The 71590-nt window shown below is 44.1% G+C and overlaps 1 protein-coding gene and 1 long non-coding RNA gene across 5 annotated transcripts; one reads left to right on the top strand and one right to left on the bottom strand.

Moving 5' to 3' along the window:
* Positions 1 to 321: 321 nt before the first annotated feature.
* Positions 322 to 3645, bottom strand: LOC115031128. Of its 2 annotated transcripts, none has more exons than XR_003836743.1 (3): positions 3306 to 3645; positions 2456 to 2698; positions 322 to 1748 (listed from the first exon to the last, which is right to left on the bottom strand). It is a non-coding gene; the product is annotated as an uncharacterized LOC115031128 (long non-coding RNA). The 2 variants fall into 2 exon arrangements; XR_003836744.1 differs by having other exon boundaries at positions 2460 to 2698.
* A 21456-nt stretch (positions 3646 to 25101) lies between these two features.
* Positions 25102 to 60673, top strand: Rasgef1b (RasGEF domain family member 1B). 3 transcript variants are annotated; one of them, XM_029477551.1, is made up of 14 exons: positions 25102 to 25309; positions 34802 to 34984; positions 36528 to 36650; positions 37042 to 37179; positions 43368 to 43580; positions 44074 to 44148; positions 45691 to 45786; positions 45894 to 45996; positions 48660 to 48739; positions 49998 to 50093; positions 55037 to 55132; positions 55629 to 55752; positions 56644 to 56716; positions 59292 to 60673. In XM_029477551.1, exons 1-14 carry the CDS (start codon positions 25304 to 25306, stop codon positions 59314 to 59316), a joined length of 1431 nt encoding a protein of 476 aa, XP_029333411.1. In that variant the 5' UTR covers positions 25102 to 25303; the 3' UTR covers positions 59317 to 60673. The 3 variants fall into 3 exon arrangements, with proteins under 3 accessions (XP_029333411.1, XP_021017924.1, XP_029333412.1); XM_021162265.2 differs by having other exon boundaries at positions 43365 to 43580; XM_029477552.1 differs by lacking the exon at positions 25102 to 25309 and adding an exon at positions 25316 to 25502 and having other exon boundaries at positions 43365 to 43580.
* The last annotated feature ends 10917 nt before the right edge of the window (positions 60674 to 71590 follow it).

Here is a 71590-nt window from a genome sequence, read left to right as displayed (position 1 = left end):
TATAACTCATTACGGGTCCGTGGCAGATGTGCGTCCGAATGTTCATGTGAGCAACACGAACCACAAATGAGTATGTAGAACAATATTGCTATCTACAACAATGGGGCCACCACTTCAAAGTTCATTTCTCCTTTGGTATTAATACCGAGCTGTGATATAGGAAAAAAACACCTCTGGATGCTTGGATGAGAAACAAGAGGCAGAGTTGCTTTGAATCCCGGCAATGTACCCATACCACCCCAATCCCCAGCCCCGCCTCCAAATCTGCAGCCTTCCTCAGCCCCGCCCCCACCTACCTCCGTATCTGCGGCCTTCCCCTGCTAACCCTCCAACAGATGCGAACTGCCCCTCTCGCCCGCTTTGCTAACGGGCCAGGCAGCCTCATGCCTCATGCCAACACGCCAGCCATCTGTTATGTCTACCTGCATTGACAGAGCTGTTTATTTATTCAAGAAAGTACGTTGTGAGCATCTGTGGGCATTCAGTGCTACAAAGCAGGAGGCAGACTGAGCTCACAGAGATGGATGATGGACCCTTCTCTCATAAACCAGTGAAGACCAGTACACCAAACATGCATAGGACAAATCATATCTTAACATGTGAAATTGTTATGGGAAGTTTCACCAATGAGAAAAATTTTGTGCCTAGGGAGTCCTATGAAAGCATGGGAGGGGAGGACTGGGTTGAATCTTTGAAGGCCAGGTTGGGCGTATGGTGAGTACCTTGATAGGAAGGAAGGGAATACAAGCATGTAGTGTCTTACAGCTTGCGGCAGATAGCAGAGCCTCAGTCTCTGGGTCCCATGCGGGAGGAGCCTCTGATGCCTTAATACTTTTGTCGCAGCTAGGCATCAACTGGCCAGAGCAAAGAGTCATTTGCCACCCTATGTTAAGTTGGTGTCCCAACACTAAGAATGATATTTCTATAAATTCTGTTATTATCTTTGAATAGCAGAGTTAAATGCAATTGCTTCATAAACATTTAAAACCCTGACTTGACAGATGGCAACTTTAAAACATAGCAAGTTTTGGGCATGGGGATGTTGTTCCGCGGAAGAGGATTTGCCTAACAAGCTGGAGGCGATGGGTTCAACCCTCAACATAGCAAATAAATACATAAGTTAAAAAAAAACATAAAATATAACAAATCATAAGAATCCTTATTCAGATGTTTCTCATTAACAAAAAGAAGAACATTTTTGAAAAACATGGAAGGAGATTTAAGTCTTTCAGTGTATCCTTGGTGAGATAGCACAGGAAGGGATAATCATGTTAGCTGGGAAAATAATTTCATTCACTCATTTAACAAATATTTAGTGAGCCCTTATGATAAACAGGGCATCGGTCTATGAGTGGGGACGTTTCTGTGATCAAGGGGTGGAAATTTATGGTGAACTGGAGTCGGCATTTTACCGAGCACCCAAAGAAGGCAGCAGGGGAGGGGGGCTGCAAAGCTAAGGTGCACATGAGTGGAGGAAGAAGCAGATCTCATTCCCTACCGTGGCTGACCTTAGTAGACTTCAGTGGGCAGATATGCAGGGCTGTGGAGGATTTCCTTAAGGCATGGTGAAAGCAGCATACGGAGTTTGCTCTAGTTGCACTGTGAGAGGCAAAATGAGCTAGAAACAGAGCTGAGTGTAAAAAAGGATGCCCAAGCTTGATATGGTGGTAATCTCAGAACAGCCTCATTCACAGATTCAGTGTAAGGGCTGGCAGGAGAGGAATCCTCAGTTGTGTGCACTGGATACCCTGGGAGAATAGAATGGCGAAACAGGGCAGGCATTAGCTCAGAAATTTAGCCCAAACAAGCTCTGGGCTAAACAGATGACCCTCCCATCGAAGTGACACTGAACAACCGGGGAACTTCTGGCAGGTTGTTTAACCTCTCAGGGTTTGAATGACCCACCTTCAAATGTGAACGGCTCAAATTTAGGCATATAAATTTAGGCATATAGTAAGTATAGAGCCTAGGAGAGTGGCTTGCCAGTTGGTGGCTTTTTATTACCATGGCTAGGGCCACGTGGACAGGGAACTGGTTCATCCTGTATCTGAAGCAGAACATTTGAGCAGTGTTAGATCATAAAGATGTGCTCTTAGATGGAGCGCATAGACAGTAATAACAAATGCATGTTACCTACAGGATGTCCAGAAGACGTGGCGAATGGAACAACAGGGATAGAAGCTTTCCGTGAGCTCCTACATGGATTAATACTAAGACTATATCACCATTTATTCTTTGAGCATTTAGCTTAGCATTTGTGTACTCTATGCTTTGTGAAGTCTTAGCTTAATAGACTACAGTCTACAAATAAAACTATACTGCTTTATAAGCGAAGAGACCGAGAGTCAAGTAGCCCAGTCTATTCAGTCCCCTTGACCCCAAATCCCAAAGTTAATTGGCTCCTAATTTAGTTCACTCCACTAGCCCCCTTCTTATCACCTGTAGACATACATACCTACCATCTGCTGGCCTTGATGCTCTACTGTGGTCCTAAGGGAGTTGCCTCTGAGGGGAGAGCCTCCTCCAGGCAGAGGTTCAGAGCCGTTAGCAGATTGGAGCTTTTGCTTCGCCAGTAGGTCTCCACCAGTCTTATCAAGGCCACAGACAACTTCTACAGCTCCAGGAAGGTGATCGCTGCCTCTCCGGGTTTACTTTGCCTTGTTGCTGGCAATGTGGACCCAGCTTCCTGGGACTGGAACTTAATATAAATGAAGCATACCAACATGGGAGTTAAGGTGCTGGTTCAAATTATGGCACAACCCTAATTACCTGTGTGATCCTGGAGAACGTGTCATTTTCTTTGTGAGTTACTTTCTCTTCTTCACCGGCAGTCCTGACACAGTGACCCCAGGCTCAGATCAAACAGGAACACTAGGGTGCTTTGCAGAAGAAATGACAGTGTGCCCTGTGCACAGTCAGCTTCCAATCTCAGCTGCGGCAGTCCCATCCTCTTGTTGCTAAACTGGAGAGTGGCAGACTTGGGCCCCGAAGGCGCATGCGCAAAGCACCATGCGCCCCTCACTCTTGCTGGCCCATTGGTTGGAAACTTTAGGCTCCTACAAAGCCCATTTTAATTCTCCCCCCGCCCCTGCGGTCACATTGAGTCATTTTTGACTCAAGAAAGTGTCTCACTCATCTAGGGCTCTGCTTCTCTACCTTAATTTTAGCATTACCTGGGTGGATTACAGGTTTCTGATCGATCCCAAACATGCTCTCTTTAGAAAAGAATTAAGATAGCACTTTCTCCCTACACACACACACACACACACACACACACACACACACACACACACACTGTGACTCACTTGATGGTTTAATGTCTTCCATGTGAATAGCTTTGCCATTTGCCCATGAGCAGATTCTAGCAACAAAGGCTGCCAGGGTGTTCTTTCTTAATCATTTTCTGACCATCGTCGTCGTCATCATCATCATTGATGTGACATATTTGCTTTCAAAATTCCTTGGCGTGAATATGGCGTTTGTCAGCTCTAGTATGTGGGACGAACCTGCTATTATCAGAAGGAAGTCTGATGCAAACGTTCAGTGTGGAAGTTAGGGGAGCTTGATTTTGCCCCCCCCCCCTTTTTCTAAACCAACCCGTTTAAAATACTAACTCATCCCACAAAACAGCGACCCGAGCCTCGTTATCTGGCTGGCTCCTCACGCTGCCTCAGAAACAGGCGCGCGCGCGCGCGCGCGCGCGCGCGCGCGTGTGTGTGTGTGTGTGTGTGTGTGTGTGTTTCTTTCCCTTTAATGTCCAATCTGGCTGCCGAAGGAGACACCAAAATGCCAGCGCACTGGAGCGAGTAATCGGCATTTACTCCGGGCTCCAATGGGTCTTCCAGGCAGAAGGACAACTGGGTTGAATGAGTGGGGGTCCCTTTGCTTGCAGGCTCCGTGCAGTAGGCCTGCCAAACATTGCTATTCCAGCCCTGCAACCTGCGCCAGACTGTTAATGTCTTTATACTTATTCAAGTGTCAGAGAGTGCTGGCAGATGTCAGAGAGAATGGGAGGCTGTCAATAAGGAAATTACTTACATTCACGGGTGATGGCGGCAGGCTGTCAGGTAGCGTTTGAGGAGATGTCAAGCTGAAACGGAGGAAGCAAAGAAGAAAGAGGGTGACAGCAAACAGCGGCGGGTGAGGGCCCCCTTCTTTGAAAACCTGTTTGGAGATATTTTTCTCTTCCTTTTTATTTCTAGAGCTGAAGTCTAGATACAGTAGTCACAGGTCATGGGATAAACAAGGAGGTGTTTTCTATCTCTGAGATGGAAGGAGAACAGGGTGGCAGGGGCCCTTTTGTCTCTTGCCATGAGGCAAACAATCTGATTCTTTTCCTGATGAAGTAGGCATCGGTTTCCTGTGAGACGTGTGCTTTTCCATGCCTTACGTAGTTTGCTCTATAGCTGCTGCTTCTACCTATTGTATTGTAGGGGTGGTAAAAAGCTTTACTGAGGTGCCCGTGAGAATCTTCTATTTTAAAACACATTTGGTATGTCAGAGGGAGGAAACGACACCCCCTCTGCTGCACATTTTTAAGACTGAGTTTGACCTAATGGAAGGCCCTCTGTGTAAGCACAGGCTTCTCTCCGTCCTTGAGTGTGGTAAGGGTCACTGGAGACTTAGGAGCTGGGTTCTACTTAGAAGCATCTTAGCTAGAACTTAAGTGCCATTTCCTGTGGGCATACTCTTCCTTAGGTCTTTGTGTCTGAGAAGCTGTGTTCTCTCTCTCTCTCTCTCTCTCTCTCTCTCTCTCTCTCTCTCTCTCTGTCTCAGTCTCTTTCTTCACCCCCCTTCTCCCCCTTTCCCCTCCATTTCTCGAATCTCTCCCTCCCTTCTTTACATGTTGGGTTTGTTTGTTTGTTTTTGTTTTTTGTTTTGTTTTTTTAGACAGAGTCTTCTTGCATAGCATAGACTAACCTTAAACCACAGCCTTCTTGACTAAACCTCCTGAATGTTAGGGTTCCAGGCCTATGCCACCATACTTGGCCTATCACATTCCTTTAGCGGTTTGTGTAGCTTCTACTCATTCCTCCAATGTCCGTATCTGTGTGCATAGAAGAGGAGCGGCCTACATATCTGTTATCATTAATCATCACCCAGATACAATTGACTCTTAGATAGAAAGGTGACCCCTAGAGAATCCTTCTGAAAACCTGAGACCTTCTGTTTGTCTTTTATGATGAAAGAAAAACAAAAACACTACCACCATCACTTAACAACAATAAAAACTGACCTCTTTTGGAGAGAATACGCCACCCCCCCCCACCTTGGGGTTAACAAGGGCTTCCTGGAACTGCCTATACACAATGTCCCACATCTCCAGCTATAACATTTTAGAATTTCTCCTAGACGGTATCAAGAAGAGGAAGCTGGACACATTGTTTTATTTTGCTTTGCTTTGCTTTGTTCTCAATTAATCAAAGAAGAATCGATTTGTCAACTAATGAGAATCCCAGGGCTAGAGGTACCCATGAGCAGTAGCCAGAGGCAGGGAAATTGTGCACAGAATCCCTAGAAGATGCTGCTGACCTCATCTGAACTCTGGAGACAAAGCTGGAGCTTAAATGAAGGATAACGCTGAAGTCTAGACTTAACCTAGACAAAGAGACCCCTGCCCAGATTTCAGAGAGCCTCACCACATGGCCTCTCCCTCTTCCCCAGTAGAGGGGCATAGAGTTGGTGTTCTGGGTAAGCAAGTGTGTATGATCTACCTGCCTGCTGGTCTGGCTGTGTGCTCAAGGTTCCCAGAGCTCAGCCCTCAACCAGGTTGGCTCCAGTCGCGGATGGAAGGTACACAGGTTCTGGAGTGTCTTCTCAAGCTTTGAAGTGCTCTCTCTAAGGGCACATAAACATGCTTCTGCCAGAAAAACACGGCAGAACGTAATCCTGGTAGACAGGTCCCTCCCAAGAAACTCAGAGTTCAGGAAAGAGGACAGACTCACCAGGCTGCCTGCCTGTGTTGGTTTTTCTCCCTAAGCTGAGGCAATCAGGTTAAAAACCCTGCGAGGATCTTTGAAGTACCTTTTGCCTCTATAGCTCTAAGTTCCTCATCACTACTACACTGCCCTCGAACACTCAGGTACAGGCCACAGGTCTTTGTCTACTCGACCTCAATGCTATGTCTAGTTAGAAGATGATCCAGCCTAGGATTTGTGCTGGAAGGACCACTTAAGCAGTGGAAAGGACAGAAGAACCTGCCACATTAGAAGGTATCATGACAGAATCCAGGAGGGCTTTCCATTCCCCAAATGCCATTGTGTTCCAGATTGTTTGCTTGCTTTATGCTCTTCATCTTATGGAATAAAAGGATAGAATCTATCCAATCAGTATTTTTTTTTACAGCAGTGAAATCCTCAGTATTTCCCTATTCCTAATGTCTGACTATTGCCACTCTCAACCCTTCACCCAGTTTTCTGCTGGATTCTAGCCAGCAGCAATGGGAAACACAGCAGCAGTCCCGGAATCCTGGAATACCCTCTAGCATTTGTTACTGTCTTGGTGACTCACAGACCAACCATCCTCTAGCCCTATTTTCTGGGGGCAAGGATTGAGATTTTGAAATACTAAAGTGTTTAAGAGGAGCCTGGATTATAATCAGAGGTGGTTATTTCAGGATCTCCTGCTCTCTGCTAGGTCATGGATCTACTTGGAGGCCTTTACAATCTTACGTTGTAGCATCCTTTTTAATCCCAACTTGTATTGTATGTGTATGGGTGTTTTGCCTGCATGTGTGTCTGTGTACTACTTGTGTTCCTGGTTCCCATGGAGGCCAACAACAACAACAAAACCCATCTGACCCTTTGGAACTGGTTTTGTAGGCAGTTGTGAGTCATTATCTAGGTGCTGAGAATTCAACCTGGGTCTTCTGGAACATCAGCCTGTGTTTTTAACCGCTGAGCCATCACTCCAGTCCTCACAGTAACATCTTCTGTCTCTCCTCCCAGGTACTCATGAGCATGTATGATTTTATGTTTAGGTGTATAATGGCTTAAGTATATCACCTCTATAGTCTCTAAGGATCACAGAAACCATGTCTGTTTTTGGCTAGTATTAAGACCATTGCATCATGGGATGATAATAATAGATACACGAGTAACAGGATAATTTCATGCGTAGATAGATGAATCCCTATCTGTCTAACTCTACAGTTTCGGAGCTTTAGGTTAGGCAGCAAAATTGCTTAGGAAACTTAGCTCTGGGTGACAGGCTCTGAGAAGTACTGTGTAAGAATGCAATAGGAAGCTGTTCTACCCAACTTGCCGGAGTTGGAATCACAGCCACAGCACTTTTAGCAGATTCGACCTGTTTCTTAGCTTCTCTGTGCTTCAGTTTCTTTGTCTCCAAAGTGGAGCTAAGAGTAAATCTCATGTCAAACAGCGGGGAGGACCAGCAACGTGTTCATTCCATCTCAGAACACTGCACAGAACCTAGAACGCCTGCCCTTGTACAAGTGCTGGATGTGTAGAGAAGTGGGTGCTCCTGGTTAATCTTGTTCACGCACTACTGGGTGTCTGTGCTTATCCAACATCTTCAAGCCCTCTTCTGGTCTATTGGATAGATCATCCCGAAGGTGTCCACCATAAAGAACTCTAGGCCAGCTCTCAGAAAGGAAACACATCAAATCAGTCCATCTTGATATCTGTACTTTTTTATTTTTAGCCCTCCATGTTCAGAAAAGGAAATATCCAGCAAAGATAAATTATTTCTTTTAAACTCCAAACACGCATTACCAAAATTCCCCTTAACTGTTGTTAATTCTCTTCCTTTGGGCCACATCGTCTGCAGCCTTTGTTAATAACTGAGGTATGGACAGAGTGGTTAAGCCAGGTTCACATCATGCCAGGGTTCATCAAGGCTCTGGAAACTATCAGCCTTCACTTGTCTCATTTCTTAAACTAGAAAATACGAAGTGACACTAATTATATCCATGGTGGTTAAATGAGATAGATATAAATGTCTAACAACACTGGCAGATCACAGACACTTAAACAAGTTTACTAGAACACTCATTCCACCTCATTCCTCTCTACACTGCTCTAATCAGGCCAGGACCAACATCTGTCCTCTATACCTTCTCATCAATGACTCTCCATCCCCCCGGGGACCAGAGCACTTAGAGACCCTACCCTTTCCTCACGTTTCCTATGAATCCTCTAGGCTTAGGCAACAGAAGCCAAGGATCAGGAAATGCGGCAGCTGGCTAGAACATCTGGGTGGGAACTGGCCTTCCCTTGTGCTTCTGACTAGTTTCGGTTTTCACCAAAACTGGTCTGGGTTAGTTTTGACCTATATCAGTTTTCTTTGCTCATTTCCCAGGATCCTCCTCTGTCTCGTCTGCCGATGCCCTTGTCATGATCACAGAAGTATTCGAGCTATTTTCAATGTTTGCTTTCAAAACCCGGTCATACTGGTGTTATTGGTATGAAAATTCAATGCATTCAGAGTAGGCGCCACCCCTCCTTTTCCAGGTCAGGATCCGAAGGAAGACATAAGGAGGGTATCCGGTTGGCAGGGGCACAGAGACCTGTGGCCTGTGTATCACACTAGGCAAAAGGCAAGGGTTATGGCAAAAGTCCCATTCTTTTCTACTAGAGGATGCCCACATGAGAAAAGTCATAACCTCCAGTGGTAGATGCCCAGAGGCCAATAAATCAGTCACCAGAACTTCTGATTTTATTGATTTATCTATGAAGAACACCACCTCCTTTTTCTTATATAGAATTTCTCTCCCCCCGCCCCATTCTCTTGTAGGGCCTAAGAGATGCCTCTGAAGAGAAAAAAATTAACTTCCCTTTAATGTCATTACCTCAGTGTGAACAGGAGCTTCAGAGAGACTAAACCACACACGGGTGTGAACTTGGAACTGTTAAATGGAGCAAAACAACCAAAATCCAGGAAAAAGATGAGGAGATGTTTTCCTCTGAACCAGTTTTAGGCCTGAGTATGAGAAACATGCAAAGTTTCACTTCCATTTTTAATGAAACTAGAAAGAAACGGAACTCTGGGACCTACAACCACAGGGCTGGGTGAATACATTGAATAGTTTCTATTATATGTATATATATATATATATATATATATATATATACATATATATATGTATGTATATACATATATATGTATGTATATACATATATATATGAACGTATAAAAATAATTTTAAAAATATTAGAAAATTTGAATCTGTGATATATTTACATAGTTCAAACAGGAAAAAAATGTGAGAAGATATCTTGTGGAAATTTCCCCTGTCTCTTCCTCTTACAGCCTTCCTCCTCCAAACAACCACTTTCCAGTTCCTTGTCTCACCCCAAGGTGCTTTATGTGTCACATGTATGTATGTATGTGTGTGTACACATATATGTAAATTTACATACAAATATACAGATCTCTCTCTTCTCTCTCTCTCATCTCTTACGGCATGCCATCCCCAATGTTTTGTGGTGAGCCTCCATTATACCCATAGGGTGATTGTTGCTGTGAACATCTCAGAATGTATTTATCAGTTCTATGCTAGCAGACAGTGAGTTAATGTTTGTTTCTCCTAATCTTTTCCCTTCACAGAATGGGTAAGTTTGTGTGTTATTTCACAGGACAAGAGGAGTGTATCTGTAGGCTCATGTCCTTAGTTGTCATCTCTTAATAGATACACGCCCCAGTCACATATGGTGCCTACAATGGTTCCAATGCTAGAAGGCTTAGGCGGAAGGGTCAAGAGTTCCAGGTCAGCTTGATCTACAAAATAAGTTCCAGACTAGCTTGACGTGTACAGCGGCATCCTGTCTTAAAACCAAACAAACAAAACAGCAAAAACGGGCCTTCCTTCATAACCCTTCACAATACAGAAGATTTTTACCAATCTCAGGAGCAAACAGTAAGTTTGGGATTTACTAGTTTGCTGTTAGGAACGAGAGTGACGTTTTTCTTCTGTGTGGAAGCCTCTCAGATACAAAGGGCAGTTTCCGTGCTTTATGGGTTTCCCGTTGGGTCATTTATGACTTTCACTTCATTCAGGTTGTCAGTAAGTGTGTAGGCCACTTCCTGAGTGGAAGGCTTCCTTAGGGGAAGGTGGCCAATTTCTACCGCCTTCGTATGCGAGTTGATAGGTGTCCTATGGTGGAATAAGTACACTTGCTTATTCTGTGGGAAGACTTGGCTCAGGTTGAGTTGAGATGCAGCCATCCAGAGTCCTAGCTTTTCCTCCCTATGGTTGCAAATTGTGTAGTGCTTTTGAAGTAACCAACTACAACTGAGGGAAAACCTGAGGGTTTTTTCCCCCTTAAGCCCATTAGCTTCATAGCAGGCATTTGGTAAAAAGAAAAAAAGCCAGAACTTGAAGGGAGGTTGCAATCATCTCCATGCCGAAATTCACGTCTTGTTGAGAAGTTGTGAGCCAGGCTGTCTGTCTAACACTGAGAGCGCTAACAGAAAAAATTTTAAAAAGACCTCTGACTTTGTGGGCTCCAAACTACTCACTGTCTGAGTTATACATGAAAATGACCAGGCAAGATTTACCAACCCTTTGTTCAAGCTTAGAGCTGTCATTCAGGAGCAAGTGTTGTTAAAAACTCTGTAGATGTTCTCTAAGTGAAGCCACAGCTGAAAAACACCGGCCTGGCCATACCTTAGAGAAAGCGAGGAAGCCACAGCGTGTTGGGAAAGGGAAGTGGTCGTGGAAAGTTTGATAATGTCTAGTAGGAACTACGTAACGTTGACTTTAAAACATTCTCACCACAGTGTTCAAGTGAACAGCAATAAAACCCAAGACCTACCTTCAGATTTATAGAGGTTGGGTGAACAATTAAAAAATAACAACAAAAAAAAGAGGAAAAATACAGGATAATCTGGACAAGTGGTCTAGTTTCTTGAAGAAGACTTAAAATATTCTTGGGGATAGTTTTGAGGATCACTCAGAAAATTTAAATATGTAGTAGAAATTAGATGATAAGGGGCTATTATTGGATTTTCTTCGGGGATAATATACTGTGGTTTATATATAATAATATACTTATTTAGAAGATACAAGCAAGAGTCTTTGAAGGATGTTTATAATTTTCAAATAGCTTTTCAGCAACACAAAGTGAAGTGACACAGAACAGGAAGAGACACCTTACTCTGTAGTCCACACCAGCTTGAACTCGCAGTCATCTCTTGCCTCAGTGTTCAGTCTCCAAGTACTGGGGTTACAGGTGTTTAACATCATGCCTGGCTAGTCACATGCTTTAAAATAACTGTGTGTGTGTGTGTGTGTGTGTGTGTTGCTTTATGAAATAGTCTGTTTCTCAATGTGGCCTCAAACTCTTTAAAGAGCCCAGGTTAACCTTGAACCTCTGATCCTCCTGTACCCTCCTCCTGAGTGCTGGGGTCCCCTGACTGCTAAAAGACTCTGGAAGAGGCTGAGGTGTGAGGCACGGGAGAGGCTGCTTTATAGCTGCGATGATGATATTTAATTAACTCCCATTTATTGAGTTTCATTTTCCAGAGTTTGTGCTAATGAGTTTGGATGCATCATTTAACCTCAGTTCCAAAGCACGCATCAGTGTCGTCTTAGATGTGGAGGAGGCTTAGACACGAAGCTTGAAGTGACTGGGATTTCGTTCAAGTCAGCTCTGAGTGGGGGTTTTGTACAGGTTCTTCCTCTTTCCATGGTGGGCAATCCTGATCATTGTGCAACATTGTCTGCCCCAACCTCAGGGGAAAGCACACCAGTGTTTGTTTCGCTTTTGGTATAGCTCTTGTTTGAAAGTCGGACAATGTTTGTGTGTCTGTTCTATAAACTCTGCTTGTGATACAAAATGCACGCTCTGTGGACTAAGGTCTCTTTGGGTCCAAAACTTGTCTCTGTTGTTAGATGTTGTTTTTATTCAATGAAGTAAAACTTCCCACTTCTTCACTTTCCACTTCGATGATGATGGAGATAACACTAGGTGTTGTATATAAAATTTACAAAGTTAAGAACATATATTAGGAAATCATGCAACAAAAATGTTCATAAATATTAGCTATGCTCTCCACCTTTCTTTAAATTTAACTTGAATGTCCTCAGAGAACGCTAACTTGTACAGGGAAAAATCCTCACGATAAAGGGATTGCATTACTGGGTCCTACAAGCATGTTAACTCGTCACTAGGGATTATAACATTGAGTCCTCAAAATCTACTATAGAATTCAATTGATGTGCAGAAAGTTATGTTTGTTAGTGTTAACTGTTGTAATCTAATAGTCTATGGCAACTATTTAAGGATTTTATGTAGCAACTGAAGATTAAGGTATTGTCAGTAGATTTCCAAAGGTGGGCGAAGGGGCTGCAGAGATGGCTCAGTTTCCAAAGGTGGACAAAGGGACTGCAGAGATGGCTCAGCAGTTAAGAACTTGGGCTGCTCTTGCAGAGTACCTGAGCCCAGTTCCCAACACCCACATGGTGGCTCACAACTCCTGTGACTCAAGCTTCATGGATCTGATACACTTCATTGTCATCTGAGGGTACCGGCATGTACATACACGTAAATGAAAAATAAAAATAATAAAACTAAAGGACAGAAACAGCAGTTATTAGCACTCTATCTGTGGGCTCTGAAAGTTCATCCTGTGTATGTAGAATTGTCTGAGGAAAGCCTTAGGCAGGTTCGTTCCCCCGCAGGTAAATAATCTACTCATTTGAGTTATTATGTATAGAAAATGTAAAAAATAAACTTGAGGATTCAAATTGCTTAAACATAGTGAACTCTTGTCCATTGTGAAGCAAAGGAAGGACTCGGCTGCCTATCACACCAGACTTGGGAGATGCTCTGACCTTGAAGTAAATCACATGAGTGTCTGTCTGTGAGGAGAGATAGCCATCGGATAGGCTGAAGTTTAGCTTGTCTCAGAATGCAGCTGGGCCAGAAGCAGGAAGAGAAAATGGGAGGTCTCCTGAGAAAAAAAGGAAGAGGCCAAGGCCTTGATATAGGCATTGAGATCAAGACCCTGGGCTTTCAAGAAAGGGGAGTGGTCAAGAAAGGGGCGTGGTCAGAAGGGAGAAAGTGATGGGAAGTTCTGCTGGGAAGAGGGGAGAAATCTTCTAATGCAAACCATGGAATTGTCAGACCACAACTCTGTGCCTTCATAACATTGATCATCAAGCCCTCTCTAGAGCCTGACCATCCTAACACACAGGGCTTAAAGCAGAAAGAGATCTCACCCCAGCGTAGTTAGCAGAGGGCTTAGCACGTGGGCACAGGGCAAAGGCACCCAACGCGTGTCTTTGAAGCAGCGGGTATAGTCTGGCCCTGGGTACCTCTCACCTGAAGCCAGCGGGTGATCCATGGTCCATTTGATCTATAATTACTTCAGGCTTATGGAGAGGTTGGTCAAGAAGAGAGGAACCATTCAGGGAAAGTAAATTTAGGCTTTAAACATAATATATAAAAAGCAGTAATATTTTAACTCACTAATTAAACATGGAGCACCTACTGTATGGTTAGCATTGTTGTGGCATCAGAGCAGAGTACAGAGAAGGTCATTGCTAGTCTGTGCCTTTTCTAGTTGTTTATAAGATTATATTACTATACATCCCCACCCTATTCTCTCTTCTCTCCTAGGCTGGCCTTAATTTGCCTATAAATGATAAATAGGTATGTCTTGAACTTCTGGTCCTCCTGTGCTTCAGTTTGTGAGCACTGGAGGTGACATCAAGAACTTTCCACATGCAGACAAGCGCTCTGCCAATCGGACTCCATCTCTACCTCAAGATTTTTACTCAATCTCGTTCTAATAGAAGATCAAAAATAGACTTATAATTTTAGAGAGACTTAATATCCTCCAGGGATCCTAAAGTGCTTTCCATACTTAACAATGGAGTCAGATGACCCTATCCTGACACAATTCACTGCTCACTCCGTCTTATACTTCTGAAAGATGAGCAGCGTTCCCAGGCTAGCCGAGGACAGCTCTGGTGAGTACATCTCTGTCCCAGGAGTAGGCGTCTCCGTGAGGACAGCTTATCCAGACCTCTGATGCTGTCTGCCTTGCTTTCCTGGTCATTTTATGATGAACAGCCACCTTCTCTGTTTTTTCCCCAGTGGTTTTTATTAATGCCTGACCTACAAATGCTTTTTAAACAATGTCTCAATTTAGGGAATCAACCCACATCTAAAGGTTTTCCCTAGTGCCACGAAGGAGACCCTGTAGTAAAGGCTCCGGATTCAAGCCTGACAACCCTAGTTGATCCCCAGAGCTCACATAGTGGAAAGTACCAACTCCCACAAAGTGTCCTGTGTCTTCCACATGAGCAGCGTGCCAATACCCCCTCACTGATGTAAAATAAAGGAAAAAATGGTTTGGTTTTGATCTTTTAAGGCATGAAATTCAACATTAAGACCTGGCTGGTCCCAGGCCCAGCAGGGCAGTTGGTTACCTGACTGGCATGGAAATCAACTGGATCCAGGGCCAATGTTACATTATATCATCTCTCACAGAAATTGTATCTTAACTGTGTTTTCGCCAGCCCAAAGCAGGGATGATCCTGTGCCTTTGTACAGTAAGTGTGAGTCACCTGCTGTCGTATAGAGCTGAGCTGTTCCACTAACATCCCAGAAAAATGCCCCACCCTGCCAGGCATCCTACAATGCTAGTTAACTGACCTGAACATCAGGGATGTAAAGAGTAGGAAAGTTGCTCATTCACACCCAACTTACCTGACATGGGTATTTGTTGTCCCCCTCTGTGTGTGACCAATGTCCTTGCAGCTATTAGGTAAAGTATTTTGGACAGACCCCTAGCTTCCAGCAACCAAAAGCTAAATGTGTCATCAGATACCATTAAGGGCTATAGTAGAATTTCTCTGTTCCAACATCTTGTTTATTGGTAGCCTTGGATCTTGGAAAGCCTTCGATGTTCTTGGATTGTCTGGGACCATGTTTAGGATTTACCTTGTTTGGATACTATGAAAACTTCACTGGACTGCTATCACACTGGGACATGGGGTTTGGAATAATCTAAATTTGTGTCTAGAACATTGTGGTTTATATTTGGCTGCAAAATATACTATCAAACCTCTGAGGTGAGAGGCACGGTTTTGTTTTTGCTTTTTGTTGTTGGGCATGGCCGGGGCCATCAGGAAAAGTGAGAACAGATTCCCAGACGTGGATGGAGAGTCTCAGGAACGTCAGTGTAACCAGGCAGACGTGGGCTCAGAGACAGGCTTGCCCTTCTCGCAGATAGCAGTCGGGCTGGGACTAGTCTGTCCCTCCCGGGCCTTCTCAAGCCACTCAGCTATTGAAGAGCTCATATCTCTCACTAACACCTATAGATACAAGGCAGTATTTATTTGAGAGAGGATTGTGTAGCTCAGTTGGCAGAGTGCTTGCCTGGCATGTTTAAAACCTTGGGCTGCATAAAATGGCCATGGTGACACAGAGCCGCAGACCTAGCACTGGGAGGCAGAGGTAGGAAGATTTGGTGTTTATCATCAGGCTGTGTATTGAGTTGGAAGCCAGCCTAAGCTACATGAGACCTGTCTCAAAATGAAATGCAAGTAAACAAAGAAATCAATCAATCAAACAAACACGCAAAAACAAATAAAACAAAAAAAGCTAGTCTTCAGAGGAGCACTATTTGCCAGTGGCGATCTTTCCCTTCCGTGCGGAACTCTAAGGATCTGAGACAGTTTTCTCTAAGCTGCTTGGTTGTGTTTTGTTCTAATTTTACTAGAGTTCTTTTGAAACACTGCCAAGGACTCTCCAGAGCTCTCTAGAACAAGCTCTAGAACTACTTCTCTCCAGAGATCTCTGAAACAAGCTCTGAAACCAGCGTTTGGGCAAAGGCCCACTACCATGTTATTTTCTCCCAAAGCACTGGTGCCTAGCAGACCAGACATTTCTACTTCCTTAAGATGTGGATGACTGCTCCCGGCTTTGGAGGGAAATTTGTTTCATTGTTTTGTAATTTTCAAATCATGTGTGTGTGCGTGTGCGTGTGCGTGTGCGTGTGTGTGTGTGTGTGTGTGTGTGTGTGTGTGAGAGAGAGAGAGAGAGAGAGAGAGAGAGAGAGAGAGAGAGAGAGAGAGGGAGATTGAGAGAGAGGCCAAGGTTCACAAGCTCAGATGTATGTCCTTGCCTTCCATCTTGTTTGAGACACAGCCCCCCTTCCCTCTGCATACAAAAGGCTGATTGGCCTGAGAGCTATTGGGGACTCCTGGGTCTCTCCTTGCCATCCCTTTGTTGGAGCAGTGGGGTTGCTGGTGTGATTTGCTAAGTCAGGCATTACAAGGGTTCTGGGGATCCAAGCTCAGGGCTCCATGCTTAAGAGACAAGTCCTTTACCCACTGGCCCTTCTCCATAGCCTGGTTTCCATAGAAAGGGGGTGGGGTGAGTGGGAAAAGAGAGAGGTGGGGGAGGGGACAGTGAGAAAGAGACAGAGAGACACAGAGGGATAGAACTTTTCCTGTGATGTCATGAAACACAGCAGGCCCCTTGAGTGTGAGGCTTTCTTTCCTCAAGTTTGCTCTTCTGACACATTGTACAGGGTTGGCTTCCACAGCGATTTGTCTCATTAAGAGAAAGAACAAAACTCTTATTCATTTTTATTTTGTTGTGTACCCTAAACGGAAAGGTTACGGTTAGCTTTAAAGTGAGAGGGGCTAAGGCTAACCAAACAACCTCTATTTAGAGATGTTTTCATGACAGCATGTCCTAGTTCAACTGTTTTGGAGGAAAATGGAGCTTGCTAGTGTTTTGGACATCCGGAACAAAAACTGGGCTTATGACTTGTAACAGCTGGTGTTTGACTTTTTAACCAGGGTATTTCGGAGAAGAATTTGTTGTGAGTTTTTATAAAAAAACAAACAGAACATAAGGCACATGTTTTGTTTATCTAGGGGACTTCGTCTAGACTGGAGGGAGAGTTTTTGTCTTGCTGTGAGAGGTGTTAAATTCCTACTTGAGGAGAGAACACCTTAGGTCTCCTCAGATTCAGTTCCGTCAGCATGTAGAGGATCTCTTAACTCACAGGGCCGTGGTCTGGCTTAGAAAACTTGTCTTCTCTTTTGTCCTCACTTTTCTCAAGCTCTACTTCGGTGACAGCCATGTCCCTCCCATCCATATGCTAACCCCAGCACACCTCCTTCGCTGTTGGAACAGATCTCAAGTGAACGCACCCTTCCACACTTGGGGAGCTGGAGTCAACTTCCACTTCTTCCCACACTTGACCACTCTTCAGAGACAGCTAATTAGAGACAATTGTGTGGGTAATTGTAGATTCTAAAATTATCACCAGTTAATTCCAGGCCTTGGAAATGTTCATCATATGCTAATCGTGTGACTGTGAGAGATTTGACTTTTAAGCAGGTTTCAGTTAAGAATCCAAGCTTATTCATGTGCTAACTGTGTGTCACAGTGCCCGTTGTCGCAGAGTGGGACCCACACAGTCACATCAAGATGCAAGAGGCTTGATAAGTCACACAAGAACCATCATAATTCTTTAACAAACTTATGTCATGCGCACTATCATTGTACATGGTCTGACGCAGTACAATTATCTGGATAGTGTTAGGCATTTTATAACTGTGATTGATCTGTAAGTAGAAACAAAATAGGATAAATTTATCACTTCATGAGTAAACATTGTGTTTAAATAAATTTAAAAGTTTACAGTTATGTAATATAGCTATATGGAAAAAGATCTAACTTTGATGATAAATTCTTCTATTTTTTAAGGACTTTACACAAAAAAAGAGTATTCTTTTACCTACCAATGGAATGGTCATAATAAACACACTGTCAAATCTGCGAAGTCTTTCTTCATGAGAAGAATTGAATTCTTCCGATTAAGTTAAAGCTCTACTGGCCTCCCATACCCAGGCTCAGCTGGACCCAGAAACAGGCATTCTCTCAGCCATCCAGAGAAATGCAGATGAATTCTAGGATCTGTTCCTTGTGAGTGAGTGAGTGTGTGGGATTGTGTGTGTAAGGACTTGTGTGTGTAAGTGTATGACGTGCATTCAATGCTGTGCTTTTCCATACATAGAGTCATCCAGAAGTACTGTGTGGATGTTGGTTCTACTACTGAGATGATGTTTATCCACATGTCAGAATGAAGATTTGGGTATTTTCACAGATTTAGTATCACAGAATCATCTAGAAGTCAGTGCTTTAGAGAAACTGTTTAGTTGATTTAAAAGGTGATGTAATGTTGTGATTGGCTATATGACTATAAGGGAGATGAGTTCTTAGGTATGTGCTTTTATAACAACAGCATTTGCTAATTGAAGAAGCCCTTTGACCACCTTAATTTTGTGAGGTCTAATAGATTAACTAAAAAATGATTTCTGGTAAGGTATTAAACAGTCCATCCTTTTATTGCCTTAGACATTAAATAAGAGCATAATAATATTAACAGTATTAGTAATATTTAGAAAATTTCAATGTGTCAGCAGTATCTAGAAAATTCTTTGTCATTTCATCAAGAGTCCTTAGTTTACACTATCTGTCCTCAGCATTTGATGACAAGTTTTACACCTATAATGTCAAGGTAGCCCTCCCAGAGTTGGCCCTGCAGGGATAATAATTAGCAAGTCAAATCAGGTAGCACTTGAAGTCCTGAGTTATATTCGGGTCTTGGACAACTCTAGCTTTGCTATTATCATTCATTCTCTCTGGGACTCGATTTCTTCATCTCAGAAATGCTTTGATTGGTGGCATGAGGATAGGAAAGATTAGAAGAGATAAAAATTAATATTCCTTCCAGCTCCAAAAATTGTCTTATTCTATTATTCATTTCTCCTTTCTTCCTTCTTACTCTGTGTTCTAGGACATAGAGTGATCATTAGTTAAAAAGGAAGGGACCTTGTAGAAAAATTACAAAGCTTATTGTGAAAGGCTGAACGTTATCTCAAATATAAAACTCTCTTGTCATCCCTGGTCTCGAGGAGAGTTTGATGTAGTCCAGGACATGTGATATCCTGTCTCCAAATAAAGCAACGTAAAAGTATTTTCTTCTTAATTCACTTTAAAGTCAACTCCTTCAGAAGAAAACAGACAAATCTTGCCTGCATAGAAGTCACAAATAGAGAAATATACCTGAAATGTCCAATGATGAATATCCATCTGAGCTCATGCACGGTTACACTGCAGCTCAAAGTGTTGATGCACTTTAACCCATGACCCATGTTTATTAGGTGTTTCTTCCTCAGCACAGAAAAGTATGCTATTGTTTATTGCATGATCAACAGAGATGCCTGCTCTGTGACCTTGTGATCATGTCAAGTTACATCAGCTTTTACTCTATATAAAGAGAAACATGTCTTGTGTCACATGTAGCTACTCTCTATGGATATGAATTGGTATGTGTAATAATTATGCTTATTAAAGGAAATGTTTTGGTAGTTCTTGTCTATAGTAATTTTTAGAATTTTTACACGTCCATAAAGGAATTGAAAAAAACTATCCTTTGCAGAGTGGAATTTCCCATGCCGCTGTTACATTCTTTGTGGAACATTAGGGCCTTTGAGATAGAGAGCTGCAAGGGCCAGGATCTGGAAGAGACAGTTTCTGAAGTGATCTTCTGTATTCAAGTCCCTCCTCATAGGGACGAAGTCTTCCTTCGCATGCTCTCAGAGAATGAATTGCCTATCTTCTATCATGGCTGCTGTCACACTGAATGGCTCTCAGTGCCCTCCCTAAGGCAGTTCAGGAGATGGGGAAGCATTTTACAAACTGACACATGTTGGTAAGTGTTGAGATGCCTGTTCCAAGGCCACCCTGGCCATTTGTCTGAACACAGAAGTTTCCCCAAAGCAGCAGGGCTCATTTTATAGTCATCAAAGGATTTGTGGCCCTGAGCAGGGAGTTAGAATCACAAGTAAATAAATTTTAGATCCTGCCTTCCCTGCCCTTCTTACTGTGCTCCAGGGATGTGAATGTTTGGAGCCCCCCTGCCCCACATCTTTGAATTTCTATGAAAATAGAATACAGGATTCCAACCTGGCCATGCTCTAAGCTAGGTTGGTCACAGGCAGGCTTTCCTTAGGTCAAAGCGGGAAGAGGACACAAAACCAAAGCACGCCAAGCTAGACCTCCTTCCCCTTCTGTTGTAGGTCCTCAGACAATAAGGGGTGGAAAGGCATGGAGAGCAACAGTGAAGAACAAGGAAGGAAATAAGGGATTTTCTCTAGGGTCTGGAGCCAAGCTCTTATCATTGCCCCAAGACCTTGGCACAGCAACTCATCTTTCCGTTGCTATAGAGTAAGAGTGAGAGTTTAAAGACAGAGGGCCCCAGGGAGGGAGCTTCGTGATCTCCAGTATCCTGGTCACACAACTGCAGTGGTTCTCTCTTTGTGGTGTGTATGAGTCGGGGGGTGGGGGGAGGGGTGTTACACTTTCTTCCTCTCTTTAAAATCTGTTTGTTGTAAACTAAGAAAGGGCTTTCCTTTCTTTAACAAGTAGTGGTTCATCTGTGAAATGCTGTAGATTTCAGAGTTTTTTTTTTTTTTTATTATGCTTTGCCTGTTGAAGAAGAAAAGTATTGTATTTGTATGTCACCAAGAAGCTCTTTGAATACTCTACAGGTTAAGAAGCAGTAAAGTGGCATTCAGAAAGTACTGGGTGCAGTTTGTCAATGGCTTATCTGTTCATTCTCCATGACTCTGCTGTATAAAATTCTCACAGTCTTTCGTCAACATGAACGACAGGCCGTGTACAGCATCCTTGCCAAGTGGGTTTAGGTTTACCCTCCTTGCTTTTTAAAGCTGGATGAACAGGCCGTGTGCAGGCTCGCTGATGAACAACTTGGGCCTTTGTTTCTTTCCATGTACCAACCGGAGCTCAGGTTTCATATCTTCAACTGCGCAAACCTATATTCCAGAATGACTGAGAGAACAATAATTGTCAAAATGTAGAAACACCAAGGAGTTACATGGCTATTTCATAAAGCCCGTACAGACCTTTATCAACCCAGGCTATCAGAAGTCTCCAAAGGAGAAAAGTTATTCACAATACTACCGAGCTGTAAAGTCTGGGAACCTCAATAAAGATGGGTCTGGGCCTGGCAAAATGGTTCCAACTTTGCAATAGTGGCACTTCTATCTTGAGGGCAACCAGCAGCTGTCTAATTGAACCTAAGGGCTTCTCAGTAGGAAGGACCTTATGCCTGGTACTATGAGCCTAGCCAAGAACCCATGTCTGGAGCAAGTCATAGCCTCTAGAGAAGATCCAACTACAATCACTTTGCTCAACTAATATTTCTTCCAACCATATGCTAAATATCTATCCTTACTCCCATAGATAATTACCAGTCCTCACCCTCATCAGATAGACTTCATTGTTTGCAGTAGATGAATAATATGGCAGAGGTCCTCAAACAACCAAAATGCAGGAACAAATGACGAGGTCCCCAGCTCACCTGGGACACCTCGCACCTAAGTCTTGGGGACCATAGCGGAGGAGGAAACAGAAAGCTTGTAAAAGCCAGAGGACCCGGGTGACTGCTGTGAAACACTGTCTTCTACACAACAGGAAGCCTGCACTCATGCACTCTCAACACTATGGCGACCCACACGAGACCATACAAATGAATGTGTTAACATGGATGAGAAAAATGTCACAAGGCCCCAGTCTAGAAGAAAAGCTACAGGCAGTCCATGAGTGGCTAGGGAAGGAGGTTAGGCTTAGGTTTCTCAGTCCTGAGGGGTTAGCTGTGAATGCTCGCATGTGGACACTAATTGGACTCTACAGATTGTTGCTCTCTCCTCTCTGTGTATAATATAATAATTCTTCTATAATAATAGACAAGGTCATGAACACAGGCTGGGGGTCAGGAGGAGTTGGAGAAGGAAGCAGGATAAGTGGAAATAATATAAATGCAGTATACTCACATATGAAGTTCTCAAAAATAAACAGAAGAAAGAGAATTCCAAGCAAGAGCTGCTAGTCTGATTCAGATACATACCTGCAGCATTTCCACTGTGCTGACTTTATAATACGCTCCCTACTCCATCGGCCTTGGATACCTGCAGCGTTTCCACGGCATCGCCTTTATGATACGTTCCCTTACTCCTTTTCTTCTTTGATCTTGAGTGGTGTTCTGGCGCCTCATTTTCTTTTACCTCAGGAGGTTTGATATTTGAACATGGTTCTGTTTTCATTTTCACTTAAGGTTCAGAGGCCTAAATGAGATAGCAAGTTGTAACTAATTGAATTAAACTTGCATCTATTTTAGGCTAATAATAATCATTGCACTGCGAGTAAACAGCTTGTTTCTAACTTAAATGCACATCTTAGACTTTTAAACATCCTTCACAAACTCACATGAGTGATTATTGCCTTACTGGAACTGGAAGAACGAGAGCCCTGGATTCAGGATATGTGGCTTCTTTATTGTCCTGAGCCTCATTCCTTCTTGTCACAGTGTAAGTAATGGTAGCTGCCTCTTGTGGCTTATGTGATTAAACATAACACAATCAGATGTAGCACAGATATGGTAAGCCATTCAACAGTGGGTAAGAACGAGTTGATGACAGCGATATATGCTAACATGGATAGATTATCAAAAAACAGAAGGCTGGAGAGATGGCTCGGTGTTTAAGAGAGATTGTTGCTTTTGCAAAGGACAGGAGTTTAAATTCCAGCAGCCACATCAGGCCGCTTACTGCTCACAGCCCTGTAATACTAGCTCCAGGGCATGGAGTCTTTTTGGTCTTTGTAGGGACCCATACTCATGTATACACACACACACAAACACATGTAAATAAATCTAAAAGAGAGAAGAAAGAAAGCTAAAAACATGTATGTTGGGTCACTATGATGGCTCAGCGGTTAAAAGCACTTGCTATGGAAACCTGACCCTTGTGTTCCATTCCTGGAACTCAGAGCGAAACTTCCAAAAGTTGTCTTCAGGCTTCCACACCCATGCAGTAGTGTGTGCATGCGTAAGTGTGCGCGTGTGCCTGTGTGTGTGTGTGTTTGTGTGCGCGCGCGTGTGTACGTGGACAGATACTGGCTCTCTCACACACATTATGCACACACACAACAGTAATAAATAAAACAAAGTGAACTATTTATAACATCACAAGCTGAAGAAAACATATCAGTAGAGATTGCACATTGACATCTATGTAAATAACTCATGGGACCCGTCAATCAATAGCATCATTGTTCCGAAAAGGTGGGTTGAAAAATACTCTGAATATAGCATGATGTAAGCTGGGATTTTTCTTTGGAAATGAAAGTGCCAAAAAAGAAAGGAAGTTGGACTTGTACCATTCATGATGATACTTGCACTTTTGCACACATGAGTATTAGAAGAGGCATAGGACAACCTTTCCTTACATAGCTATACAGTCCCTGTGTGATGGAAGTGCAACACAGGTCACTATCCTTCAGCGCTGGAATGGGATTCTACTCCGAGGACTCGATTTGCCTCAACGTGACTGTTGAGTTTACTAATATTTACATTTTTATGTTAAACGTGTGTGTGTGTGTGTGTGTGTGTGTGAAGTTGAAGAATTCAGTTCTTTCCATTCACTGTGTGAGTAAACAGGGGTTCAGAGACCTATAGTGCCTTGAGGAGGGTTTCATGGGTGTCTGTGTGATAGACACAGGGCTATGGTTAGGAATGCTGGCTCCTAAGGTGTATCCACAAATAATAGTTTTCACGTTGGAGTTAGAAGGACCCTGAAAGGCCAGCCCGAATAAGGTAAAACAGCGTCAATATCATAGTGGTATCTGCTTTACATTTTTAGATTCTAAAGTGAACATTTCATCTTTTGCTTAGCGGCAAAGACTTTAGGAAGTAAAAAGGCAGCTGTCTGGGTTGCCTTCTCAGCAGTCTTGAGAGCTCACAGATGTCACAAAGGGCATTTCTGGTGGCACTACTAAGAAATACTGGTTTAGTTCAGCCCTTTTAGTTTCTTGCTACGTGAGCAGGAAGAGTGTGCTTTGCCCAGTGTCATATGGTCTACTTGTTAATCGACTCAGGATGGAAGTCGGCTTCTTGTGTGGACCCATTCTCCTTCACAGTGAAGACACCAGAGGTAAACCAAAGGCTCAGGGTTTTCAGAATAAATTGCAGACCTGAGGAGATGCATCTGTAGAATATGTGTAGGATAGTGAAGCAGGAAGTATGGGAGAGACAGGGACCAGCCAAGAACAGTCAAGGAACATGAACGTTAGGTTAAAAGAGGCTCTTTCCATCCCAGAGAGAAGAGGCAGGGACCTTAGAGGAGGGACCGTGTTGCTCCATGTTAATAAGGCCAATTACAGTCTACAGTGTTTATGTATGAACGGAAGCTTACAAAGCCTGCTTTTTATACTCAGGGTCACAGCTGCACTGCAAAGTCTCCAAATCTTGTGCATCCCCCCCCCCCGCCCCTATGGGTAAGGTATCTTTATTTCAATTTCTTCCCTTACCTTTCTATCACGCATAGGAGAGTATTGAGTTCTTACCTCTTTATTATTTTTTTTTCTAAAATAGTTATCAGGTATTCAATGGCTGACTCAATTAAGTATGTGGCTACAATGATAGAAACAACCTTCACCGAGGACTAGTCTTACACACTAGAGTATCTTCTTTTCCTTTGCGAAAGTTCTAACACCTGTAATTTTACATGTGGATTGAATAGCAGTTTATTTAGCGTTTGCCCTCCAGGAGCCAGTAAGCTTCTGGGACCAGCCGGTTGCGGCCACCAGTGTGCTCCCAGCGTTTATTACAATACCCAGCACTCAGCAAGTGCTTCGTGGTTCCTCTCAGATCTCCTCCGAAAGTTACACGGACAGTAACCTTCAGCTCATAATTATGATAATAGATACTGTACAACGAGTCGAGCCGGTATTTACAGGTAGAGCACACAAGGCAAATGAATACACACTCGGCGACACATGAGTGCACAAACAGCCGCGGGCAGCGACACGAAGGAGGAAACGCGCGCCGGACTGGGCCCTGCCCAGGCTGCCGAGACCCGCTGCGCCAGCAAGCCAGCCTCTGCAGCGTGGGTGGGAACGGCCGCAGCGTCACGGGAGTCCCTATCCGCGGAACCCAGGCAAGTCCCCGAGCGCCCGCTGCAGGGCGGCGTGGGCGGAGAGCTGCGCCACGATTGGCCAGCGCAGGATGGGCGTGGCCTGCGGCGGGCTGGGGCGTGGCCTGCGGCAGGAGGCGGGCATTTCCCCAGCAAGGGGGTGTGCGCGGCTCGGGCTGGAGTTTCAGTATAAACAAGGACCCCGACTGGATCGGCGGGTTTTCCCTTTCTTCCGGCGTTCGACCCTTCCCGGTCCTGAGCTCGCCTTTGGGGGCGCCTCGGTACGGCAGCCAGGAGGCGGAGGCTCGGAGCTGTATGCGGGTAGGTGCTCCAGGGGACCCCGCGGTGGGATGGCGGGAGCGGGCTGCGCCGACGCTGCTCCCGAACGGCGCCGGCTGTCCAGTGCGCCCCGGCGTGGCGGGAGATCCTCGGCTGGCGAGCACTGGCGGAGCCACAGAACTAGGAGTTCTCGCGCCTGCTGCTTCCGTGCCCCGGACTGCCGCGCTCCCAACAGGTGCGGGGCTGAGCACTGGGGACCCGGGGACCCGGGGATCTGGGGACGCTGTGCTGCGCCTCGCCCCGGCCAGGCCTTCTGTTTGGTTTGTAGATCTTAGATATTGAGGGTTTGTCTGAGTTGGAGTCTCGTTCATTCTTTTTGCTTTCCCTCTCAGCTTCCTGTACATACCTAGAGTTGTTTCCATGTACTTTTTGACTAGTTTCCTAGGGTGCTTGAGAGTGTTCAGGCTGTTGTTTATTTTTTGCTGCAGTTTCCTTATAATTTAAGGTCTGACTCTCAGAACAGTCAGGGAAACAGGACTTGTGTGCTCCCCAGGCTCATATGCAAACTTGAACAAGTAGCTTGTTTTTTGTTTTGTTTTGTGACTCAGGTGAGTTGCCTTCCGACACTAGCCTGGGTGATAATAACGTGGCCCGGGGTACCTGGTAGCCTCGTGGGCTGAGCGCGTGAGGGAGGCTCCTCTTTATTGGAGAGCCCCGGGAATAACTTCAGCAGCACTGTATAAGAGAAAAGGGCAAACGCGGAAACGGAGGTGTTCTCTCTCGCTCTATCGCTCTGTCTCTGTCTCTCTGTCTCTCTCTCTCTCTCTGAGTGTGCGTGTGCGTGTGATTTGACTATTGCTTGCTACCTTACCCCCTCCAAATTGGTTCAGTTCAGGCAAAGCACTGTAGCTAAGGCACTGACAGTGCGGGGAGATGTTCTCTCACACAGCGTGGTAAAGGGCGCTAGGAGAGCATCTAGGCTGCAGTTTTCTCTTGTGAATGTAAATGTGCCTGTTTGTAGATGGATTCGGGGCGTATGGTGTATATGGATAAATATGCACGCATACTTGTGTATGTATGTTTGGGTGAACGCGTCTCCAAGGAGTCCTTCGTCAGCAGCGCCATGTGACAATGGCCTGGAACTGCTGGTGTGCGTAGAGCTATATTTAGCCCTGACAGTGTCTCACTGGGAGGACGGGTCTTGAGCTGGGAGGATAAAGCGGGGAAGAATCCAGGAATAAGGTTATCGAGCTCTTGACTGATGTCTGGCACAGTCAGACTCAGATGGTGAATAATGACTCTTTCTTCATGAGTGCAGTAGCTGGAGCGTGGCATATGATGACTGCTTTAATTGGACATAGTTGTGACCAGGGTGGTCAGCCAATGCGAAGAGGATTAAACAAGGAGGTTTAAAAAGAGAAGATAGTGTGTAGCTGATTTGAAGATTTGGGAGGAGAGAACTGGTCGTGTGAGGTTCAAAGTGCATGGAGAATTGATTTCTTAAAGGGAATAATAATAATAATAATAAAATGTTTGGCTGTTGAGGATGCAGAGAAGATAAATGACAGCCAGTTAAACAGTGTTATGCACTAAGGACAGTTTTGTTTGGGGCAGGGAGCAATGTTTGAGTCACTGAGGACCCAGGGCATTTTTTGACAGAAATCAGGGTTCACCAACAGCCCTGGCTGCTTTTCCCTTTCAAGCAGATTTGCTGACAAGTGAGATAACATCAGCCTCTGGTGAGCAAGTCGCAAGCCTTTGTTTTCCTGGAGGTGCCAGCCCTTCTGGCTACTAAGGATCCTGGCCTAGGACTTCCTTATTTCAGGTTTGCTCCCTGTCATGCTGCCCGAGGTGTCTGTGCTACCACACTTTGGACTGGCCTTGTGGGAAGATCCTCAGCAGGATGCATCTGCATTGCCATTCCCTAGCCTCAGCATCTAATCTAGTATACTCTGAAGTATAGATAGCTGAATATCGCTGTGTTCATTGCTCAGCACAATACTCCTTTAATGTCATTAATATCTCATTCTTGTAACATTAGCCTCACTGTTTAATAGGCCAAATGAACCAGGTAAAAACCATTCCTCTGAAGGGAAGAAGATGGGTAAGAGAACAGAGAGTGATGTGGGCACATGGACCTGTGGAGGCCAAGTAGGGATCCTAGTATAGAAAACCATGGGGCCACCCTGTTCACTCTCCAGAGGTTACCTAGAAGAACTGAACCTGAATATTTGGATGACCTCCGAGGGGGAATACTTGGGAAGGAGACAGGGAAAAGAAGTTGTCAGCCTTGCCTGGAAGGAGAATCAGGAATGCCAAGCAAGGGTTGGAGAGACAGTTAATACTAATGGCACAGAAACCTAGAAAACAAATGAAACAGCTTTAAAGAGATCTGTGAAATCTTTCACATTGGCTGATTGTCCTGGAGAGGATTTGGTGGGGGGGTGGGGGTGGGGGTGGGGGTGGGGGGAGGGGGTAAGTAATTGAATTTAAGTATTATCTGACTCCACTCCTATCATTTTTCCAGAACTGTATAACTATATACGGTTGTCCATGCTTTTATTGGCTCATCAGTTAAACCTACAAAAATTTGATATGTATGGGCATTGACTGCTTTGGCTTAGCAGACCTGCCCTGGGAATGAGTCTGGGCAGATGGGGAGCCCTAAGGAGACCCCTGCCCTCTTTCTGTAGTTGTGATATCTGTGACGTGGACACAGGAAGTTAAAGGAGATGGCTTAGAGGGCCTTTGTATGTCTGTCGCAGCTGTTTTATTTTGTTGCAACCTTCCTACCTCCGTCGATGTTAAAGTGGGCCAAGCTAGGATGGAGGCAGCCTGTCACATGGGCAGGTGTCTTCTGAGCACATGAGGATGAAAAGGGTGGGCAAGCATTCTTCCCCTGGTGAACTTAGATAGGGATTTAGTAGTTTCTTGAGTTGTCTTTTCCTTTTCTTTGTTGTGAGAATATTTTTAAAAAAATGACTAATTATCAATAAGGCGGGGTCAGAAAAAAACATTTCAGCTGATGAACTCACCGTTCTCTTCAACCAGGTGCCAACTTCCCTTTCACCAATCTGTTGTCATAGACTTATATATTTATTATTTCCTCTTAAGGTGAATATATATCTAGAAATGATCCAGTTGATTGAAATTATGTTAGAGAACCCTGGTGTGAAATTTGGATACAAAAACATCTAGTCATGTACAAAGGAAAACACTTTGGAACCACTTTGAGCTTCTTTCAACTTCTCTAAAAGACAAAAATTGAACAGAGAAAACCATAGGTTTTCACCCCCCCCAATTAAATTGTCCTATTCGCCGTGTTACATAATAAAATGCAAAGAAAAATAATCTTGCCTTTTTACAGATATCTCTGCTGAGTATTGAACCATTTCCCTATTGAAGTGAATTAGACACAGAGAAATAAAATATTTTAATAAAAGATATTCCCCCCCCCCATGATACCTTATAATTTAACTTCAGATCTATCACATATCTTTCATAATCTGCAGTTCATCTGTTTGGTTTAATAGGACAGCTTCTAGCCACATGGAGATATTCAGTCATAAACATAAATATGTTTGAATTGAACAGAATTACTGGTTTCCCAGTTGTCTTTCCCCCTCTATTTCTTTCTGCTCCTCGCTCTTGTGCTGGGATGAACCCCCCCCACCCCCTTTGTAGATTCTGTGCAAGAGCTGTGCCACCAAGCCACCCCCAGCCCACAAGCCAGTGTGAAGTCACAGGCACTGCAGCCTGTGGTGACCATCAGACAATGAAGAAGAGGCTATTCTCTTAGGATTCCAGCCCTGGTGGCAACACTTGATTAGCTAATGGTGATTTTGGAGATCAGTCTTATTATTCTCCGTGAGATAACTGATTCTCATCACAGATGGGCATCGAGAAATAGAGCGGATGGGTACTGCCCACTAATTTATGTCCTACTTGTTCCCCAAGCTCAGTCGTGTGCTCAGACCCTCACATCCCCTGTACAGCAGCTGCCCTTCCCTTGTTTTTATAAACCAGCTCAAGTGCTGGAAAGCACCAGCTCTGTCAAAGACAGGGACCCAAGCGCCACCTACTGCTCAGATCGAGAATTGCAAGGATGCTGTAGAGGGTAAAGGCTTATAAAGGCATGAAGGAAGTCAGCCTGTCCTGGCTTCCCATGCTACAGGAAGGTTTTCAATGACACTCCAGGCCTATTCAGAGTTTCCATGTACCTAAATGTCATTTTGTGATTTAGTAAATTGCTAACACCATCCCATGACAAAAGATCATAAATCTAACCTTTGTTTTTCTTCCAACTGAAAATGTTAACTAGTTGAGTCAGAATTCTTTTCCTTTGCCAGTTAGGGATTATTAAAAAAGAAAGAAAGAAAGAAAGAAAGAAAGAAAGAAAGAAAGAAAGAAAGAAAGAAAGAAAGAAAGAAAGATTCTAGGTAACTTAAGGGCTGATAAAGCAAAATGTAAATTGGCTTGTGTGTGTGTGTGAGGGGGGGGTGGGGGTGGGAGGTGGGGGGCATGTAACAAATCAGAAAACATTCCCATTTCTTTGCAGAGGGGAACCAGGCCCAGGTCCCAGCACCCCTGCTGGCTCATAGATGCCTATAACTACGTTCTAGGGGGACCTAACGCCCTCTTCTGGCCTCCTTGGGTACCACCCTACATACACATTAATAAAAAAATTTTAAATAAGTAATCTTTCTAGGGTTTCCATGTACTCTTTCTGCTCTCAGCTGCTTGCCTTCTTAACAAAATACCTCTTTTCTAAAGAGGATCAGTGGCGCTGTAGCCTGCCAGCGTTTTCCATGGATGCTCTCTGAGGTCTCTGCTAAAAAGGCTTCTCAGTCTAAGGAAAGGAGGGAGAAGATAACCATCTCAACATTCCGGAGCCTAAAAATACACTGCGCTCAGGTAGCATCAGAAGCTTGGCTTCATCTGGCCTCCCCACTCGCACCCCCCGGCCTCGGGCTCAGATCCACTGTCACCTGGATCTTTGCTCAGCCTGCGTCCCCAAGTCTGGTGTCACTGAAAGGAAGCTGTCGGTCTCAGCTAGAAGGATTCAGGAACTTGTCCCCAGCGTCTGCAGTGTCAACTGAGAAAACAAAGAGTTGCTGACTATGTAAGGTGCGAAGTTCCTTTGGAATCTAGACGGGAATTGAGAAAGGCTGAGTTCCAGGTTTCAAATGAACTCTCTCCCCACTGAACAAGTGCGCTTTCAAGGTTTAGCTGAGAGAAGGAGATCTTTGCCTACTTACTTAAATTGGGACACTTGTCTAGCATTTAGGCTGCTGCTAAAACACTGTAATCATCGCCGGGTTGTAAACACCTCGTACCTGTTATGACGTGGAGCAGAAAACGTGTTTCTGTCTTCTCTTGAGAGTGAAGGAGACGCTGACTTGCTGGTCTAGGAAAGATTTGCAAAGCATCTGCCTCAGAAGGAAGGAATGGCTTTTGATGTCGCCCCATGCCCTTCTGCACTGCCACCTCCTCTCCAGTTTGAGTTACCACCTGAATCCACCTCGGCCCCCGTGCACCTGCTTCATCATAAATAACATTGTGCAAAAGCAGTTGCTAATTCAAATCCAGTCTGCCGCTCAGGGAAAGGCGGCTTTTCATCTGAAGCTTTGGCTGGTCTGAAGCCATTAGACATGCCTTTCAGACCCATTCATCCTGTAAATCACCCACAGCCTGCTCCCTTGCTTAGGGATCAATGTCAGGCCAAACTTCCTCAGGGTCCTTGGAAGTACATGATCTATTTTTGTGCCCAAATTAACAGCCCCTGTAAGATGTCTGACAGCTGAGTTCAGCTTACCAAATCAATTTTAAGAAGGAATATTCGTCTTCTCTGCCTGGGTTGGGCACGTCACATCCCTCCTAGAGACTTTTCCAGCATAATGTACAATCTGTGGGCCAATTTCAGTGGCCAGGAAGGTATTTTTTTTTCCTTTAGCCCAGTTTATTGTTTTATAAGAATGTCTTTTCTGTTGTCTTACTGTGCTGTCTGCCCAGAGTGATGCCGTTAGGAGCAGGGAGCCTATTTCAGGGACTCTGCCTCAAAGACGAGTCATTCTTGTATTATCTTTAACTCAGTTGAATTGGTGCCCCCACCCCTACACACACACACACACACACACACACACACACACACACTAGCTTATTTTTAAAATGCCTTAGCTACCTCAAAGGCTGGGCACTCTCAAACCTTCCCTTGCTACCCCAGGCCCAATCAGGAAAGTGGCTAGTGGCCCCTCACCTGAAATCTCACATGGCTCATTGGCTCTCGCTCCTGCAGCTCTCCTCCTCTGGCAATTTTCCCCTCTTCCTCTCTGCATCCCAGCTGGTGCAACTCTAAGGGTTGTCATTGTCATTGGCATCTTTATTGATTGATCAAAAAAACCAACTGGGGACAAGGACCTTTAGCATTTGGACACGCAGATTCCTGATTGGATCAAAGCATTAGAACCAAGCTCCAACAGGTCCCAAATGTGTTCCAGGAAGGTTCTCTGCTGACCCATCCTAACTTCTTGCTTTGGAGTAGACAAAAGACATGTAGGGTCTGTATAGGACAGCTCTGTGTACTGGTCAGCAGCTCCATTAGTATATATGCAGACACGCCGGTGTATTCACGTAAGGATAGTCAGGGAGAGGAAGGAGTTCTGTGCTAGTAGCTGACTAGAATGCGCCTTGAGTTCCAAGCAGCCGACTTAGAAATGAAACTCTCTAGGGTAAGAGTTATTTTTCCAGCCTGCGATATATGTTAAATGGTGATTTGAATAGTCGACCGGTTTCTTCATGTCTCAAACAAGTCTTTTTTTCAAGGGAATTAACTCTTGGTGTTTGATTTAGCTATAAATCAAGCCAGGACTTACCCAAGTGCTTTTATACACTCACATTTTGGAAATAGACATCGGTCCCCATTTATAGGTGTATTGGACAGGGAAGACTTTGTATAAAAGAAAAGGAGTGGATCATGGAGGGGCTGGCTTTGTGTTAGGAAGCCTGGGAGGAGTGAGTTATAAGCACATGGACTGTGCCCCCCTCCCCCCACCAGAGTCATGAGAACTGTAAGGAAGGATGGTGGCTGCTGAGAAGGCACCAGACCTGCCATGAGATAGAAAGATGACTGGAGCCACAGGTAAGAGCATCCTGCCTTTGCCTGGATCTGCCCAGAGGAGTCACTGGCACGTTGTCCCTGGGCATCCATAAGTCTCCAATGACCCTCATATCTGGTGCTTTGGATATGGAATTTATTTTCTTAGCAAGAGACAATCTCATTTCATCATCTGGCCCAAAGTCTTCAATTCCAGAACTGAAGCAAATCCATCTAAAGGCTCAGATGTGGAGTCTGGGTGTTGTTGACCAAACACCAGCTGTTGACGTAGACCACAGCACTGACGATGCTTGAGGAACCACACTGCACGGCTTATCTTAGATGTATAAACTCAAGTTTCCAAGCATCCGTTCCATACCACTCGGCTGGTTTTGTGTCTATGTGCTACAGTTCATCTTTCAGGCTAGCTGGCAGTTATCTGGTGCTTGGTGGACACGAAGTCCCATGATCTTTCCTATTGCTATTTGGCTCATTTTATATATATATGTATATATTCCTTTTGATGGCAATCTGTAAAGTTAAATACAAGAAAATCCCTCTGTATTTCATTGATTCCCTGAGTGCTACTCACCATGTAATGCTGTGTTATTTCATAGGCTGTTTGAATAACTGTCAACCAAACCAGTTTATTCTGCCTTGACACGTCCTAGTGGAGTGCTTGTCGACAATCCCTTTCTTCCCATTTCTACCAGTTTTGTTTTCTGTGGAACTTTTGGGAATTCTCTCTCTGCACTGCCTTCTGGGTGGGGTCAAGGTCATTTGAGCTCACCTTGTTGAGTCCTAGGTCACATTCATAGAAACAGGAGTTTAGATGGGACTGTGAGAGCAAATGGCTTATTCTATGACCATCCTACCGTGGTCATAATCACTCAGGCTCCAGATCCTCCAGGCTCGCCCTTGATCCTCCAGAGACTGCTTCTAACTGATTGCAGTTTGAAAGGAAGTCTAGTTTCTACCTCCTGAAACAGGCGGTTTCTCTGGCCCCTTTGAATGGGGCCATTATCATTTTTTGATTTTCTGGAGTTTACAAGTCCTGGTTAACCATCTCCCAGAGACACTTGAGTAGATTCATTCCAATAACAAGTGAAAGAAATATCAAGGAAACTTCATGGTTCTGGGTAGAAAAGGTCTTTGGGGGTTTCTATTCTTTATTCTGTGTGGCTGCCACCCCTGGAAGGTGTTCTAGGACACCAAACTGGTTTTGATTGGGGACAACGTTGCATCATGAAGCCTTTTTCTCTCTATCTTCCTGTCTTTCTCTGTGAGGCAAGATCTGTCTACATTGTTCTGGATATCCTGGAACTCACTCTGTAGATCAGGCTGGCCTTGAACTCACAGAGACCTGCTTGCCTCTGCCTTCAGAGTGCTCAGGTTAAAGGCATGTGCCACCACGTCCAGCACTTCTGTATCTCTGTATCATTCTTGATTCTTGTTTTTCCTAGATGCTGTTTTCATTTGCCACATTGGCTTTATAGCCTTTTTCCCAACACGCCATTCCTTGGGCATCACCTACTCAAACCCGTGCACCCATGTTATGAGGCTTCTAGCTCATCCCCCACAGGCCTAGGTGGGACAGATGCTGTGGGAGAACTGAGCTCCACCCCCTAGATACGATGCAAATACCTTTCAGCATCTAGAAAAGAAGGATTAGTCCAGGTTGTGTCCCCCTGCACCCTCCACAAGTTGCTCCCAGTCAGTCCTGAGCCCCTGAATGTCCTGTGTCCTGGGCACAGCATTTGGCTTTCCTTCAGCTCTGGACCTCCTGGTTCCACAAGTCCTGAATGCCTCCATTGTCCAGACACAGCCAGAAACCTGAGTCCCCTCACAGGCCCTGACATAGGTCCCTTGAAATCCAAGTAATAACTTAATGGCTTCTGGCCTACATTGAGCAGTGTCTGACAGGGGCTTTGTGACTGACAAAACACACCAACTGGTAAGAGCAACTTATCTAGGTTGGGCGGTACTCCTTGTTCTTAACCATAAAGTGTCTCCTCAATGTCAGAGGCTTTGCACACGCTATACACACAGCACCCCCAACCCCAGATTTGATGAGAGATGCAAAGGTCGAATAATTATCTGACCATCTAATAAAGATGGGGAGCCAGCCTTAAGTCTCTCGACACTTGACACAGCTGGAGTCTGGTTCCTCTACGCCTGTTCACGAGTGACCGTAAAGACGTGATGGGAAAATGGCCCCGAGTGGATCAGGACTGGATCTAGGCGTTTCATCCTGTTTGGTTGAACGTATGCATGCGTGTGGAACTCAGAGCGGTTTGGCTCCTCATGCTTCTGACAGTGTGTGGCAGCTCTTTTCTCTCCTTGCCTGACTTCCGTTATAAGAATGACTGACCGAATCTTACCTCTTCATACCACGTCACTGATCATTGTGTTTGTTCTCTTGTATTTTTTATTCCTCTTAGGAAAGTATGCCTCAGACGCCCCCCTTCTCAGCAATGTTTGACAGCAGTGGCTACAACCGAAACCTCTACCAGTCCGCAGAGGACAGCTGTGGAGGCTTGTACTACCATGACAACAACCTCCTTTCTGGGTCTCTGGAAGCCCTTATCCAACACTTGGTACCCAATGTGGATTACTATCCTGATGTAGGTATTGCAGTTCCTCAAAAACTCATCAACTGTATGGATTAAAAACTGTAGCAGGCTATGCAGGGACACAGCCTTTGCTGTGCAGTTATCTAGGTTGCTAAGAATTTTTTCGAAGAAGAAAATACATAGTGATTATTGAAAGCTCTAAGACCATGAGCTGGATGAGCTTGCGGTAGAGTCTCCCTGTCTGTTTCTTTTTTGGTTGTCCACCTCATTTTAGGCAGCCTAAATGGAGCGTTGCCTGTAGACTTACTGTGTGTCTACATCTTGCTCCGTAAATAAAAATGCCATCAGGGAGAGGATGGGCTGCTCCTAGAATATGGCATGATTGTAGCTAGGGAAAGTCCACAGAAAGAGATGTTACACCCAAATGTGATGATTTATAGATTGGCCATCAGGTGCTGTTGGCTTGGCTTGGCTTCCCTTGATAGCTTATAAGGTACTTCCTAAGCTAGGAAATTCACTGAGTCATATCTCAGTCTTTGTTCCAAGAGGCAGGAGGGGAGACAGAGGTCAAAGGTCAACACCACATATTTATTCCTTGGTTTCCTGTCTGGCCCAACTGAGTTCCCCTTCCCTGCTGTGTCTGAATTTAGAAGGACACAGAGGTTGAGTTTTCTAGGCAGCTGTTATTGATAGCGAGTCCATGGAAAATACCTAGAGACCACATTTATTAGTTTTCATAAATACAATAATAACCCTGTTGCACAAAGCAGAGTGTGTGCCTGCCAATGGTAATTCACCATAATGTCCCTTACTGAGCTATCTCTGTGTGATTCATTACATAGCGTTCTCAAATATGCCCGCACCCAGGGAACTATGTTATCAAAAGTAAAAGGAATCCTGTGTTCAGTCCTGTGAGTGTTTATGAAGCACTAAAGGTGCCTGAGGAGGGTTGGGAGGGGGAGCAAACAGTCTGTGGAATTCCTCTTTTCACGGGGAGCCTGGAACTGTAGAACAAACAAGCGCAGCTTCACCGCCAGCTCCTCAGGAGACAGTGTGGTTAAAGCATAGTGTTGTATTGCCCTTCATCCGGCTGCTTAGTCTGGAGCGAGCCACTTAGGACGGTTGCAAGTCAGCCTTTGAATGTCAGCGTATTCTACGCTGAACATTCTACGGAGAGTTCTTGACTGAATGGGAATAGGGTGGTCTGTTTTTTTGTTTGTTTGTTTGTTTGTTTATTGGTTACGGGAGATGCTATCTGGACATACAACCTTATTCCACGTGGGCAACATATTTAAGGCAGTCCTGCCTCTCTGGGCTGAATTTCAGTATTTTTGATTACACAGGAAAATGAGTATGTCCTGCCTCCCGATGACCCATAAGGAAATGTCCTCTGGATTATTCCAGGCATTGAATATATCTTGTTATTTTTAGTGTATGTTAAGGGAAAGGATCTGAGGCTGCTTATTGGCAGACGTTTAGCCCGACCTGCAGCCTGCTAACTTCGATGTAGAAGAAGGTTGTAATGTGCAGGGATGGAGGTCAGAGAGACTGTAACAGTGACGACTCTTTTTTCTCTCTCTCTCTCTTGCTGCAGAGGACATACATCTTCACCTTCCTGCTTAGTTCTCGGTTATTCATGCATCCGTACGAGCTCATGGCTAAGGTTTGCCACCTGTGTGTTGAGCACCAGCGACTGAGTGAAGGGGATGGCGATAAGGTAAGGCGACATTTGAATGGTTGTTTTCATTAGGTTGGCTAGCTCTGGCTTAGGTTTTGTGATCTCCATAAGTGACCCCCGCTCAGCCCCAGGCTGATGGGGCCTAAATGGCACCACGACTGTGCATATGGAATTGGGAAGGGTGTGAAGATCATGGCGTAGGGCTCAGGAAGTGTTTCAGTGATAGCCTGCTTATCTCCTGCTTCTAGGACCATGGGTTATATTCACAGAGGACCCTCAGTCCCACCTTGGTTGACTGCACTTGATGCCTCTTCCACTCCAGAGAGTTTGCAGCGCTAGACGTCAGCCAGCGACACCAGTTACTTGGTTGTTTATTTATCGCAGACCACAGTGATGGATATCTCTGACGCAGATTTCCTTTTCTCCCTAGAACCAGATGAGAAAAATTGCACCTAAAATCCTTCAGCTCTTGACAGAGTGGACAGAAACATTTCCTTATGACTTCCGGGACGAGAGAATGATGAGGAACCTTAAGGACCTGGCGCACAGGATGGCCAGTGGCGAGGAGGTTGGTCACCGAAGTTTAGGAAAGCCATTGGCACTTCCAGATAAAGCCTAGGAGGGACCTGGGCTGGATTGCCACAGAACTTGGCAGTGTTTTTTTTTTTGTGTGTGTGTGTGTGTTGACTTTGGACAGCCCTCTACATAGCCTACCTTGGCCTTTTGGCAGGTTGGGTGGGGGAATAATTATCCCAGTCCACTTCAAATGAGTGTGATCTACAGTTCTATGTGGTTACTTGGGGGCTGTGTTGGTGCTAACTCAGGATGTCAGGTGTGGTTTGATTTCATTGCACTTCAGTCTGTCTTCTGCAAAGGTTTGACCCAGCTCACATATTAATTTCTGTGTCTGCCCACCCTTAAGGTAGATACAGCTAAATAGCATATTAATAACTCTTAATTAGAAATAGACAGTCCAGGCCATGGAGGGGAAAGCACTTATGCTAGTGTTTAGTATGAGTGTAGCTGGCAAGGATGGCTGTGGCTTGTAAATTCTGAATCAAAGGGAAATACAGCTGTTTACAGAATGTCAGGGGAGAGAAAGAAACAGACTAATTATTCTGGGCATTAAGTGAAAAACTTAGAAATTTGGGGCCAGTAGAACATTTGCCAGACAGACATAAGTGTGATGACATACAGGAGAAATAGTAAACAACGCATTCTGTGGAGGGATTTTGTGTAGGAGGCTTAACATGCCTTTTACAGTGTTCACCGTGAACTCTTCTTGATAAAAGAGAGAGGATGCACTGTTGTATAATTAGCAAAGGTGACTCCTGGGGCTGGGGGTGGCCTGCAGGAAACAATCCAAGGATTCTGGTGCCGGAAGTTGTTTCAAGGGTAGGACCCAGAATAAGTGGAGATTCAAAGTCTCTTAGGTCATACTTCATAAATATCACTTACCTCAACTGAGCCTTTGATAGGCAGGTGCTAACCGGCTTCAATAGAGTCGAGGTTATTTGAAGCAGGCCCGGAGGGCTAACTTTGTGTGTTGAAGCTTGTTGGGCAAGGGATAGCTTTGTAGTTTCCGTGTGGCTGATAAGTTTCTGGGAACAAGTTTGGCATGGATGTAACGCTGTCACCTAGAAAGAGGTAGACTAGGCACCTGGCAGTGAGTGAGCGATGTCCCAGAGGTGGAGAGATGCACTGGGCCTCTGTGTCAGCTCCCTGGAGAAGTGGTTCCCTCAGCTCTGTGCTGCAGAGATAACACCTCAAGACACCTGACCTGACTCGTGTCACTGTGTCTTACTGCCATTCTCCTATCCTAAGATCCATGACAGGAGGCAAAACCAGCTCTTCTGAGCACTTAGCTCTCTCATATGGTTTTAACCCAAGAGTTAATGCTTTCAATCTTCTTTCCTGGCGCTGTGCGGAATGCCCCACTGGTGTGGCTCTTCTGATCCGTTTGCCTGTCTTAGGTTCTTGCTGCTGAGAATGAACTGATGCAGATGGACACCCACAAAGGTGAATGTCCAACAGTGCAGTTTGCCGGAAGCGTTCTGTTAGGGATGGCAGCTGCTGGCTGCTTGGCAGGGCCTAGGTTGGCTCAGTGGCTTTGGCTTATGACAAACTGGTCAAAGGATGAGCGCCATCCCAGGGCTGTATCTTCTCTGAAGCAAGATCTAAGTCACAGTCAATTTTTCAGTTTGGTTCAATTATACAGAGCTATCCATGCTGCCAGCCGATCTCTTCTTTGTTGCTTCTCAGAGATAGGATCTAGAAATTGCTTCTAAACTTGTTTCTTCCCATAAAAGGAATACCTGGTTATTATTATTATTATATTTAAAGATTTATTTTAGTTATTTTATGTCTGTGAGTACACTGTTGCTCTCTTCAGACACCAGAGGAGGGCATCAGATTCCATTGCAGATGGTTGTGAGCCACCATGTGGTTGCTGGGAATTGAAGTCAGGACCTCTGAAGGAGCAGTCAGTGCTCTTACCTGCTGAGCTATACTTCCAGACTGTATTATTATTATTATTATTATTATTATTAATTTTAAAGATAAAATGCAGTGATTTGAAAATGCCAAATTGATGGCTTTTGGTCTTTCTTATGGAAATAAAAACCATGGTGTTTCTTTTCATTTGTTTACTGAGATCTGGTCTTTATCCACAAGGTCACGGCTTCAGGAATTGGGGGAAATGGAGGAAAGGGACAGACATTCTCTGACTCCAACTTCTCGTTGATGTTGATCCGCTTGTGTTAACAGCATGGAGAGGTCAGCAGGCTCATTAGTAGGTAAACAGGATTTACTGGGGAGTACACTGAATGCAGGTACGTGGAGGCCGTGCCTGCCTTCACTGGCCAGGGCTTCAAGATAGCTGCCATTTCTTGGCTGCTTTTATCCAGAATTTAGGAATTGGCTCCACACATAACAGTTGCTTGATTTGGGTGTGTTCTGGCTAGTCCTCTAAATTCCTCGTTCCCTTCTCATTCCATAAATCATGGCGCTAAGTGCCTTGTGCTAATGTGTTAAAGGCCCTTGCTGCACTTAACAGTCTTGGCAGTCTCCCTGCTATCGAGTACCTAAATTTCTCTTCTCAGAGAGACCTCCCACGACTCCAAGTCACAGACCCTCCCATTCTTGACTTTTATACCTTTTGTTTCCTGGCACTCTGGGACTTGTAGTTCATTGTTTGTTGTTCCATTGGACTCTAGTCTATGATCATTTTGTTCACTATGGTTTCTTTAACTCCTATTTAATGCTGGGCATGTACTTGGTTCCCAGTATATTTGAATGGATGGGTGGATGGATGGATGGATGGTGGATAGATGGATGGTAGATGGATGGATGGATGGATGAATGGATAGATGTTGGATGGATGGATGGATGTTGGATGGATGGATGGATGTTGGATGGATGGATGTTAGATGGATGGATGGATGTTGGATGGATGGATGTTAGATGGATGGATGGATGGATGGATGGATGTTGGATGGATGGATGGATGGATGGATGGTGGATGGATGGATGGATGGATGGATGGTGGATGGATGGATGGTGGATGGATGGATGGTGGATGGATGGATGGAGGATGGACAGATGACTGAATGAAGAAGCAAGTCAATTATGAGAATGGGGAAACATTATTCCTCCCAGTTGAAGAATCCTTGGTTTGAATTGGGACCTGTTGCTTCTTGCCTCTGACTTCAGGGGATATTTTCTTTTTGGCAATCGGTGAGTCCAGGTGTGCCCTGTGTATAATTTAGTCAGGTTCTTTAGGATCTGCTAGGACAGTTCCACATAATTTGACTTAATGTGCTTCTCCCCTGGGGATTTGCCCCAGATGAAGTGGTTTTATTAGGGCTCACCTGAAAGAAACACAAAATAAAACTAATGATTGAATTTCATGACAAATGACCAGAGTGGGCGTCATGCAATTTCCCTTCCTTAAGGGGCTGGCGTTTGTAATAAGGACTTCAGCCTTTATTTGCCAGGTAATTACTGTCGCTGGCAACTGAAGTTATAAAGAAGAATAAGTACATATTTAGCAATTCATGACTCAGTGAGGAGGCATGCTTAACTTCACAGGACCTGATTTCTCAAACGGCATCAGATGAAAGCAGGAAGCTTTGAAAGGGGTCACAGTACCCCCTCTCCCTCCCTCCCTCTCCCTCCACACAGATTCAGTACTTCCATTGTGTACTTTTTTGTGTTATATCTTGCTGTTGGTTTTTGTTCACTGTGACTTGAAGTTCCCCCACCCTCTTTCTAAAGATGACATTTTTCAGTGGAGAACACAAATCTTTCACCTGATAAGACTTTCAGGAGAGTTCTGCTTCCTACCCATTGCTGCCTGCCAGAATCATCTGAGGTGGATCTGCAGTGTGCTGCGCAGACTGTGCCTCATCCCAGTTCAATCAGAAACCTGCCCCAAGCTGCAGCCCATCCTGCTCAGCCCACTGGGTTTTTTGATTTTGATTGTTTGTTTGTTTTGCTGGGACCTTCAGGTGGTGACCGGTAGAAAAGTGGCCATTCCCACCAAAAGTCTCTTGTGTTAGGGACCCTGAGAAGGCGAGGTGTGAGATATAGAATATCTTGTGTGGGATATAAAATGACGCACATTTTAAAGATGGGTGTTTTGCTTTCCCAAGTGGAAAGGAACTTTTCTACACATGTTCCTTACATTTAGTATTCCAGGAAAGAGCACTGGGCTGACTTTTGCTTTATTTACAATAAACCGAGTAGTGTAGGAATCTGTTCTGACTATCGAATAAGAACATTTACACAGTAAATATGCCAGCCCCACTCCTGTGAGCAGCAGTTAGTGATGCCAGCCTTGTGTGTACCTTGCTGCTTGGCTCAGATGTACTCAGGCATGGCTGAGCTCACCCATAGGAATGGTGGGCTTAGAGAATTCAGTTTTGCTTTTGGTTTTGTACTTTTTAACTCTTCTCAGAAAAATTTGACCAAGATGTCCCTTATCTACACCAAAATACACTTTTTATGTTAGAAAACGGCAGTTGTGGCCTACGCCTGTAACTAGTTTTTGTGGCTGTTGTTTTATGTGCGTTGGCATTTGGCTTTCTTGTGTATCTGTGTGATGGTTTTGGGACTCCTGGAGCTGGAGCTACAGACAGCGGTGGAGCCTCCATGTGGGTGCTGGGAATTGAACCCAGGTCCTCTGGAAGAGCTCTAACCACTGAGCCATCTCTCCAGCCTCTGTAAATAAGTTGTAATGACTGTAAAAAAAATGTAACATGTTTTCTACTCGGGGTGGCACATGATGTAGCTAACGTGTCTCAAGGAGAGTCATATATTGGGAACTGTCGCATAGCTTTAAGAAGCAGTAGGAACACGCATGTAGGCATTTATAAGGACGTTTGGTAGAGAAGACCAAAGTATACCTCACAAGTCAGTTCGGGTGTATCTCAGTGTTCCTAGAGAAGGTGAGCTTGGGCTGGGTATAATGTAGCCCAGTACTTACGTTTGACTCGTTTGGATACCAAGGAAAGACATATTTTTCTTTGAGTGATAAATACAAATTAACAGCCTCCAACCTTAATCCTCAGTGGGACCTAGATTGTTTGAAGTTTTGTTTGTTTGCTTTTTCCCTGGGGGGGGGGTGTTGTTTGTTTATTTGTTTGAGACTGGTTCTCATGTATCTCTGGCTGGTATCAAATTAGAAAAAAAAATATATCTTTTAGGCTTACAATTTTCAAATTTCGAAATCTTGGCAGATGCTACTAGGCACCTTTTAAAAAGCCATTGAGGAGTAAGCATAGGCTTGCCCACATCTGTAGGCTCCCTGGGTCTGTCCTCCTGTGGAGCTATCTGCCTAAGTGCCCAGCTGGCATTGAGTCAGTCTGCACGGCTCTTGCCAACATGAGCACCATAATTTACCTCGAAGGATGGTTGGCTGTTAGCAGTTGGAGGCTAGAAAAGAAAGACCAGAATAACTCCATATCAAATAACTATACTCAACAAAGGAAGGAAGGAAGGAAGGAAGGAAGGAAGGAAGGAAGGAAGGAAGGAAAGAAGGAAGAGTGGTTGACTGGGAAGTCATTACTTTGCTTTAAAGAGTGTTTTAGAGGCAAGTGGTCGACATTTACCTATAATACATGAAATACCTTTGTAACCTACGCCTCCTAAGAGTCATGAGTATAGCATGGTGCAGTCATCAATGAGGTGGCATCTGGTGGTAGCATTGTGGCAAGAGCTGCCCTGTGAGAGAGTGGCAGTGAACATCAGTACTGACCCGTGCACGGGAGGGAATGGACAGGAGTCAAGAGAGGTCAGACGACAAGAGTGAATACCCAATTCGACTGTAGACAGGAAAGATCAGGAAGGTAGAGTAGACGGTGATGGTGCGTTCTTGTCACGTAGCTGCTGTGCACTTGGCAAAACAGGCTGGAAATTACAGGCATGGAGAAGCCCCGTAGGTGACTGTAAAAACATGGGAAGACGATGATCCACCTTGAGATAGTGAACAGACACGGTTTCACTAGAGCACGCTTAGTTGTATGTAGTACTCATTATGCTGGAGCACCTCTATAGCTAATCTGAAGTTTCTGAGGTGTTTTTGAGGCCCAGCCTGAATTATATCTTCAAAGGCAGCCTGAGAGAACCTAGGTTATTGAAACCTAGGTGTTTATCTGCTAGAGCTCAGAGCATTTGAAGACAGGGTGTCTGAGGCCTCACACGGCTGGAGAAGAGTGCGCAGGGCAAGAATACCATCCTCCCTTCACTTCCTAGCAGACGTACCGGAAGAACGTCCAGCAGATGATGCAGTGTCTGATCCGAAAACTCGCCGCTCTCAGCCAGTATGAGGAAGTCCTGGCTAAGCTCAGCTCCACAGCCACGGACCGGCTCACGGTTCTGAAGACCAAGCCCCAGTCCATACAGCGGGACATCATGACCGTCTGCAGCGACCCTTACACATTGGCCCAGCAGCTGACCCACATCGAGCTGGTGAGGCACTATCTGCTTTGCCCTTTGCAGCCACAGCTAGTTTGCTTTGGCAACCAGACTGTTGGCTGATAGTAAATCTCGGGAGAGAGGTCAGAATCACTCAAAAGAGGAAACATCCACAAAGCAGCCAGAGCGTGATTTGTGTGGGCATCTGAATATGGATGCCCCGATATCCTGAGAATTTACTCGTAAACACACTCTAAACAAGACGTGGGAGCAGAGTTTACTGGCCTTCTTGGTCTTCTTTCTGCCTCTAATTAGTTTCCTGTTATTGTCTTATTATTTCCTTCATTCTTCAACTGTCTTAGGAAACATTGACCTAAGTTAGAGAGCATTGCCCCTCTTCACATCTTGAAGCTGATGAAAGTATTCAGGGTTAAAAGCTCATTTTATAACCTGGTTTGAGAAACGCGGGGTAGCATCAAAATTAATAGAGGGGAGTGGGCATCTGTTTTCTTCTCATTTTCTTTAATATTGTCTGCTTTTGTCCCAGGAGAGACTCAATTACATTGGCCCAGAAGAGTTTGTTCAGGCATTTGTGCAGAAGGATCCTTTGGACAACGATAAGGTAATCAGGACCGAGTTGTTTGTTTTCGTGTTTTCATTAGCTGTTTTGTGATTCATCGGGGTTTGTCTTGGGCTGGGTCTATACAATAGTGCCTATACAATAGTTCTACTCCATCACTTCCTCCTTATTGGGGAATTTAATAAGCCCTTCCTGGCCAGCAGACACAGTGTTGGTGAGAGAAGACGATAAGAACCTAATGGTTTTAGCAGATTAAAGCCAGAAAGAAAATCAAAGAGAACGGTCTGCCCGCAGTTCAGAAGCAGGGACAGAGAGGCAGGATGTGCACCAAGCCTGCCTCTCTGTCCCTGAAAGGCTCCAGGTGGTCTGGCCCCTTTCTGGAAGTAAATCTGCACACATGTAAAGAACATGGTACTGGACATACACTATACATTTCATGAACACATGAACACATTTCCCCCATTCTAGAGTGACCTCTAGAAGCACTTTGAGTTGTTAGGCTATCTGCAGCTGCTATAATCTACTGATGAAGTCTCTCTGGGAGACAAGCCAACAGCTGTTTCCCGCCTTGGACCAGCTTCTCTCAGTATGGGAAGTGAGGACTGGGTTTTTCAATAGGAGGCTAGTGGAATGTTTTGTTTGTGTCTTCTGAAAGGAAGGAAAGAGGATTAATGAACCCCCCCAAGCTTGACCTTGAACTCCACGCTAAGATGAACAGTGTGGCATTCACCCTACTCAAGATGCTCTTGGTGTAGATTTCCGTTTATCTTCGGGTAAATGGTGCTCCAAAATTCTGTATTCCCTCTCCTTGCTGTGTTGATAGCAATTGGTATGGGCAGCCCAAGGCTGTTGGAGAATGAAACCCCCTGCCAATTGCATTTCTGTGCAATTGATAAATGCCCTGTGCTGTGATAAAATGCCCTGGTAATAAAGGACTCCGGGAGAAGGAGCTTGTTTGGCTCACAGTTCCAGATTCTGGGCCACCATAGAGAGGAAGTCAAGGTCGGAACCCAAGTAGCTAGTCACATCCCGGTCCAGAGCAGAGTGAAACATGCTAGGGTTTAAGGGGAATTTTGTATGCCCTGGTTTACTCTTAGGGTGAGGGGCATGCAACATTTTGGCTTTCTTATGTAGCTCACTCTAAAAATGGCAAGTTCCTCAGAAATAAAACTTTAGCCTTTAAAGAGGGGAAAGGAACAGAAAGAAACACGTGCAGCCAGGCCTGTTCACACACGAGCTTCTGTGCTGTGCTGTTCAGCTCCCCCTGCCTAGAAGAAATGGTGCTGCTGCCCTCAGAAATGGGCAGGGCCTTCCTACATCCATTAACAGTCAAGGCAGTCTCCCACAGACTCGCTCTTCCCACGGGATTCTAGCTTGTCCAGTAGCTTGTCACGGAGACTGTCAAGTGGACAGTTAAAAGTAACCAGCAGACCCTTCTTTGTAATTGAGGGTCTGAGGGCACATGCCACCCAGGATAACATCATTTCAGAGGAACTTCAGTTCTTGGGAGGGAAGGAAGGACATGTTTGCGAGCGCATCCAGGCGTATTCACAGGCTTATCTATCCACGTTGCTTCCACTGTAGAGTTGCTTCAGCGAACGGAAGAAAACACGAAACTTGGAAGCGTATGTAGAATGGTTTAATCGTCTAAGCTACTTGGTTGCTACAGAAATCTGCATGGTGAGACAACACATTTGTTTTTCTCAGATCCAGTTTTCCTGCTTTACCTTCTATCTGTTGGGCCTGTTTTTTGGGTTCCTGTCTGCTCACGCTCGTTTTTCTTACAGCCTGTGAAGAAGAAACACCGAGCGAGGATGATCGAGTATTTCATCGATGTGGCTCGAGAGTGTTTCAACATTGGAAACTTCAATTCTTTGATGGCAATCATCTGTGAGTGTTTGTGTGTGTGTATACACTAGTTTTATGGGGCTTGGAAATTGTATCTACTGAAAATCTGTCTTTCCTGAAAACTCTACTCTCTTTAATCCAGAGTTATTATGAAACGTTCAGAATGCTTTATAGACCCAAACTAGTGCCAAGTACATATAGTCTTTCCTTCTTAAAGGCCATTCATTGACTGTTTTTAGTTCATCTATGCTCAGTTAAATATCCATCTGTAAAAGCTGAGAACTGAAACACTTGTCTAAATACAAGGTTTCTAGAGGTATTTGGGCAGCAGGTATATCAAGCATTATGGAAATGGCCTGACCTGAGATGAAATCTTGCCATCTCGTCAGCAGTAGCCTGAGGATGGCCTAAGAAACCAAGCTCTTCACTCTTGCCCGTGCCTCTGAGACAACATCAGCTTATGACTGCGGTCTTGCTTCTAGCTCCCTCCAGAGGATCATGGGGGCTTTAATGACTGCAGAGGATCATGGGGGCTGTAATGACAGACACTGTGTTCCTTTCTACTGATTTTATTGGCACAGATAGAAGCAAATCTTTGTGGCTCCATCTTAATACTCAGTGGCCATTTACACACCTACAGGCACTCAGGAAATATTTGTGTAAAAGGAAGAGAGGAGTTAGGTCACTGAAGCTCGAGAATCTTCTCAATTTAGTTTATCAATATTTATCCTGATAAATCTCTTCACTATACTCCTTTTTTTCGTATTTTGTCTTCTATCATCTGCCTTTGTTTTCCCCCATTGAAATGTTGACTATGTTTGACTCCATAGAAATAGTGGGTAGAGCGGGCATCTAAGCACAGGGGTCCTCAGGGACAGAGGATAACTTAGTTTTCTTCGTCTGCCAATTAGAAAGTGCCAAGGCAAATCATAGTATGGAAGAAGATATTAACATATAGCCAACAAAGAGCTTGTATCCGTGACGCATACAGAACCATACAATTGCACTGGATAACTAACCAGGGGATAGTAAGTATATAAAGGATCATCAGAAATGCAAAGGACCACCTCATACACCAAAATAACTTAATCAAAACTAGTTGCAGCAAATATTGTCCGGGGTAAGGGGGTACGTGGAATGTGTTATACAGGAAGAGAGGGCGTTTGCATAGTTTTATGGCTTTAGCAACTGGCAGTTTCTTATAAAGCTAATCAAAAACCTACCCTGTAATCTAGATGTTCCAATGCCAACGTATTTGCCTCATAACTAGTGAGCACGCCTACAGAAAGATTTGTGCTAGAATTATAAATGAGGCTTTATCCCTAATAGCCCCAGCTTGGAAGGAGCCCAAATGCCTGTTTGCAAGTAAATGACTGAGCAAACCGTGGTGCAGTCACACAATAAATGCTCTGGAGCAGTAAAGATGAATCACTGAAACATAGCTAAGCTGGATGAGTTTCACAATCGACGTGCTGAGCCTTTACCAGGTCAGGCACGACAAGGCATGTGCAGTGGGATCCCACTCATGTAAGGTCTAGGATAGACAAGGCCAACTAATGTCTAGTGATAGGTGACCATTTCTGGAGGAGGTGGAAACTGACCAGAAGTGGGTTGAAAGGAGCTTTCCGGGTGATGGAAAGTTCTGTTAAACTTGACTGGAATGGAGACTTATGACCTCGTACACCTATCAAATTCATCTCATTGGACATTTAAGATCTGTATCTGTGTCTTGCCTCAATTAGAAATCTCTTAAAGTTACTAAACATAGAAATATTGGTGGCAGGAGATGAATACATGTACTCATTTAGGTCCATGTAGACTCCTTTTCCACTGCAGTGTGGTACCAAGTAGCTATAGGATATAGGTTTTCACTGGGACAGGCATGATGGGACAGGTATGGACTGTGGAGCCATATTGGTATGATCTCTGCTACTGGGGCAGCCAGACAACATTGGGAAAATTCCCCAGCCTAGAACTTAGCTTATTCTTGAAGGAATGTATAGTGGGGATGTGAGGAACTTTATGGAAACTATGCATGACAGGTTAGGTGACAGGAAACAGGTCAGCAAATAACCTGGAGCCCAGTCACCAACTGTTCTGTTTTGTTTTCTAATGGCCAATGAGCTAGAGTTCTAATAGTTTGAAGTGATTGAAAGTAATTTTTAAAAAAAGAATTTTCAATATGAATATAATATAAAGTCAAACTTTAGCATCTTGTCAGGTCCAGTGTCTTCTATCTTTTCTCCTAACACATGAGAGACTGAAACAGGAGGAGCTAAAATTCCAGTCTTAGTTCTGGAGAAAAGCCCAGACCAGTCTAAACTACATGAGGCCCTGCCTCAGAAAACCCTCACCATATGAACTTCAGCATCTATAAGTAAAGTGTTGAAGGACTGCAGTCATGATCATGTGTTTGTGTGTTTACCCTGGCTGCTCACATGCTACAACATGGCAGGGTCGAGGTCCTCCAGTATGACCTACATTCCCCAAGAAATGTGCTTAGCCCGTTTTCAGCTGTGCTGTGCTGCTTCTGAGCTGAGGAGAAGGTAGCAAAGAAATGTTGTAAAATCGGAGGCTGTTACTACTGTTGGAGGACTCAGTTGCCGATGCTTGGTTACATATGCATTACGGGAGTATAAGCTACAATGACTTCTTACGTCTCTGTTTTCCATTCTCTTCCCCTTACGCCCCTCTTAAACGGGAAGCTGGTATGAATATGAGCCCGGTCTCGAGACTTAAGAAAACCTGGGCCAAAGTGAAGACTGCAAAGTTTGACATTCTTGAGGTATGTAAAAGGGATGACTCGGTGTTGAGTGGATAGAGCATGCCTGTGGTACCTGCACTCGGGAGGCTGAGTGTTAGGGCAGCCTGGGATGGATAGCAAGGGACCTGGATGATGGGATTCAGCCGTAGGATGCTGCTTCTCCATCCATCAGAGAGTACCATCAAAGGAAAAGGCTTTCAGACCCGGAGGTAGGAAAGGGACGCAGACTGAAGAGGGCAAGATAAAGTTGATTTAGAGCTGGTCGTTTCACAGAGGTTTTGGAGTAATTGATGGGAGAAATGCTGACTTCTGAGTCATGCAAAATAGAATTTTATATACCAAAATAGAACTGGGGTCCTGGACCATAGAGAAAGGTCTACTTCCCAGTTTGTCTTTTGTACATTGTCTTTATCTCCTTAGAATATTCATTCACCACTATTTGAGCAAAGTTGGTTAATCCAAACAGCTACTCCTATATAACTCTGAGGTTATACGTTTCTGTGTGTGTGTGTGAGTGTGAGATATGACTCTGTGTGTGTTGTGTGTGTCTCTCTCTGTCTCTGTCTCTCTCTTTCTCTCTGTCTCTGTCTCTCTCTGTATCTCTCTCTGTGTCTCTCTGTCTCTGTCTCTCTGTGTGTGTGTGTGTGTGTGTTTGAATAGTGTTCATTTTCCTGTTACCTTTTGTGTATTAATGTTGACCATCTCAAGTCATTGGACATAATAAACATTCTTTCACCCAAATTAGTTGCCTAAAGTGGAAATTACCATCAAGTATATATCCTTTTATTTGAATTCTCTAGTAAACTTCTTTTTTAAAACAAACAAACAAACAAACAAACAAACAAACAAACATGGCATGTTTTCATGGTTTATGAATGATTGTTAGAACTGCAGAAAGCAAGTTCTCTTCAGGTGTTACCTGTGACCTGGCCCACTGACCATCAAGTAGAACCAGAAACTTTTCTAATGCCAGGGTTTGGATCTCTCACACTGATTTTAATAGTTCTGATCTCAACAACTAGCTTAAACGAACGCATTTGATTTAGGTTTGACATCATCAAAGTTCACATAAGCCTCTAAAAACAAACCAAACCTCAGGAAGGAAAACACTTGTGTTGTTGTTGTTGCTGCTGGTGCTGTTGGTGTTGTCATGTGTGTGTGTGTGTGTGTGTGTGTGTGATGGATAAATCATACCTCTAACGAATTCCCTGACTTTGTATGCATTGGCATGATCTGGGAAGTTGAGAGGTGGATGGTTAATGATGTTCTCTCTCCACAGCATCAGATGGATCCATCCAGCAATTTCTACAACTACAGAACGGCTCTCCGAGGGGCAGCACAAAGGTCCCTGACTGCTCACAGTAGCAGAGAGAAGGTGAGCTGCGGGAAGCGTTGCTTGTTATAGACACGTCCGGATGTAAACTACTACCTGGCGTTGCATTTACCTGCTCAGACCTAAGAGAGGCGCACTTACCTTATCCCTCGGGAGGAGTAGGCCATGAGGAAGAGGAGCTTGGACAATGGACAAAGAGAGCTGGCGAGCTATGTATTGTACATCACATGATTTGTATGTGTTCTGTAGTGCGTGTTGGTTGGACTTCAGGCAGTGAGTTAAGTCCTATGATAAGGTGACTAATAGCATTAGAGAGTAATTTGGTTTAATGGGAGAAAGACATTTAAGCTCTGCATAAGGTGGTTCCCTTAATGTAACCTTTCTTTCAAAAGAATTAGCTTACCTCCCACAGTCAAGCCGTTTATTCTCAGAAAGTAGGTCAGTTGCTATGGCATTAGGCCTGCTGTGACTAATTGGATATGTAGGTGGCTCGAAAAATACAGGGGCAGTGTCTAAAAAAAATTAATGATCCTGTCCTCTCTCCCCCACTCCTTGTACCACAAGTTCTGGACTCTGAGACACATTTCTGTCTCAGTTTCTCTCCGAGGAAGGACAGATTGTCTGTCATGGAGTTTGAGAAGTAATTGTTCAGTTATGATAACAGTTAATGCTGTCTTTTTTCTTTTGAAGATGGATTCATTTTTACTTTATGTGCATTGGCGGTTTGCCTGCATGTATGTCTGTGTGAGGGTGTCAGATCCTTGGAACAGGAGTTATAGACCGTTGTGAGCTGCCATGTGGGTGCTGGGAATTGAACCGGGGCCCTCTGGAAGAGCAGACAGTCCTTTTCACTGCTGAGCCATTTCTCCAACCGCTAATGCTGATTTCTTAGTGGTGGCTATCAACTTTTAAATTCTGCCCCCACGTGTTAAACAGTATTTTCAACCAGCTTGAAAAAAACAGGAGTAAAATATTCCCTGACTTCTAAGTCAATTCCCCACAGAATCATCGGTACTAATGAGCTAAGACAAAAAAACTCCTTTAAAAGACCGGTGACATCCGAGAAACATTGCAAATGCATTAACTTTGACTTTTAACTGGGGAAACCTTCGGATGGATGCGTGGCAGTGTGCTTGCTTTTATATTTTGCTGAAAAGAGCCAATCTGAAGTGGGTTACGCTTCCTAGTGATGATGTGGAGGGAGGACCCCGACACCCTGAGCTGGGGGTGCAGGGAAGCTGTGAGACCACCCCACATCTCCCTATGGTGGACACCAGACTCCACATGGCCCTCAGTGAGGGAGGGAGGCGGTGTGGAGTCCTGTCTGTCAGAGGGCTTTGACAGCAGCCACCAAGAGAAGCCACTGTCACTTGTGCAACTTTGACAGCTGTCCCCAGAAAGGAAAACAATTATTTACACCTATGTCACTTAGACACTTCATCTTGCTTTATTTGTAAAAGGGCATTCTATATAAATTTATAGGCTGTGCCTGTAGCTGATGGAACAACCGTAATTACAACCATCTGAAGAAGTGTACCGTTCCTTTCTCATAATTGGCCTCAAAAGATAAGAAATAAAAGCATGTCTGGCCAGATCTCTCCTGTTATTTTAAAAATGAGATTATTTTCCTCATCTTGAGCTGAGGGAGTACTTTCTTTATTCCAAAGTAACTGCCCGTTTTACAGTCTCCTTGGCAGTACCTTTCAAATAATGGTCTTTGATTCTTTCCGAATCTCAAGTTTATGTGGTCAGAGCAGTGCATTTCCAGGTACCTATTATGGTGCAAATCAAATCTGTCTTCCGTGCAGGAGCCCTTAAGTGCTCTCTAAATAGTTCCCCTCCCTGTGGGTACTCAGAGTCTCTCGGTTCTTAACCATGCGTCTCTCATGTGATTACTTGGTTTCCAGTCCCTTCCCTATCCAATTTGTGTTTCTGCAAACTTGGTCCTCCTCATTAGCATCGGTTTCTAGACGTTGAACTGACGATGCCTTAAAGAACGAAGGCTGATTCTGAACTAGCAGCAGTTCACGCTTACAGTCCTGGGGGTTGAACCTGGGCTTTTATGCCTACCAGACAAGCTCTCTAGCATCCATCTCTAAAATATCCCAGCTGCCATTTCACCGGTTTGCACTGGTTTGTTTTTAAAGAAGAATTCACCAAGTAGCCCAGGCAGGCCTTCAGCTTTAGTAGCTAGGATTTGCAAGCCTAAATGAATTCAGAATATATATTATTCTGTCTGCATGTATGCCTGGATGTCAGAACAGGGCATCAGATCTCATTACAGATGGTTGTAAGTCACCATGTGGGTGCTGGGAATTGAACTCAGGACCTCTGGAAGAGTAGTCAGTGCTCTTAACTGCCGAGCCATTAGTCCAGCCCCAGCGTTCAGGATATTTTTAAAGGGGAAAATTTGTGTTGTAGCTCAGTTGGTGGAGTCCTTGCCTAGGATGCACAAAAAGAGTGGAGTTCAGTCCCCAGTTCTCCATAGAACCACATGAGGCAGTACATGCCCGAAATACAGCACTCAGGAGGATTAGAGATGTCTAAGGTTATCCTTGACTACATAGTGATTTTGAGGGCCAGCCAGGAGGAATACATGATTCAACATGATAGTATATATAGTATACATATATATTATTTTATATATGGTTATAGAATATATGGCTATATAATATATAGCTTATATATGGTTATATAATATATATGTATTTATGTACATATACATATTAGTTTATATATGGCTGTAGAATATATATGTATATATACACATAGTTTATATATGGCTATATTATATACATACATATATATATATATATATATATATATGTATGTATATATTGCTACTTAGTTTTCCCACTAATGATAATGGCAAGACCTAAGAGAAACAAGACACAATCCCTTTATTTACCTCACAAAACCCTTGAGTTCTTATATTCTGCACCGTTCAGTTCCTTGTGTAAAACTGATGGGCACTCTCAGGAGCGATTGAGGGGTTAAAGTCTGAGATTCTTTTCTTGTCATGAGCATGAGAAATAGAGCAGCCAAGTGCCCCACATTAGGCTGGCTGTGTTTCTGTGTTCCTGGAAGAATGACTCAGTAGTCGAGCATCTTGTAGGGACACTGAATACAAAACTCCCAGAAGGAATCCTTCTGCCTCCCACGATTTAATGGCCATGATGAGAACGCAGGCTTAAGTCTACAAGACAGTAACTGAGGCCCATAGCCCAGCCCCGGGACTGGGACAGCACAGAGCCTCTCCTTTAGAAGCCATTGCACTGTAAACTACCACGTCTTGATTTTCATTGCGCCCCCACTTCCCTGGGGCTGTCCCAGGATGTGTGTTTATTGTCTTACGAGTGCATCCACAACCTGGGTAGTAGCAGAGAACGGACCAGCCTGTGTCTGGATCAATGAGCATAGCCACGCTCCAGTGAAACTCTGTGGCCACTGTCACTTCTGTTTCACATTTTTCATGTCCCCTGAAGTATTATTCTTTCGATGCCCTGTGCCAGCCACTTAAAAATGTAAGGCATGCTTCTCCGAGGCCATACCAAGAATAACAACACATACATTTAAAGCAAAACAAAGCACAAACAAAATCCTTACATTTTGCCAGCCCCTAGCTTTTATTACCAGCCAGCTATCGAGCCAGTTCTTAAACTGATGTGTGATGGAGTCCACAGCCCAGCCCCGTGCCCCACGAGTGTTCTTTGAAAGAGGCAAGGGTCAGTGTAGATGCGAGCCAGGACCAGGAGAGGGAAGGAAGTGCATACAGTCCTTGCGAATGCTGCTTCAGGCGCTCTGCAGACAAGAGCAAGTCACGGGTGCTCGCGGAGCCGAAGACACGTTTCATTATTCTCAAGGATCAATGAAACAGAACTAATCAAAGGTGTTCTGGCTTTTTGAAAGACTTCAGGGAAAAGATCTGAATTTCTCTCTAGCAGAGAGTTGGCACTTGCCCTTTGTTCGTGAGCCAAAAAGTTTGTTTTCTCATTCGTGAGTCATGAGCTGAGAAGACTTCAAAGATCTGATCTTGGTGTTTTCAGAATTCCCCAAATAATCTGTTGGAAGAATTATTTACAGTGCAGAACTTTTTCAAATATATCACATTTGAGAAAATAAATAAATAAAAGTGGCTGTATCAGAACTTTGATCTTTGATTGACATGGGAGGGGTCCGATACAGGATACTTGTAAAGATTGCTACTCTAGGATAGTCAGGAAAGTACCGCCTCATCAAACCACAGAATCCTGGCCAAGAAGGTATCATTACAGAATCATATTGGCTTTTGAAGTCTTTAATTTTAATTCACACATTTCCATCTCCCTCTTACTTGTAGTGCATCTGTCTGGCAACAGACAGTGCAGGGTTCTTCTAAGGGGCTTTTCCAGGGCAGCATGTGAAGACTTGCTCTCTCATGCAGCCAGGTTTCTTCTACAGGAGACGGTAACAACTACTTAAAACCTTCAGCTGTCACATTATCTTGAGAAATGGCGTCAGGAGGAAAATATAAAACCAACCAACCAACCAACCAACCAACCAAACAAACAAACAAACAAGCATAGATGTCTAATGATGGGGTAATATAGAGTATAGGAAGAAGATAGGTCATGTGCCTTTAAGACTACTATAATTAAGGGGTCCCTAAATGACTAGAGTTCTTTTAGGTGCTTCTATTTCAGCACCTAAAGTAAACATTGAAGAAAATAGGAAAATCTGAACAAAAAGTATTGACCCATCCACTTGTCAACAGTGCTAGTCCCTACTGTGCTTAGGTGTTGGTGACATTTGTATCCTAGGCTAAGCCGTGGAAGGCAGTGAAGTGTGTAGCATGGAGCATACAGGAACAGTGTACCGTAATTCACCATAATTCACCGTGGCCTTTCGTGCAATACACGCTAACATTGCTCATTTATCCCTTCTATCTGTGACACGAGACGAACTGTTTATTTACCCAGACAAACCCTGAATCTTTTTCTTTCTAGATTGTGATACCATTCTTCAGTCTCTTAATCAAAGACATTTATTTCCTCAACGAGGGCTGTGTCAACCGTCTTCCAAATGGCCATGTCAACTTTGAGGTGAGTGGGACGAAGTAGGATGTGAATATCAGTAAGGATCAGGCTTGGTGGCGCACTCAGGAGGCAGAGGCAGGAGGATTACCACAAGTTTGAGGCCAGTCTGGCCTACATAGTGAATTTCAGGGCAGCAGTGTGACATAATGAGAGTCTGTCTCAAAAACTAAAAACTTAAAACAAAAGCCAGAGGGAATTGTTTCTTAGTGCCCCAGCCTAGCAGCAAGGCCATTCTGCAGCTCAGAACAAACTTGCTATTGGCCTGCTGTCTATAAGAAAATGAGAGCACCAAATAGCACAGCTGCCATTCCACCCGGCGGCACTGTTGCTTGTGAGAATGTGAGTGATCTTCCATTCCCTAGCTAGCAAACACAGTGCTTATTAAATGAAGACGAGACAATGATTCTGAAGTTCCCAAACTGGGTGCTTTTCAAATGGAGTTGTGTCCCGCAGCCCAATAATTCTTGACCATCACCCTTAAAATCCTTTAATTCTCTTTCAGAAATTTTGGGAACTGGCCAAACAAGTGAGTGAATTTATGACATGGAAACAGGTGGAGTGTCCGTTCGAGCGGGACCGGAAGGTCTTACAATACCTGCTCTCAGTGCCTGTATTCAGTGAAGATGGTGAGTCTTTAGCTTGCACCTGCCCCAGATGCCCCCAGATAAATGCCTGTCCTTGGCTGCCTCTCGTGTATGATGCCAGGCCTCTGAGCTGATCCAACCTTTTCCATCTGTTGCATGGACAGTCTTACAGTTTACCCCTAAAATGTTTTCACTTTGTAAGCAGCCAAACATAGGACATTAGACATCTTTTGCAGGACCTAATGCCTGTCCTGCCAAATGATAAGCATGCTATTGGAAAGCTGTTAAAAGCTATTTTAAAAAAGTGTGCATAGTCTTGACCTGTTAGAACACTGGGCAATGGAAGAAGAGGAAATGCCTGGTTATGTGTAGGACAATTCATAAGTAGTCTGTAGAATACTTAGTAGGGAGATTACCTACTTGTTGACGGTATCTGCAGCAATGGCTGGCAGACATTTTGAATTCATATTGCCTGTTTGGGGATAGGCAGCTGATTGTTTTCATCTCTGTAAATAAGATTAACAACAACTTTTACAACCTTGAGATGTAAAAGATCTCAAAGATCTTTTGGATTTAAACAATCTACACGGAATTTCTGTTATTGAGCCGAGGGTGCCAGGAAAGAGGCATGGCCCTTCCTTTCAGAGAGAATATAAATCTGAGTGTTCGGCAGGACAGTACAGTTTGCATTTTGAAAGCTTCTTGTCTCATATATGCTTGATTAATTAAGGGCCTTCTCAGCTCAGAGCCATGGGGTTGCCCATGGCTAATCAGAAGCAGAGAGCTGCTCTGTGTTCTTCAGGATAACTCAGTGTATCTGAAGGGTGTACTGGAGCATAGGCTCAAAGCTGAGTAGGCCTTTCCAGCACTGGGGTTAATGATATCAGGAGATGGCTTCAATCGTAACGCTTTCTCTCCTTTGGTTGATTGTAGCACTCTACTTGGCTTCATACGAGAGTGAAGGACCCGAAAATAATATAGAGAAGGACAGATGGAAGTCTTTAAGGTGAGTCTCAATGCTTCTTAAAATTGTGCTAGTCTATAGGAAACATTGGCTTTACCTCAGGAAAGCCATATGCATGCCTTACTATAGGAAGGCCCCACCTACCTGTTTGGCAGAGTCTAAAAGCCTACTTTATTTAGGGTTCTTAAGTGTTTCAACTTCTCTTTTAACCCACGAACCAGAGGTAGGGAAGAAAAATGTTAATAGGAAAAGCGTCTTGTGGACCTGTTTAGAAGTAGTTCCTAGGGGTGATTCCACTCTGTTGTCAGTTAAGTCTAAAGAGCAAACACCAAACATGAATCAGCAGTCGTGGCTCAATCCAGCAGAAACAGCAAGGCTCTGCCGATCAGTATGAGTCAGCAGAAGCAGCCAGAAGCAGCTGGAATACCGTGAGAAGTTCTTTGGCAAGTTTCTCTCTGTGAAGTGAAGACCAACAAAACATTGCAGGTGTGGCAATGCAAGAGCATCTTTTTGCTGTCTGTGGGGTTCTCCTTATACTCTTTCCAAATATCACTCACCCTCTTAAACATCAGTTTCAACAAAGCATCCTCTCACAAGACAGCTTCCAGAAAAACATCATGTGATATAACTGAGTTTCCAAAGCAACCAGGAATTTCCACTTCAGAGTCTTGCCTTCAGGTCACAGAATCCCTGTGGCTTGGGATTCTTGGTGCCTTTTATTTCTTCTTTACTGTGGCAGATAATAGCAGGATTGCAGTTCCTCCCTGATGACGTCATGGAATATGGGATTGAAATTACCCCATTGTATAGCACAACAAAACAAACAAGTTTAAAAAAAAAACAATTTTTCTTTGTTTAAAAGTTCAGACTGGGGTGTGAAGAAATGGCTCAGTGGTTAAGAGCACTGACTGCACTTCCAAAGGTCCTGAGTTCAAATCCTAGCAGCACATGGTGGCTCACAACCATCTGTAATGAGATCTGATGCCCTCTTCTGATGTGTCTGAAGACAGTTACAGTGTACTTACATATACATTAAATAAATAAATAAATCTTTTTTTTTTAAGTTCAGGCTTTATTTTTGAATAGTTCTAGTCTTAAAGCTATTTGGGTGGGATCCCAACAAAAACACTGGCTAAAATTAATATCAGTTAAAGTTGGGGTATCAGTTAACAATCAGAAATCAGGTCTCCTTTGGTTGAGAGAGAGAATCTGAACTTAAAATATAATTTGTAGGTTAAAAAAAACAACAAAATGTTGGCTATTCTATTAGTATTTTTAAACAAATTAGCAAGTGTTTGTATTTTAAGCATGTAAGATATTTTAATAGGCCAAAAAGCAGCCAGGACATATAATAATATAATACAAGATGATCAAGACTAGTTCAGACATACACCAAAGTCAATGCAGATCTGGGAAGTGTGGTGAAAGAGCCCAGACTTACAGTCTCAGCACTCAAGAAGCTGATGCAAGAGGAACTGAGTTTAAGACCAGCACAAGCTACAGGGTCAGACCGTATGTCACGAAAACAAAGGAAAAAAATGGAGTATTAACTCCTTTAATTTATATTTTAGGGTGAACTTTGCCTATCATGTTTCTTCTTTGTAATCTCCCTCTTCCCCCCGCCTCCTGTCCCCAAACAAGCAGGGCCCTTGGTAAGACTCTTAGTTCCTGAAACCTTGCCGTGGATAAGTAGACAGATTGGTTCTGCAAGATACTCAGTATCTGAATTGTTCATGGATCCCCGAGTTACAAAAACCCAAGCCCACCCATCATTTCTTTATAGTTACTCTGTTCTGGTGTAGATCAGAAGTTAGGTTGCAAATCCAAGGTTTGACAGGAAAGACTGAATACTATAGCTCTTCCTCAAGGCTCTGTGCGCTGTATTTAGTATATGTAAACCCAAAAATTTAACCAAAGACTTTAGCGGTGGGACTAGAACATCATGTGAGAAAGGCTGCATACTGGCTGAATCCAGACACGCTTTACAGCCGTATAAGCTCAGGTACAATCTTTTTCTGGCCAGAGTGTGTTTGAGAGTCGAAAGCCAGGCATGTCGGCACACCTAGAACCTTAGGTCTTGGGAAGCTGAGGCAATAGAACCACATGTTTGAGGCTAGCCTGACCTACAGAGTGCGTCTGATCTCCAGGTTCCTGCCCTGACTTCCTTTGAGGGTGGCCTGTGACGTGGAAGAGTAAGCCAAATAAACCCTTCCCTCCCCCAGTTGCCCATGGTTATTGTATTTTATCATGGCAGTTGAGGCCCTAAGACGTAAGTAAGCCTGTGTACCAGACACGTGTCACACATACATAAAAGTTCATTGTCATTAATGCTGTGCACTTTTTGATTTAATAGAATACCACTCAAGGTAGAGATTACCTTAGGCAGTGCTTTGGCTGTCTCCATTAATAACTATTAACTAACTTAATTAACTATTAAGTCCAGCAGTCTTACCTGAAGGACCACTCAGACGTCAGTCCTTGATCCCTAACCCATCATTTCAACTCTGTGAAAACGACACATTTAAAAACGTGGCAGAGATGAGCATTAAGAGATGAACATTAAGCAAGGCATTCTGAGCCAATACAACTGCCTTACAGTGTTTCCTTTATTCCACAGGTCCAGCCTTTTGGGCAGAGTTTAACATCTGGAAAATGCTGCTGCTGCTGCTGTTGCTGCTGCTGCTGCCACTGCTGCATCAGAGGACCCTGGAGGGGCTGGCCTTTGTTTTCTGGCATCCAGTACTAGGGACTGCCTCCCAGACCCTGCAAGCAAGCCCAGCTGTAGATCAGACGGGAAATTCATTTCCCACAGCTGACAGATTGACTTGGATCTCTTTTGAGACTGAAATCGTCACTGAAGACACTTGAGGGAGAAGCCTCTGAAAGCCCCGGCTCTGCACATGATTCATCTTCTGGAATTTCCATGTGAATCACAGCTCTGCACCTGGATGGACTTTTGTTTGTTATGGTTTTTTTTTTGGCCTGAACATTTGCTGCTAATGGAACTTACACAGCCGAGTGTGGCTCTATGGAAGCCCGTGTTTCTTTGTTAATTTAAATGAAAAAGGGAGAGGGAGGGAGGGGAAACCCCTCCCACCCGCCAAGTTTGGATCCTGGACCTCAGCTTGAACAGTATTCCAGTGAGGGCAAAGATTGGGTGGGGTTCTACTGCAGACACCCCCTTACCCAGTGCGGTATTGTAAACACCCCTCCCCCATCCCCCTCTTCCTCCAAGGCTTTGAGTTGGCTGCTGGCTAGCAAACTCCTTCTTACCCATTAAGTTATTTAATATAATAATGAAGCGCAACACTGTGGTAGGAAAATAGCCACTAGGGGGGAAAAAGGCAGAGATTGTCACTGTCGGACTGCCCATCCTGCAGGATGGGTCACTGTAGGATTGCCCATCCTGCAGGAAGGGACCATGTTTTCTTTACCCTTCTGAGCTGTCTACAGCTGACCACTGTGTCCTATAGATGTATTTTTCAGTAGGTTTTGTTTTTGTTGTTGTTAACTTAGTTTTCCATGATGCTGCCCCATCCCCGTAAATGTAAATGCTATGACTTTAAGGGTCTTGGGGGTAAGGATCCATGACCTAAACACAGTCGTTTTTTTTTTCCCCTAACTTATTTTTCATTATTCTCTGGAGTCAGTTGGTGGCTAAACATATAAACAAGGAGTCCATTAAGAAAACGTACCTCCTCGTCCCACAGCAGTGACCAAATGCAAACCAGGTTGCTGATAATTCTGATCAACTTTAACATCTAAATTAGGTCTGTAGTTGTTCTGCAGGCAGCCATTACGATACTCTAGGAGAGACTTTAGAGTAGTGGTCCCCCGCTAATGAAAACGCACAATGCCAAGTTCCAGCCATGTTGGTTAACCCTTCTGACGCCATCCTGAGAATCAGCATGTCTTAACCATGCGTCATCTCAACAGGCTTGACCTGTCTCCAAGTTGTCCCTTCACAATGTCAATACATTTTAAGCTCTGCAGCCAGGAGTTGTGGCGTCTTCTTTTGCTTTCTGGATGGAATTGTGGGTGGAGGGATGGGCTCATAGCCATAGCCATTCAACTGGCTCAAAATTCGTCCACTCCTGAGGGAAAGACCTTAGGAATATAGGCACAGATGCGCGTTTGTTTTCTACGAAGAAATCCTAGGCAACATTCAGCCACTAATGTTTTTCAGACACGGTCTAAGGTGTGTAGGCACAGATGCGAACATCGTCCTTTTCACCCTTAGTTATTGTCTTAGTTATGTTTCCATTGCTGTGAAGAGACACCATGACCAAGGCAACTCCTATAAAGGACAACATTTAATTAGGGCTGGCTTACAATTTCAGAGGTTCAGTCCATTATCATCATGGTGGGAAGCACGGCAGTGTCTAGGCAGGCATTGTGCTGGAAAGATAGTTCTACATCTTCATCTGAGGGCTGCCAGGAAGAGACTCTTCCACCCTGGGTGGAGCTTAAACATAGGACTTCAAAGCCCAAGCCCACAGTGATGCACTTCCTCCAACAAGGCCACACCCACTCCAACAAGGCCACACCTCCTAATAGTGCCACTTCTTAGGGCCACGGTACAGAAGAGGAAACGGATATATTTTGATGGAGCCCACAGACCTAATGAGAGGCACAGGGTTGAAGTGGGCCTTTTAATCCAGAGCAGAAGCTATGAACTACCATGGCATCTCAAGCTTTTGTGTCCTTGTGGATGGCTTGAGGAATCTTGTTTCCCCGCAGATTTCCAACCTGCAAATCGGGCCCTTGTGATGCTGAGGTCCTGGATCCAGCTTAAGACTCGGGCTAAAAATGTAATTCCAAGGTGGTTTGAACGGGCTTTCCGTTACCATGGTTACCATGCTTTTGTTTTACTATCCTGCTGTACCGGAGGTTCAAACCCTGTGTGAGCTTTTATGGAAACCACGGCGCATTTCTGCCATCTGTGCCACGTGTGGCCTTCACGGTATTTTAGTAGATACAATCGTAAACAGCTCTAGGCAATGAAAGCAGTTCTGTTTAGGCATGCTTGCCACTCATTTCAAACCCACTGGGCTTTAAGCTGGGGCCTAACTGGGGTCTGGGGTCTTAGTAGAGGATGGATATAGGTAGATAAAAGGAGAGATTATATGACTTGAAATAACTCCTTCTTTTGAGGACACAGCCCAGTCCACTCACTAGCAGGCGGCCTGTTTTCAATAGCTAACAAAGATGCCACAATTAACACTCTGCTGTCACTTCTGTCGTTACACTTTCATCCTCCTGTGTACCTGGCTGGAACCTCTGCTCTCTCCATGTCTGCCTGTCTTCTTGCTGTCTCTTCTGGCACAGTCCTGTCCCCTTGCCGTGTACCTGCCTCCTGTGTGGAGACTCTCATCTCAACTCTAGCATTAGAAGTTGGTCTGTGGAGTCTGAGTGGCCCCCTGGATTCACCAGTGCTTTTTAATTACCCTGTGGTTCTCAATACAAGGCCATGCTTGCTTGTATTCCAAAAACAGTCTCATTGTTGGAAGGGAAGGAGAATGGTGGCCTGGGAATAAAGGCGTTCGGGCCAATTTTCTGCCGTAGCTAAGGGTTCAAAGGAATTCTTGAATGTGTTTCCTGGACAAGAGTGTGGTCAATGACCTGGAAACTACTAACTATTAACTAAACTCAGAGAGGATAATGGTGAGTCCCTGGGCTTTATTTACCCTTAGCAAGTTTGCAAGGTAATGCTTTGGCCAGAGTTGGGCTTCCAGTGACGGCTGGAAAGGTGGCTCTGTCCTGGATAATTCAGGCCTAAAGATTTTGTTGTAGACTAAAAATTGCCTCAGTTTTCTGCTTCATGTCACTTGACTCCACTCAGTGCTGGCAGGCATGTTGGGGTTGGAGGTTTGTCTCTAAGCCTTATTATGCTTTAGGGACTGTCATTGAAAACTGCAGGCTGGCTCTGTGTGAAGTAGAACTGTGCCCCAGTCTGTACTTAAGAATCAAGGCCTATTCCCTTCCTTCCTTCCTTCCTTCCTTCCTTCCTTCCTTCCTTCCTTCCTTCCTTCCTTCCTTCCTTCCTTCCTCTCTTCCTTCCTCCCTCTCTCCCTCCCTCCCTCCCTCCTTCTCTCCTTTCTCTTTTCTTTCTTTCTTTCTTTCTTTCTTTCTTTCTTTCTTTCTTTCTTTCTTTCTTTCTCTTTCTCTCTCTCTCCTTCCTTCCTTCCTTCCTTCCTCTCTCTCTCTCTCTCTCTCTCTCTTTCTTTCTTTCTTTCTTTCTTTCTTTCTTTCTTTCTTTCTTTCTTTCTTTCTGTGGTTTCTTGCTTTCTTCCCCTCCCTCCTTCTCCTCCCCCCTCTTTCTCTCTCTTTCCTTCTCTCTCTCTCTCTCTTACTTAATTCAGTGAAGGAAGTCCTAGGTCGCTAATTCCCATTGTAGTGCTCATGTCTTAGTAGGCCTAGTGTCTGCAGTGTGTGAGCCGCTGCTTCCTTCTTTCTATCCAGGTATGTGCAGCCAGTCTGGACAGTATGTGGCAGCTGTCGTAGACTAGTGTTTACTGTCAGCATTTGAGTGTCTAAGTTGTCCAACTTAGCACTTCTAGAAAAAAGTGTGTAGATCCTAATTTAGGGAACTGAAGGGGACAGATACTGATTAGAATAAAGAGTGAAATCATGTGCCCCCGATTAAGCACCAAGCAAGCCTTGTACCTCCTCCAACCAACCCGCTTTCTCTTCCTTCCACCCACGCTGGCTTGGGGAAATGAAAGTTAGTGTGAACTCATTTTTCTCCTGATGAATCACTGTGGGAAAGTCAGTTTAGCAGAATATGTTGTCAGTGTAGTTGAGACAAAGTGGTTAGAGGACCGGCATTGGGCTGTTTTGTTTTGTTTTTCAAGTGATTACGAATCCTAAGTGCAGATCATCGGTAGTGATATGGAGATGTGTACTTGGAGAATACACATGTGATAGAGACAGTAGACTGCTTATCATCCTGTAGTCACAGATTTCATTTAAATAATTGGCATATCTGGTTTTAGGAAATTAAATAAATCAAAGTGATTCTAATATAACTATTGTGGGTGGCACTGTCCCTACGGAGACCAGCAAAGAAAATCTAAGTCAGTGTGTTGGTTTTTTTCTTTTTAAGAGTTAAATTGTTAATACTCCCCTGTAGCTATCAGTAGATGATGGTAATGATAATATAAATATCCAGCACAGTGATTGACATGGTTTGAGGTCATGGGCTACGTTTGAAATACGTTCCTAAAAATCACTACACTCCGAGTAAGAACCCCTTGCTAAACCTCACTCAACTCAGTTTCCTGGGACTTCCAGGAAGCTTCTCTGGGTCTGCTTTGTGGTGGATCTGTGCTAACTGAAGAGAAGTGGAATGCTGGGGCCTAATGATGTTCAGTATTAGAATTGACTTCCTCAGCTTGCTGATAGTCAAAGGTAAATTAGCAAGTGCTTGCAGCATCCTGGCTGTGGGCTTCCACCTTCTCTTCTGCCAGAATTCTTTGTGTTTTGTTTCATTGTATTTGTGGAGAGAAGGGGTAAGAGGCTAATGGCTACTACTCTGTAGTAGATGAAGGCCTGACAGAAGCTCAGTTCACCCCTCCAGCCCTGTGCCAGGAGACAAGATAGTTCTTCATAGAAAAGAGTGGTCCTCACCCAGCCCAGACACTGAGAATAGACTTATGCAAGATCTGTTACATAATTTCAAAAGTTCTAGTTTGAAAGTGGATAAGGACCACACGAAGACTTTGTTGTGCAGACTCCATCTTTGTCATAGCAGCTGTTACAACTGTGCTCGCTAATCCAGATATGTAGAAAAGATCCTAAGACGCTCTTTCCACCTCGCCATTTTCAAAAGCCTGGCTGTGGCTTACCAAGATTTAAAGGCGTGATGATCCAGGCCTGCTCTGCCTTTGATGGCCTCCTTTTGTATGACCCAGTTTGAAGGCTGTCCAGATGGAGGTGGGAGTGGGCTGTTGAATATGACAGGTGTGCTAGACAAAGTCCTGTGCCAAAGGAAATCAGAAAGGAAATAAAGCCATCATCCTTGGATGATAAGAGCTTTCCTTATGGGTAAATACTCAGTGAATTGTAGCCCAGGTAGGACTCAGCAATGGAGAACAGATCAAAGGTAGAAAAAGACAAGCACAGTCCCCAGGATCAGAGAGTGATGGTTAGGGCTATACAAATAGCCAGGCAAACAGCTTTGGGTGAAAGAGAGAGCTTGAGAAGAGGCGAGGCTCTAAGGATCTGAGCATCTGAAGCACTCAAACTCATTTAAAAGCTAATGAAAAAACAATGAGCCAAGAAACCCGTTCCCTCGGGAACCCACAAGCTCTTCACTATTAGATTAGGTGTTAGGTAAGTGAATGGAATTGGATAACTTAGAGGCTTATTTTCAGTTATAGTCACTTACTGAACTAGCCCTGTGGATGCTGTAAAAGTGCTAAGAAGTATGTAATCAGAAGCTGCTCTCTACCTATCCAAAAACTAACAAGGCCGTTGTGAAGAGCACAGGAGAGATGGAAACAGAATAAGCCCAAGGATTCTTAGGCTCTGCCATTTATATGAGAGTGTATTTGAGAATAACACCTTTCTAGGGAGCCAGGACCTGGAAACTCTAGACACTCAAGCCAGCAACTTTAGGGTTCTTATCTTCTGAGTTCAAGGGATGAAATCCATAGATCTCAGAGGGTGAGAATAATCTTTTATAGATGCATAGGTGGGAGCTTAAGAGGGAGAAAAAGAACCATGATGTTTGAGTTAGGCACGGACACAAGCCAGATGATGATGAGCTAACATTTGTTGGGAAAGGGGAGCTTCAGAGAAAGAGTAGGGAAGCCCAGAGAACAAGAAAAAAAATATAATTTGGCTCTGTTCAGTACCTGAAAGAGACAGAAGAGAAGACAAAGGGGAAAGTTAAGCTTTTCTGATTCAGAACTCAGAAAGCTGGGCAGCCCCAACAGAGGGAGGCTCCCCAGGTCTGTGCTAGTGGGCAAGGGCTTTGGGGAGGCTCTCACTAAAGGGCTCATGAGTTCTTTGGTCTCTTGAGTATATTTTAAGGTAAATTCACCTTCCTGGAGGGGGGGTAGTCCTTTGGCTAGATGATGGCCAGCTCAACTGGATGAACCTCAAGGGCGGAGGCAATGGCAGGTCTCCATCAAGAGATTTTGTTTGGGAGGCTGCTGGTTTCCCTAAGACTTCAACTCTACTGTGTAGTACGTGTATAAGCAACACACTTCCTCTGACAGAGTGTTGTCTGAAAAAATAAAATAACTAGAAAAATCACAGAACTGCTTATTGCATGAGCTGAACTCTCTAAATATGGGTGTTCTGTAAGGAGGAATAGGTTGGCAACAGACCTGCATTCCTCAGTGTAAAACTAGACTTGTGTGTTTAAGGCTTGGCTCATGGGGAATGGCACTATTAGGAGGTGTGGCCTTGGAGTAGGTGTGGCCTTGTTGGGGTGTATACACACACACACACACACACACACACACACACACACACACACACACACACAAAACATCTGTCACTGGACTAGAACACCCGGTTTGCAAGCAATACCCAGAGATCTTCCCCTCTCCATATCCTGGCACTAGGACTACAATTACGGGGCACCATGCCTATTTCATTTTGTTGGTTTGGTTTTTCAAGGTAGGGTTTCTCTGTGTAGCCCTGGCTGTCCTGGAATTCATGTTTTAGACTAGGCAGGTCTCAAATTCACAGAGACCCACCTGCCTCTGTCTCCCAAGTGCAGGGATTAAAGGCGTGCGTCACCACTGCCTGGCTACCATGCCCATTTTTAAAATATGGGTTCTAGGGATCCAATGCAGGTCCTTGTGCTTACAGGATAAACACATTTCCGATGCAGACAACACCTCAGCCTTGTTTGTTTGTTTGTTTGTTTGTCTGTTTGGTTTTAATTTAGTTCTGCAGTTCTCTAATGTGGGCTTTGTAGGTGACAATGACAACACATTGCAATGTCAACATGTTAGGCACTCTGGCTAGGATGCCCACCTAGTCTCAATGAGTCACACAGATCAATCTAATGCTGCCCTGATGGCCAGCTACAGAGTGGAATGAATGTGATGTTTTAGTTCTGCCTTAAGCGTTATGAGTATTGCAGGTCTGTTGTCAACCTATTCCTTCTTACAGAACACCCATATTTACAGAGTTCAGCTCATGCAAGAAGCAGTTCCTTGATTTTTCTAGTTATTGTATTTTTCAGACAACACTCTGTCAATATTCTAAACCTGTTTTTATTCTTACCCGTGGGAAAATATAATTATAAAAAGATCCAGTGCATTGTAATAACTTGCCTTAGGGACATCATAGCAAAATTTAAAGACAGACATCAGAATTAGAAGTTAAAATCACTTGGACCACCACCAGTTCCTTTGTATATCAGACTCTTTTAGTGAAGAACAGAAACACTTACCTACCAGAGGCCCCAGAGAAACAATACTTACATCCTGTGGTGGTTTGGATAGAAATGGACCCTCTCAACTTGTGTGTTTGAATGCTTGGCCCATAAGGAATGGCACTATTAGGAGGTGTGGCCTTGTTGGAGTGGATGTGGCCTTTTTGAGGAAATGTGTCACTGTAGGGTTTTGAGGTCTCCTATGTTCAAACTCCACCTAGTGAGGAACCCAGTCCCCCTCTGCTGCCTGGGGCTCACAATGTAGAACTCTCCCTCTGTTCCTTCCTCAGCGCCATTTCTGACTACATGCCATGATGCTTTCCCGCCTTGATGATAATGGACTGAACCTCTGAACCTGTAAGCCAGCCCCAATTAAATGTTGTCCTTTATAAGAGTTGCCTTGGTCATGGTGTCTTCACAGCAATGGAAACCCTAACTTTTCTCCTTTGTCTTCCCCTTTATCTCAACCCACACAAATGGTCCAAAATACCCTGAGCATTCTGGATCACAATCCCATGCTATTCCCACATTAGGTTTTTACTTTGAAGAGTGGGTTTGTGTCTTACTTTGCTTTCTATCACTTTGATAAAACACCATGACCAAAAGCAGCTTGGTAAGGAGAGGGTCAATTTGGCTTATAGGTTACACATCATCACCGAGGGAAGCCAAGGCAAGATCTTAGGACAGGAAGCTGGAGGCACCAACAGAAGCAGAGACCCTGGAGGAGTTCTAATTACTAGCTTGCTACCCAGAAAATTTTCTTATATATCCCAGGGCCGCCAGCCTAGGGATAGCACCACCCACAATGGGTGGAGCCCTACCACATCAATTAGCAACCAAGATAATACCCACAGACATGCCTAGAGACCAATCTGATAGAGGCAATTCCTCAATGAGATTCCCTTTTCTCAGGCAACTCTAGTTAACTGCCAACATCCTTTTTGTATTTTAGGTCTGATTTGTCATGTTCATTTGTATCAGATCTTAAGGGAAAGTGAATGGGAATTTGAGCTGGATCCACAAATCAATGAATGCAGCTAAACACTCATCTTAGAAACTAGTATTATCTATTTACTCATCTTAGTAATGACTGTTATCTATTCTTGAGGACCAACCTCCTCAGGATGAACTACAGAGGGTGCAAAGAAAATGGTACATCTTTGTTTTGTAGCTAGGCATACTGAGGTAGGTCCAGAGGTAGGTATAGTGGACCATGTATGTGGGTTGAGTTTATATGACCTGTACATGTGATTTGATTTAGCCAATTGGTGAGAGGACCAGCGCTGAAGCATATCAGTACTGTCTTCTCATTGCCCTGCTGAAATGCTAATGTCATCCTGGAACTCAGTATGTCTGATGTTCTTTGCCCCCTCCATGATGGGATACAAATGTTCAAAGTCAGGAGAGCAGAAAACTGCCAATGTGGCTCATTGGTGGCATGCTTGTCTTGCACATGGGGAGGATTAGGGTTTCAGAGATGCCATCCTACATCAGTTCTAGGGAAGGGATATGGTGACAACAAGAGCCAATAAGAGAGCAGGCACAAGGTAAATGGAAGAGAAAACTAATTTTCTCATCAAATGTATACCACTACCTACTTAATGTCCTTTGCTCATTATTCATCAATCTTAGGACACTGGATTCCCCTAGTTCTCACTATGAAGGCCAGGATGGCAGACACTTTGCAGCAAGCCTCCTGCCTTCTGCCTGCCAGTGTTCTGGGTTTATAAGCATGTGCCACTATGCACTTCTTAATCACCCAATGTCACATGCAAATAGTTCTTACTCCCTCATGTCTAGGCCGAGGGTAGGTTGTTCTCCTTACCCTCTTTGAAGTCACACAGAGCTCTTGTGGTTCCTTTGTCCCCTGACATGGGAGAGGGAGTGACTTCACTTCCCAGCAGAAGCTTTGTAAGTCAGTCTCTAACTCTCTCAGGGTCTGCTGTCGCTACGCTGTGATAGAGAGAGAGGGCCAGGACTACAGCCTGGACCCCCTTGGTTCCCTTGGGGAATACGCTGAGCAGAAAAGTCTTCAAATTCATTTTGAACATGCAGCTGAGAGTGGAAGAGATTTGTGTGGATGAAGCTATTGAAACACAGGGGTTGCTTGTTAGCATACGCTCACTTGTTCTGAATGGTGTACCTCTCAGGTCCATGCCTCCTGTGAACTCCTCATCTTAATAAATAAGTCTACAAAATCGCAAAGCTTCCCTTGATCATCTTTCATTGCCCACCCTGAAGACCACATCTTCAACTATATCTAGAAACCACCGACCACTGCTCACAACATCCAACAGTGTTACTAGGTCAAGACAGCACCATCGTCTGTCAAATTCCTATAGAAGTTGCCCAGACTTTGATTTCTTAAGGCCTACTGACCACATAGCAGTGAGGGTGGTAATTCAGAACAGAGTTCGTTTACATTGCTCATATCATTGTTCATGTTCTCATGATGGTTTATTGTCCTCCAAAGTGAGGTACGAGGTTACATGAGATCTATGCCTGCTGCCTCTCTAGCCTCATCCTCTCTCTTGTGGTCCCCCTCATGATCATTCATGTTCCTGGTCTTACATCTGCTGTCTTTGTTAGTCTGTGGACACACTAAGCTGAGCGGTTTCCACTTCCTGGGCTTGAAGTGTTCTTCCTAGGACACCACCTTGCCTTGCTTGCTATTTGCCATCAGTTCTCTGCTCAAAGGTTTCTTTCCTCCATGAAGCCTTCTGATCCCAGTCAGCTAATCTCTCCTCAGCATCCATGCTACTTTGGAGTAATAAGACAAAAGGTTACTATTATGTCATAAATTCTCTACTAAATCCCTCTTTCTGTTTTGTGTTATGTCTATGTAGTATGCATCTGCATGTATATACATCTCTACAGATTTAAATAGGGATTATGCATTGAAAGAAACTGGCATTTATTGTTTTTTTTTCCCCTGTGAGCCTGGCTTATATTAACATAATAATTTCTAGTTCTATTTTCCTGAAAATTTCATTTTTATTACAGAATAAAATTTCATTATGTATGTACCATACATTTTTTTGTCCTTTGATTTGTTGATGGACATCTAGATTGGTTGTATATCTCTTAAATTACTGATGATTTTAATTCACTTCAGCTTTCCTATGAAATGGAACCCATAAGCATTCCTACTCCAAAGAAACTATGGCTTAGCTATATTAACATTTGCTAAAGGTTACAAAATGTGTTAAGTGGCAGAGCTCCTATTTATCTCACTCTGACCCTTGAAGTTATGATCTTGCTTGCTGTATAATATTCTCTCTGTTAGGAACATTTCCAATGCACATTAAACATTTATTTTGGCAATGGTAAAAGTAAGTATTTATATCACTCTGTGAGCAAATAAATTCAGACGGCCTCACAGCAATTAGAGTTTTAAGCTTGCTGGACAATGGTCGCGACAGGCTGGAGACCAACAACTTTGTGTCTACCTAGATATAGGTGTGACGAGGTGACAGGCTTCTGTAGATACAGGTGTGTGACAAGGTGACAGGCTTCTGGCTCTGTCCTTTCATTTCTTATTAATCAGGAAAATGATTTGACAAGTCACTGATTCATCATTATTGGGAAAAATGAATGAATAATTGTGGCAATAATGAATAAAACAAGATTAAGAGTAAAGTCTTAAAGAGTAGGCCCAAGTTAAGCCTTCAGTTTAGCTTCAAACCCAATGAGTGCTGTTAATTCAGGAGGAGAAAAATCAGTCTCCAAAAGTCCACCTGAGGGAGCCTGGTGGTCTTAGCTGATTGCTGTCTTCATGTCAAGCCTCCAGTGTGACTCTACGCTGGGGTTTTCCCTCAAGCATTTTAGTCTCAGTGAAGAAAAGCAAGCCAGATGTGCCTTGATGAAGTCAGTTGACTCTTAAAACATATTTATTTTGTGTCATTGAAATGTTTCTAGCTTTGGCTGGCAGGCTCTCAAAGGACACCGACAGACTTTGGAGCAGCGAGAAGATGGGGAAATCTTGTGAACCAAAAGCATTCAAGAGACTCTCTAGATGCAGAGGTGTCAAGACCTACAACTTGATGGGAAATTAACTCTGCTGTGTGAGAAGGCAGGAATTGCTACTGGCAAGAAAATTAGAAAGAGGCAGATTTCAAGTCAATGCCAAAAGTTTTCTCATCAACAAATATGGTCTTCATCCCTGGTAGTTGTGGGAGAAATACCAGTAGACAATGCAACCACACCCTTCACTGATCTATGAGGGGAAGTTTGTCAATTACAGAGGTTGATTTGCTTAGTTGGAATCATTGGCATTGCTATGAATGGCCATCAGTAGTGGCCAGAGGAAGAAGTGATTATATCTCTCTTTCAAGGTGGTCACTTTATAGAAAGGGTAATTAAATATAATTTACAAATATAGTAAGAATTTCTCTAGAGGATACATGCTACATAGTCATTGCTTAAAAAAAACAGAAGGAAGCTGAGCACATCGTGTGAGCATGGAGAGAAGCTGAGCAAGTGGGGATTTTAAGTTCCAGATGCAGCTTGATTCCCAAGGG

The sequence above is a fragment of the Mus caroli genome, chromosome 5 (assembly GCF_900094665.2).
Source record: "Mus caroli chromosome 5, CAROLI_EIJ_v1.1, whole genome shotgun sequence".
Taxonomy (NCBI): Eukaryota; Metazoa; Chordata; class Mammalia; order Rodentia; family Muridae; genus Mus; species Mus caroli.
The sequence above is the reverse complement of the archived record's forward strand: the minus strand, read 5'-3'. Positions and strand labels throughout refer to the sequence as shown.

Coding starts and splice junctions, on each gene's coding strand:
- Rasgef1b (XM_021162265.2), top strand. Junction 36,651..37,041: donor GTGAAGGGGATGGCGATAAG/GTAAGGCGACAT, acceptor TTTTCTCCCTAG/AACCAGATGAGAAAAATTGC. Junction 55,133..55,628: donor ATGGCCATGTCAACTTTGAG/GTGAGTGGGACG, acceptor ATTCTCTTTCAG/AAATTTTGGGAACTGGCCAA.